This window comes from Talpa europaea, assembly GCF_964194135.1.
Source record: "Talpa europaea genome assembly, chromosome: 6".
Classification (NCBI taxonomy): Eukaryota; Metazoa; Chordata; class Mammalia; order Eulipotyphla; family Talpidae; genus Talpa; species Talpa europaea.
The window spans coordinates 89,772,449-89,844,537 of record NC_140072.1 but is presented as its reverse complement, the minus strand read 5'-3'; positions in this window follow the sequence as shown (position 1 = coordinate 89,844,537).

Here is a 72,089-nt window from a genome sequence, read left to right as displayed (position 1 = left end):
TCTAAGTTCCTGAGTGTATCTTAAATAGCTGAATCAGTTCTCACCTATCAGCTTCTTGACTTTTTATTGAATGAATAAAATAAATAATGCCTTCCTTGTGGTAAGGATTTCTACTACCATTGAATACAATCCAAAACGGTATACTACCACAATTAAAATTATGTACTAGTGCTGTAAAAATTACAGGTCTATTGGATAGTAGGAAAATGCAGAAATGTAACCTATTATGTAATCAAATATAAGGAAAGCATCATAAACATTCAAAGTAGAATGAATCATATGAATAATTTCCTTTGGGTAAAAATAGAGTCTTATATAATTCACATTAAGTTCTAGTTGGACCAGAGAATACATATAAAAATATAAAAAGCTATAAACAAAAATGAATTTTAAAAACAAAGGCATTTTAGGACCAAACTACACTTAGAAAATTTTTATATGATCTCAAAGTGGAGGAAAAACCTTCCCAAGTATAAGATCATTGTGATAAATTATAATGAAAAGTTGATTTTTCATTATATTTTGAATATTTTGTGTGCACACAAAAATGTAAATTTAAAAATCATACAAAATGTTAGAAAAATATTTGCCTCAAAGGTGACAAGAAAATACTTTCCTTAACATGTAAGGATATCCACATATTAAAAACCAAAAATTGTAAGGAAAAATGAACAGAGGATATTTTTAGGACAATTCACCAAGAAGAAATGCAAATGATCAATAAGCATAAAACATATTTAATTTCACTAATAGAAACATTCAAGATAAAAAAAATAAAGTGGTACTTTGTATTTATATTATCAAAGAATATATTATTGGAAAATAGTCAGAAATTGAGATAAAAATTTATGTACAAATATGTTCATCTGATTGCCACCTCAATTCAGTTGACTTATTTATATTGAAGTAGTAAGAGCAAAGTATCTTAACATAAATTTGAATTACAAATCATTGCTTTTAACACATTGAAATTATTCTAGGTATATGCAAAAATTATTTTGTATACAGATTTCCCCCATGCAGTTAGTTGGTCACTGGGCAATAGCTTTAAAGTATACAGAAATTAATCTTTGTCTTAGAATTTTCAAAACTTGGAGAGGTGGCATGACCAATTGAAACAGGCTGAAGGACTGTTCCTTTAGCCTGGATATCTCCATGTCAAGCTCTAACAGGCAGCCAAGAACAATTACATATTCCCATTAAGGAAAAGACTTGGACAAACCTTAACCAAACAGGAAATGCAGAAAAACCCTGATATTTTTCAGTACTTCTCAAAATTATATTTTTAGTTCTATGTGAAGGAGGAAGTAATTTATCATAGGCATGGGTTGTGAAAAGCAGGCATGGATTATTGCCAGTGATAACTGCTGATGACTCAAAGCAACTTGATGACTCAAAGCAACTTATAACAATATTTAGATTAAATAAAACAGGATCCTTACATAAAAATTCATTATGTATTATATAAAAGCTGTTTTCAATTAGTGAAAAGAAAAATGCATACATTTCCCAAAAGATGTACACATTTTTCTTTTCCCAAAAGAAATGTTATTAAATTCACAATGTGTCTGAAAAGCAAAATCTTCCAGAATCAAGGAGATAGGACACATAGAGCTAGGTTCCTAGAAGGACATGCAAATAAAATGGTAAGTATGAGGGTTATGGGCTTATGACTATTTTGTGTTTTCTGTTTTTCTTCCTTTCCCAGTTTTTCATAATTAATTTCTTTTCTTTTATAAATTCACAGTAAGGGAAAAATTTTTTTTTCAGTAATTGAAGTCTTTAACAAATCACTTATCCCTTAAGCTGAATATGGGAAAATTCCCAGCTGACCTGTACTTTAATTATTATTTGACCTTATCTGTTTTTCAAGACCAAGTCAATAACTGTGGCTTCTATTTATTGATTTATAAATTATAACTTCCCAGCTCAGATCAGTTGCTTTATCTCTCTGCTATTTCTCTAAATACTCATTTATTGTAATCTCCTTATGTTGGCATTGGCTCTCCTGCCTGCTTCAAAATATTACTTCTACTCTAACTAGACTATTTTTTACCCCCTTTAAATCACAACTCAAGTTTTTGGTTTCTACAGTGGAATTTCCCTTATTGGTGTCATCTTTTCTTTAGTTTGCTTTTTTCCTTCTTCGTTTATATGTATAGATATAGATAGATGAATTGGTCATGTCACCTATTCAAGTTTTGAAAGTTCTAAGACTAAGATATGCACATATATATTGTGTATATATAAAATGTTACCATAGATCATTGATGTGATAAACACAGCCCCATGAAATGTGGGAGTTCTATTCTCATTACTTAACTCAATAGGTCTGAGTTTAATTTAGTTGGTTTCGGGTGGATGGGATGTAGGCATCTACATTTTTATAGAACCTGAGGTGACTGACTCTGTTGTATCCAGTATTGAGAACCGTTGAATTTATTAGTCTCAATTAAGGTAGCCTCCATATTGTACAGTAATCCTTACCATAGTTCAGTGTGCTCAGAAATCACTGGAGATATTGTTAAACTGCAGATTCTGATTAAGTAAAGCTGGAATCAGACCTGAGATTCTGCATTTCTAACAGTCTCCTAAGTGCTGCTGCTGCTGCTGCCGTTCTATAGAACACAATTTGCAAGGGTGTAGACCATACTACAGATGTGTAAATAAATTATATGAGTCAGACTGGAAATGGTCGATAGCATTTTTTGGCAATGTAGAAATTATTCCACAGTATGGACATTATTTGGGTCAATTATAGTTGGATGATAACTCATTTAGTCATAGGTTGAGCCTTACAAAAATACTGATGGAGAATTTACCTGTGGTAGACATTGTACTAACTCTTGTCTGCTATAATTATTTGAGTGGCCTTCTAGCTTTTACCATTTAGAGCACACTGATAGTGGGCTCACATTATGAATGGTGACATGCATAAGTTTGAGTGCTATTCTTTGTCTTTACTTAGGCTTATTTGGCTAGTAGGACCAAGGATCTTCCCCATGACATCTAGGAGAATTCAACATAAGAAGTGATAAGATGTATTTCATTTAATCCAATATCAAAGACTAACAGAACCCAGCATATTGTCATTGATGTACCTCAGCTCCATTTTAGGCTTTCCAATTAGTAACTTGTGTCTTAGTTCACTTTTCTCGGAGAAGAAAATATTTGATTCTATTATCTTTTTAAACCAGGCTGCACATGTGCTGCCTAGCCTACAAACATCATTTGGGTCAGATGTTTCCTCTTCTAATAGTCAGTTAGCCATGATCACAGAAAGTGAGACTGAGCTGCCCAATCCAGGGGCCCATGTGTGGGAGCAGAGAAGGGTAGTGAGGTCACTGAATTATTTGTAAAATATAAAAAATTTGCATTTTTACAAGGATGGATTGCTTCAACTATTTCCAACTAGAAACAAAGAAAAAAGACAGAAATACTAAGGTTTGATTTGTACTTATACTTTAAATTTTAAAAATGCAGTGTTTTAAAAGCATTTGTTTTTTTGTTGTTTTTTAAAATATTTATTTATTTATACAGTACCGGGGTACAGGCCAGATGTGCGGGAGGGTGAGAGGAGTCACCAGAGACAGAGCAGGCAACAGAACAGGCAAACTGACCAAATACACTGCTGAGGGGAGCAGCGGGCAAGACAGGAGAGATCTGCTGCGTCATGTGGGACCCTCGCCGGCCTGCTGGGATTGAACCGGTGCTACAGAGGCTGCGGACAGCTTCACAGCACTGTGCTCAACTGCCTACACCACCAGGGGAGGCCCTAAAGCATTTAGTTTTTCAAGTGATTTTTCAGACACTCCAGAGCTAAAGAAGTGATTGTCCTAAGACTGAGAATTCCAAAGTTCTTATCAGTACTAGTGTCAGAGAGCTGTAATTTATTCCAAAGCTTTGAATGAAAACAAAGAGATAATATAATAAGATAAATATATCTAACTAGAACATCACCAGCTTAAATAAAGGTTAGGGTTACAACTTAAATGACTGGTAGACAAGAATAGCATTATCTTGGCTTATTCTGGTAGGAGAAATGAGAAAATTATTCTAAACTCAATTTAACATATGAACAACTAAGAACAGACCAACTTTTAAACATCTCCCTCTTTATAGAAGACTTACCAGACTCACACTGTAAGCATTTTAAGAAGAAATCTAAGTTTGAATTCAATTAGAAGCCCTTCTTATTTGGGAAGATGTACTTCTTAGACAAAAGTATCATGTAATAGGCCTTGGAGAAAAGAAATTGAAAAAAATTAAGAATGAGGAAAATAAAGGAAGACATATATGGAAATGTGGAATGTGTGTTATCATGGAATAATAGAATCCCAGTTTTTAATGGGGGCTGTGCTTGAATTCCTCTATATAACATGTCACCAAATTGTCACACAGCTTTTTCTTAAGGATATCAGGAGTATAGAAAAATTACTTTGGCAGCAGAGTATGGAATGCATTAGAGAGTGGAAAGACTGGAAATATGGGGTCTAGTTAAAAAGTTGAAGAAACTGACTGTAGTAGGCCAGGTATCAGGTGAGGGTAGGAGCTGGTCAGTGAAAATGAAGAGGAAGGAAGAAATGTATGAAGCAGACATTAAAAGGTTAGAAGCAATTGAGTTTGGCAACTAACAACAACTAACTTTTTCAGAGAAGATAGCAACAGGGCTGCTTCTGATTTACAATGTGAATGATTGGAAGACTGAAATAGCATTATCTTGGCTGTCTCTGGTGGAAGAAATGACAAGGTTTTGAACATGCTGAATCTGAGCTGGCAAGGCATCCATGTGCTAATGTCTACAGGTTATTTTTCTATTTTTCTATTTTCAAATCCAGGTCATTAGTTTTCTTCTGCAATCATTGCTATAACTCACAGAGGTCTTTGTTTTTAGAAATGGACACTTACTTATGCATACAAGAACTCACATTATAGTGGCTATTTGTAGGCTGACAACCTAGCAATATGTGCTCAGTAATAGTAGATAAATCATCCAAAATATTATTGACAAGAAGAAAAATAAATGAGAGTCAAAAACAGTTTTAACATCCTTTATTTTGCTATCCAAGTGTTTAATCATAATTGATTTGCTGTGTTTCAGTGGCGTAAAGCAACTACCACCCACCACTAGTTAATGTATAGAAGCACAAATGCTATTGATACTGAGTTAATAGAGTCATCTTTACTGAAAAGAAAAAAAAATGATGATATGAAAGTGTTTTTGTAACTGAATCTCCTCCACTTTGCAACAAAAAACTCCCCCAAACTGAAAATTAGGAATAAATGCAATGAAACTACCCAACATTTGTTCGCTCTTCCTAACTCCTCCTCATTATTAGCTGTTAACTGGCTCCACCCTCATTCCTGGGAACTTGTAAAATTGATTGTTATAGCCCTAATAAAATTATCTGTGTCTCTGAGGTTGATCGTGCCATCAGAAAGAAACATTTGCTGATTGCTGAGAAAACACCCTGCTGAACAAGTCAAATGCCTTGATTCCTGTCACTTAGTCTGTCCAGCACTTCCTCAGACCTGGAAATGTGATATCCCTGCACTTTTTTCACATTACTTTACCCCTTATATAGTCCCAGCCCTCCAACCATATGGGGAGCAAGTTTATTTGTGGTGACTATTTCACTGACCACCCTTGATGGCCATCTAAAATAAACTGCTCCATGTAAAGACATTTGTCATGTGTAGTGTCAGGAAGGCACAGAGTAGGTTTTCTGTGATTGGAGTAGACCAGTAAAGGAGGGTCCTCGAGCCCCCTGTGGCTTTTTCAGGCTTTTATTGGGATTTTTACATGTAGTGGTGCAAGGGGTTAAGTCATGCCGCACATGTAGTGTGGCAACCAGGTACACGGCAGGCAGGAGTGCGTTTCTCTCTCTCTCCCTCTCGCTCTTGCTCTCTCTCTCTCAGTGTTCCTTGTTTGTCAATATTTTGAAGGCGTTTGAGCAGGGTAGGTATTAATTCATCTTTGAAAGTTTGGTAGAACTTGCTTGTGAAGCCATTTAGTCCTGGACTTCTGTTTTTTAGGAGTATTTTGATTACTGTTTCAATTTCCTTGCTTGCAATAGGTTTGTTCAGGTTTTCTCTTTCTTCCCTGTTCAGTCTTAGATGATTATATCATTCTAAGAACTTGTCAGTATCATCTAGGTTGTTGAATTTGCTTGCATATAAATGTTCATAGTAATCTCTTATTATCTGAATTTCCATAGTGTCTGTTGTAACTTCTCTTTCTGTCTTTTTCTTTTTTTTTTAAGATTTATTTATTTATGCATACAAGAACTCAGGTACAGGTGAGAGGTGCGGGGCCGGGGACTGGGGTGAGATAATTCACCTAAGACAAAGTGGGGAGCAGAACAGGCAGATTGACAGAAGTACACTGCTGAGGGGAGCAGCAGATGAGACAAGCGAGGTCTGCTGCACCATGTGGGCCACCATCCTGGCTGGGGATTGAACTCGTGCTGCAGTGGCTGTGGATAGCTTCACAGTGCTGTAACTTAACCCCTTGCACCACCAGGGAGGCCCCGCTCCTTTTTTCATTTTTGATTCTGCATTTTTAGTTTTCTCCTTTTTCTTTGTGAACTTAGCTAGAGATTTGCATATTTTGTTTTATTTTTCCAAGAACTAGCATTTATTTTCCTTGATCTTTTGGATTGTCTTTTTTACTTTTTTCTTTTTTTGAGTCATCTAATTTGTATTATTTCTACTGGCTTTTGGATTTTTTTTTTGGGGGGGGCTCTTTTTCTAGTTCCTCCAGATAAAAGACAAGATTGTTTACTTGAGCTCTTTCTTGTTTCTTGATATTTTTACTGCCTTTGTGATGGCCCATACATCCATACGTTCTGTAAGGTTATGTCCTCATTGTCACTTGCCTCAGGGTATTTTTTAATTTTCTCAGTAGTGTGTTGTTTAGTCTCCATGTATTAAAGGTTATCCCTGCTTTCTTTTTGTAGTTGTTTCTAGTTTGATACTTTAGGGTCTGAGAAGTTTTGGTTTGATTTCAATTTTCATGAATTTGCTGATATTTGTCTTCTGACCCATCCTAGAGAATGTCCTGTGTACTTGATAAAAATATGTATTCTGTTTTTGGGGAATGCAGGGTCCTATAGGTGTCTATTATGTCCACATGTCTAATTCTTTGTTTAAAGCTATTATGTCCCCTTTCATTTTTTTGTTTTGTTGATTTGCCCACTGGTGAGAATGGGATTTTGAAGTCTCCTACCACAGATGTATTTTTTCCAAGTTTTTTTCAGTTGATAGTGTTTGCCTGATATGTTTTGGTCTCCTTCATTGTGAATATATGTTGATGGGTGTTATGTCTTTCTGACATTATGTCCTTAATCATTATGTAGTGTTCATCCCTGTCTCTTGTTACCTTTTTTAAACTGAAAATCTATTTTGTCTGCTAGAAGTATGGCTGTCCTTTTCTTCCCTTGGTTCCCATACAATCCTGTAAGATTGTTTTCCAACCCTTTACCATGAGCCTGTTGTTATCTTTGGAGCTCAGGCACATCCCCGATAAACAGCAGAAGGTTGGATTTCATTTCCTAATCCAGCCAGACACTCCAAGTCTTTTTATTGGTGAGTTTAGTCTGTTAACATTTAGAATGATTATTGATTTATGAAAGTCAGCTTCTATCATTTGTCTTTAGGTTTGAGGTTGTATCTATTTCCTTTTCAGTTTTTTCTATTTGACTTAGATAGTAGAGTTCCTTTGAATATTTCTTGAAGGGAGTTCTAGTTTTTACAAACCTCTTCAGCTTTTCTTTGAGAAGGCCTTTATTTCTCCTTTATACATATATAAAGGAAAGACTTGCAGGATATGGTATGTTTGGTTGGCAGTTTTTATCTTTTTTCCATTCTCTCCTTACCCACAGCATTTCTTCTGAGAAGTCGGTTAGCCTGACCTGTGTTCCTTTGTATGTGTGATTATTCACCCTTGCCAACTTCAATATTCTTTCTTTGTCTTAAACTCTTGGAAGTTTCACCACTATATGTCTTGGGATTGGTCTCATTTTGTTTCAGTATCTCAGTGTTCTTTTAGCTTCTTGGATATGTGTATTTATTTCCTTTTCCAGGTTTGGGAAGTTTTCTTCTATTGTTTTTTTAAATATGTTCTTTGTTCCTTTTTTGTCTTTCTTTCCCTTCTGTGACGCCATTATTCTTTTATTGCCTTTTCTTATGGTGTTGGGTATTTTACAAAGTATTTCTTCATTTTTAAAATGTGTTTCTCTTTTTTTCTTCCATCTTGCTCCTTTGTGAATTCATATCTTTATGTTCATTGATTCATTGTTCCATTTGGTTTAGTCTACTTTTATAGTACTTTTTATCTCCTCTTTTAGTCTTTTTTTTTTCAATCCCGCAATTACTTTATTTCCTTCTTTAGAGCATCATTTTTAATCTTTTTTTTATTGCTTTTGTTTCTCAGAACATTTGTTTTCTGATTTTTTTTGGGGGTGTATATTCTTGATCTACTTTTCTTCATCTTTTCTGAGTTCTTCAAATTTTTTTATGATGATAATTTTGAATTCATCCAGTAGGATGAATAGATCTTCCATGCCTTTGTGATTGGGTTCTGGAGTTTTTTTTTCATTCCTGTGTATAGTATTCTCCTTAGGATGCATGAGGTCATTTGCTGTGTTATTCTATCTTCTCACTGCTTTCAGGACCTCACTGTTGTGGGTTTGACCTCTAATACACATGTCTCCACCCCTCCACATTGAGCTGAAGTGTTCATCAGAGGGCAGATGGGGGTCACTGTTATCAGATGGGGCCCTGCGTGGCTAACCTGAAGCCTGTACCAGTTCTGAAGGTATCGTGGGTGGACTCAGGGTTGGGGTTGTTTCCCTGAGGGAGGCTGAGGGTTGCTGCTCTTGTGTAGGCCCCTGCATGGTCCATACTGGGTCTGCATCAGTTCCTGAGGGTGGGCCTATGGCCAGGGGCACTTATCAGAGGGTGGCTAGTGAATAATTTTTATGTCAAAATTAATTATAGTTCATAAAGAAATTTAATATGTATTGTATTATGTATGACATGAGCTGCATCTTACATCTGTGAAGGACACATGGACTTATATATTACTCTGTGAATTTCAGAGCTAGTTGATGCATCTAAAGTTGACTAATGAATAGTATATGTTTCCTAACTTATTTTATTTTTGTTGAGGTAACATTAATTTTTAATACTGTATAGGTTTTAGGTATATAGCTTCTGATCTCAGTAACTGAGATCACCATGCACACCACTAAATGTCCAGTCACCATCCACTGCTAAATAGTTGATCCCCTTTACTTGTTATCACTCTCTCCTTACCCTCTGGTAACCACCATTCTGTTGTCAGAGTATAAGTGTTTGTTTTTGTTTCCCAATATCTTTTAACCATTAAGATAAAAAAAAAATCTGTGTTTCAAATGACTTAAAGTTTTGATTCACTATTTTAAGGCTATATAATTCAAAATCCATTTAGGAAACAAATGATACAAATTATATTTACAAAGATAACTTAATATAGGGATTAGAAATTTTTTTAAATGAAGAAATATGACTACAGAAAGCATTTTCCATCTCTGGGGCTAGAGGAATAAAGGGAAGTTGGACTGGCATTCATGGAAATGGCAAATGTCTGCTATAGCCTGAACTGTGTCTACCGCTAAATTCCTGTGTTGAAGCCCTAACCCCCAATGTGATCATATATGGAGATGGGAACTTCGTAGGGTAATTAGGAATAGATGAGGTCATGAGATTAATGTCCTATAATGAGATTAGTGTCCTTTGAAGAAAAGACACCAGAAAGCTCTTGTTCTTTTTCTCTCTGTCATGTGAAGACATTGCAAACAGGCAACTGCTTAAAAGCTGGAAGGAGAGATATTATCAAAGCCTGATCATGCCAGCACCATGATCTTGGACTTGCTGCCTCCAGAACGTTGAGAAAATGAATTTCTATTGTGTCAGTTCCCTGTTTATTGTATGTTGTTATGGTAACTCAAGCATGCTTAAGTCTTAAGACTATGCCTAAAGGGATATTAGTATGACACTGGCAATGTCTACTAATAGTATTTGTAGAGAACAATTTCTGTATCTTTTTTTTTTTTAGTTTGTTTCATCAAAATTCATTAAAAGTTGAACTTCATCATTTCAGGAATTTGAGCTATTCTCAAAACAGAAGTGCAGAATCCAGTGATATTCAGATAAGTCGGTGCCATACAAAGGTTGGACTGCTAGGAATGGAGTCCTGTGGTACACATAGGAGAGAATTTAAAAACAGTAATAAATCTGATTAAAAGTCTTTCTGTTTTTTAATTATAATTATGCATTAGCAATTCTAAACCATGTCAATGATAAAAAACACTCTTCTCTCATGGGCCCACCACTCTCCCATTAACCTCCACCCTCATTTCATGTAAATTCTGCTGAAATTAGTTGTTAGAATTTCTGTAAAAATATATTTAGTGTCAAATTGTCTTAGAAGGGCCTCCCTGGTGGCGCAGCAGTTGAGCGCTGGCTTGCGAAGCTGCCCGTGGCCTCTGCGGCGCCGGTTCGATCCCCGGCTGCTCCCTGGCCGCTGGAGAAGGGTCCCACATGGCGCGCAGACCTCTCCTGCCGTCCGCTGCTCCCCTCAGCAGTGTACGTCAGTCCTTCTGCCTGCTCTGCTCCCCACTCTGGCTCTGGTGAATTCTCTCACCCTCCCGCACTTCTGACTGTACCCAGTGCATGTATAAACAAACAAACAAGTAAATAAATAAATAAAACATGCCTCTATATATAAAAAAAATTTAAAAAAAAATTGTCTTAGAAGCCACTGGTTCAATACCTGGAAAACCTTTATTCAAACATGATTCATTTAAACATTTAGGTTTTCTTAGGCTTTTAAGACAAGGTTTACACAAATTTAAAAAAAAATTTAGATCAAAGAACACTGTACTAAAAAACCAGGGGTAAATCTTCTGCCCTGATTGACATTGGTTGACATCATTACTGAGAGAAGTCACTGTCTTTGAGGATAGTCAGCATTTCTCTCCTTAAGGTCAAATCAATAATGGATAACTTGTCCTCATTTTGTCTACCTTATTTTATAACTCAGTACAAAGCAACTCACTACAAGGTATGCTAAGAATATACTGCATGACACAAATTGTCAGATTTTCTGTAGATTTAATTCCTAATATTTTGGCATCTCTCTGTTCCTTATATTATTGCCCATAAGTGAAGTTGATATTATAAATATCTGTATATCCTAGTTCATAGAAGTACAAGGAAACTATTTCTTATAGGAAAAGAAATTGTTAAAAATTAAATTATAATTTTCATCTCTAGTTGAATATGTTGATACAGTAGTGTTTGCATGAATGAAAATCACAACCCCAACAGGAATTTGTATGAAGTATATCTGATTACTCATTATAAAATCTCTTACTGCTATGCAGGGTTCCAGTTGACTTCTCTATAAAGAGAGATCAAAATGTTAAAGCATGGATAGGAGAAATGCAATCTATTATGTCACACTTGGAAATAAAATAATTTATTTAATTGATTTATAAATGTCTAAAATTGATTCATCCATTCAAATGTGACTGCTTCTAGGGAAAGATTAACATACCACTGGTGGACTTACAGGATTATAGCTATTTGAAGAAATCTTAGAAGATATCTAGTTAAGTATTTCCCCAAGGCACATGTTATTTCTTTATCATCCCTGACAAATTATCCTTCAGTCACCTCTATTTGAATGCTGCTAGTGAGGCATATCCAATTCCATTCCATCATTCCATTGATGGGCAGCTCTAAACTATCTCTTTAAAGTCTTCCTTATTCTCAATGGCCTTCTCTGAAACAACAGAGCATAAATCTCTTCTCACTTCTGTGTGATCGTTTGTTAAATATTTAGAAGTATTATGTTTCTTTGGAGACTTTTCTAGGCCAAATATTCCCAAATGCCTCAGTATGCTTTGATTGAAATGGTTTCCTATCCTATCACTACCTTGATGCCTTTCCTGTGGACACACTTCTATTTTTCAGTGTCCTTCAAAACCTGCTGTAAATGTATGATGACCAGTACAGAGCAGAGAGACCAATAAATATCTCTTTACGGATAGGATATTATGTATTTTCTGATTGAAGGAACATATCATTAATTTTTCTTCACATTATATTGTCTTATTTGAGTAACAACGAGGAGGCTCCTCCTCTCCAAATATTACCTTTTGAGGGGTCTATACTTCAATCATTAACATTTTATTTTTTAATCAATAGAGATTTAAATTTATTTACCTCAAAGTTGTTTTTTTTTTCTCTTTAGGACATATCTAGAGCCCTCTAGAAAAATATTTCATTTGACATTGTAAACTTTATTCAACTTTATTATTTAGAATAAATTTATAAATAGCTGAGAGCAGAAAGGGAAGAAAAGTTGGGGATAAAACAGTTCATAATCTGAGAGGCATCAATAATACCATTCCCATGAAGATACTAAGCATACATAGTAAAAAAGAAAATGAAGAATGATATAAAAAACATAAAATATAAATAAAATTATTAAAATAAAAAACAGAAACTTTCCTTTTAAAGTACAGTATAATATTTACTAATGTTACTGTAATGTTTGCACTTGTAAATTTGTATCTTAAGCATATAAAAATCACAGAGTCATAAGATAACTGGAAAGAGTAGGATGTATTGAAAACTATATAATCTTAGGTTTTACATCTGTGATATAGACTTACCTCCACTACCTCTTCTGTCTCGCCTGCTGCTCCCCTCAGCAGTATGTTTCAGTCAATCTGATTGTTCTGTTCCCCACTCTGTCTCTGGTGAATCCTCTCATTCCCCACACCTCTGGCCTATACCCAAGTTCTAGTATGCATGAATAAATAAATCTTTAAAAAAATACAATAAAATAAAAAAATATCTGCACAGCTTAAAAAAAAAGAAAAAGAAAAATGTCTATTCAGTTCCTCTTCCATTTTTTGGATTGGATTCTTTGTTTCCTTTTCATTGAATTTTATGAGTTCTTTGTAGATCTTGGATATTAGCCCCTTGTCAGATGTGTTATATGCTAATATTTTCTCCCATTCAGTAGGAAGTCTTTTCATTTTAATGCTAATTTTTTTCACTGTGTTGAAGCTTTAGTTTGATGTCATACCACTTATTTATTTTTGCTTTTGTTTTCCTTGAGCTGATTCCCTAAACATCTCTAAAGTAAATGTTGTAAAGCATTTTGCCTGTGTTTTCTTCTATATATTTTATGATTTCAGGTTTTACATTCAAGTATTTAATCTATTTTGAGTTTATCTTACTGGTGTAAAATAATTGTCTAGTTTCTTTTTTTTTTCATGTAGCACCCCAGTTTCCCCAACACAATTTGCTGAACATACCAATTGTATACTTTCTATGTGAGAATGTGTGATTTCTTCCTATTGTTTTCTTTTTTTTTTAGATTTTTTTTAACATTTATCATTTTTTACATTTTTAGACAATATTTGCTTCCCCCACCCCCTCAGATTGAGTCTCCATAGAATTTCCTTCCCCAAGGCACCCATGCACCATCACCACAGTCCCCTGTGCTCCTCCCTCCCTCCCTCTCACCCCTCTCCCTCCTCCTCCCCTGCAGTATGTCTCTGGTTTATAATTGTCTGTTTTTGCTTTGTTGTGTTTCATACTGTTATTATTTTTTTTTACATTGATGTCTTATTTGGTTCCCCTATATTCCTGTTATAAGTGAAACCATCCAATATTTTTCTTTTTCCTTCTGGCTTATTTCACTGAGCATAATTCCTTCTAGCTCCATCCACATTGCTGCAAATGGCATGAGTTTATCTTTTTTGATTGCTGAATAATATTCCATTGTGTGTATATACCACATTTTCTTGATCCAGTCATCTATTTTGGGGCATTTGGGTTGTTTCCAGGTTTTACCTATTGTAAATAGGTGTACAGGTGTTCTTTTGAATCACTGTTTTTGTGTCCTTTAGGTAGATCCCTAGTAGTGGAATTGCCAGGTCATATGGTAGCTCCATTTTCAGTAGACTGAGGAACCTCCAGATAGCTATTGTTTTCAAAGAGTAATAGTTTTACATTTTCTTTTCCAAAATTTGGGTTCCTTTTATATCTTTCTTGTCCCTAATTGCATTAGTATATTTCCAATATTATGTAGAATAGTTACAGTGAATATGGATTTCCTTGTCTTGTACATAATCTTAGGGTAAAAGTTTTCAATTTTACACCATTGAGTATGATGCTAGCTGTGGATTTGTTATAGTGGCCTTTATTGTCTTGATGCTTGTTCCTTCTATCTCTATTTTTTCAAAAGTTTTTATCATAAATGAATGTTGAATTCTGTCAAATATTTTCTCTGCATGCATTGGATGTGGTCATATAATACCTTTCTTCTATTTATGTGATAAAATACATAAATTTTGATTGATTTGTAGATATCAAACCATCCTTATATTACTGGAATAAATCCCAGTTGTTTTACTGTATTGTTGTATTCTGTTTGTCAAGGTCTTTTTGATGATTTTTACACTTATGCTCATCAGGGATATTGGTCTATAATTTTCACTTTTTTGTTGTGAAATTTGTCCATTTTTGGTTTAAGAGTCATATTGGCGGGCCTCCCCGGTGGCGCAGCGGTTGAGCGCTGGCTTGCGAAGCTGCCCGTAGCCTCTGCAGTGCCGGTTCGATCCCTGGCTGCTCCCCAGCCACCGGAGGAGGGTCCCACATGGCGCGCAGACCTCTTCTGCCGTCCGCTGCTCCCCTCAGCAGTGTACTTTGGTCCTTCTGCCTGCTCTGCTCCCCACTCTGGCTCTGGTGAGTTCTCTCACCCTCCCGCGCTTCTGACTGTACCCAGTGCTTGTATAAATAAATAATAAATCTTTGAAAAAAAAGTCATATTGGCCTCATTGAACATGTTTAAAAGCGTGCCATCTTCTACAATTTTTGAGATGAATTTGAGAAAGATAGGTATTGGTTCATCTTCGAAGTCTTGGTAGAACTCACTAGTGAAAATGTCTGGTCCTGAGCTTTTGTTTTTAGGGGTACTTTTCGTTACTATTTCAATTTCCTTGTGTATAATTGTTATGTTTAGATTTTCTATTTCTTCTTGATTCAGTCTTGGAAGATTTCATCCTTCTAAGAATTTGTGCATTTTTTTAAACAAGTAGCAAGATGGCAGAAGTAAGTCTTTACTTGTTTTTAATTATTTTAAATGCAAATAGATTTATACTTTCCAATCAAAAGGAGATATTGGCAGAATGGATTTTTAAAAATCATGGCCCAACAATATACTCCTGTCAAAAGACTGATTTTACATCCAAAGACACAGACAAGCTTAAAGTGGAAAGATGGAATAATAGGATATTCCATGCAAATGGTAACTAAATGGGAGTAGGGGGTAGCTACAGTAATTTCACAAAAGTTTAAAAACTATTGCAAGAAACAAAAAGGTAGACTATATAATGATTAAAATGGTCAATTTATCAATGAAATATAATAATTATAAATAAATGCATACCAAACAACAAAACCCCTATGTGTATGAAGCAAGCATTGACAAAGCTAAAGGAAAAATAGTTTCATAATAATAGATGGAGACTTCAATATCCTACTTTCAATAATGTATAGAAGTTCTATACATTAGTAAATGGAGGAAGTAAACAGAGAACTAGAAACACACTATAAATCAACTATACTTAACAGAGATATCTAGAACACTTTACCCTGTAACAGCAGAAGGGATATTTTTCTCAAGTGCACATGGAGTATATTCCAGGATAGACCACACATTAAGTTATAAAACAAGTCTGAATAAATTTTGAAACTGTGAAATCATACCTAGTATCTTCTCCTAATGCAATGAAATGCATGTAGAAAACAGTAACAGATGGAAAATTAGAAAATTCACAAATATATGGAAATTAAACAGTAGTGTTAACCAATGGGTGATAGAATAAATCACAAGAGACATTATAAAATACTTTGAAACAAGTGAAAATGAAATACAACTTATCAGAATTTATGGGTCTACAATAAAAGAGGGAAGATTTCAAATCAGTAATCTAACTTTACCCTAAGGAACCAGAAAAAATACAGGCTAACTAGATACATGCCAGTAATAACATATGTTGGGTGAGGAAATTAATATGTGCACTCTGGGCAACCTCATCCTGTCTAATGACAACTGAACACTCATGACACCAAAATAAAGCCTGATATCTCTTCTGACTTCAGTCTCCCATATAAAAAATGCTACTTGGTGTTGAATCAATTGCAGTAGGATAAAGTCAGTAGTTGAGAAACTACAGCAAAAATCCAGTCTACTTCTGTGTGGTCCCTATGCTAAGATTGGTTTTCACTTTTTCAAAGAATTATTAAAAAAAAAACAACATTCACAATGAAATGTATGAATCAGAAACTATGTACTTTGAAATATGTAAGATATTTACTCTTTGGCCCTTTACAGAAAATGTTTGCTACGCCCTGGGCTATGTTGTGCTTTTTATAACAAGTTTCAAATCAGAGGTTTATTAAAACAAAAGTTTACTTTTCATTTAGGTTACATGTAAGTGGTAGTCAGTTGTGCTCAGCTCTTTATTCTTTGTGCCTCTTCATGCTGGGATCCAGACTGGAAGAGTAAAACTTATCTGGCAAAGGGAATGACGCAAAGGTTGAAAAGATGATGGCACTTACTACTTCAGTTTAAATGTACACACATCACTCCTCACATTTCCTTGGTCAGATTTCCTCGGTTGCACGACCAAACCTTATGCTATTATAGCAGGAGAAATAGGTCTACTCTCCAAAAAGTGTCACAGGAAAGGGGTCTTTAAAAATGGATCAAATAGAGAGGGCTGTCAAATAACTGAAAATAGCCATCTTATATAGGGTAAGTGTAGATGAAATATTCTCGAACCCTCACATTTTTTGGATAATGGTAAACATAATAACTTAACAGTCATCAATAAGCAAAATATGCATGTTGTAATTTTTTTAAAGGGAAGATTTATTAGAAAAAAAAGAGAAAGGGTTAAGAGGGCATCTGCCCAGACATAGGTGGGCAGAGAGTGCTGCTGCTGTTTTTGAAAGGAAAAGGTTTGTTTAAAGAGACACCTGCATAGGGCCTCCCCTGGTGGCACAGTGGTTGAGTGCTTGGCTGAGAAGCTGCCAGCCACCTCTGCAGTGCTGGTTCACTCCCCCCCACCAGCGAGGGTCCCACATGGCATGTAGACCTCTCCTGCCATGCCCGCTGCTCCCCTCAGCAGTGTATTTCACTCAGTCTCCCTGTTCTGTTCCCTGCTCTGGCTCTGGTGAATTCTCTCACCCTCCCGCGCTTCTGACTGTACCCAGTGCTTGTATAAATAAATAAATAAACAAACAAATAAATAAATAAATCTTAAAAAATAAAAGAGACACCTGTATAAACACAGGTGGACAGTCTTAGTACAAGAGCTGCCACATGTTGTAATTTCTATGGTAGGCACTAAGCAAATAGGAACAGGAAAGACTTCAAACTTGTAGAAAGGAAAATATTTAAAGAGAAAAAAAAAACAATAAAGCACAAATATAGAAACTTTAGATCCAAAATATCAGTGGCTATTTTGAATGTTAAAAGTTCTAGTTATGAGATAATCTGCAACACCGCTGATACTACATTAAGTTTTAACAAAGCTCAGGTCAATGGACATTTTGAAGCTATGAGAAATTTATGTTACAGCATGTCTGCATTTTTATTGTCCACTAGTGAAAATAATAGTTAATAACTATTAATCTCTTGCTACCAGGCACTACATTTAACAGGTGTTATCTTATCTTTACAATAATCCTATGTGGTTATCATTCCCATTTTATAAATTAGTGACATAAGTTTCTTCATGGTATTTCCCAGATTCACTCACATGACCTGAGACAGGTTTTGAGCCCAAGCTGTCTGCTCATGAACTTGCATTATTTCCTCCTTGCTTTGCAATTAATGTATCCTCTATCTATAGTCATAGTCCTCAAAGTTGGGTGTGCATCAGAATCTCATGGAGAACTTGTTCAAATATCCCTAACGCTTCCAAATTAATAGATTTGGTGTGGGGTCAGAGAATCTGCATTTCTGTCAAGCTCACAGGGGATGCAGCTGCTGCTAGTCCTGGTGCCACTTTGAGAATAGCACCTGTAGGATGCTGCCTTGGTGGAACACAATGAGACTGATTGTGATGACTGATTGACCCTTCCACTCAAGAACTTGGTGTCTGTGTAACCATAATCATTCCAGACACCCAGTAGATACAAACATAGCCAAGCAACCACACATCACCTCCAACTTAAATTGACATCCATACAGCCTTTTTTTTCCTTCTAGAAGAACATTATCTTTCTCCCTTTCAAATTCTTGCCTCTCTGCTCTATGCTCACTCTCATTCCCCATACACTCTGAAAGTAACCAGCATACAGGGGGTTTCTGGCACAAAGGGACACTTTCCTGCTTTTCTATTACTCCTTTCTGATGGAACCTGTTGCCACTCTTCTTCCTCACTCACACTGAGGCCTCATGAATATCTCAACAGGGACCACTTTGTAACAATTTATATTAAGTGAGTCAGTAAAAAGTTTTTCTGGTCACTCAGTGTTTACTAACTGCCCACTCACTCTGACACCTCACCACCCACTTTTATTTTTTTCTTTCTCCTGAGAAACAAATAATATCAAAAAGATTTATGGACCAAAGCTCTACAGGTTATAACCTTTGCCTCCGGAAACTTAAAAAGCTGCTTTCTTATCGAGTACTTCTTAAAGGAGACCATTACATTATTCTGTTTAATGAATTTTTCATTTACATTATGGACAGAGTGATAATAGTGATTTCAGTACTCCATTTACACCTATGCCTCGAAAATGTCTGCTGTTAAATCTGATGGTGTCCACCACATACTACATACTCTAGCAAATAGGTAGGATATATTGAATAGGTAGGATATACTGAATATTTGCTATGTGTCAGCAGGACATTGAGAGTTTTACATAGTTTACATGATTAATTTTCATAAATATCTTATGAGTTAGCTACTATTGATATGTTATATTATGGATGAAGAGACCAAGACTTAAAGGTTGAGTAACTAAGCCCGCACAGTCAAATGGTAGGATGTGGATTACAAGCCAATGAAACCCACAGACATACTGCTTCAGAACACGCAGCTGTTTCCCGTTTATTTGCTGATCCATTTAACAGAAAATTCACATCATCAGTACACACTGACTCAAATCCTAGATTATTTTAAAACTGCCTTTTTTCCTATTTCCATTTCAATTCATATTTTTAGGGAAAGGACTTCTACATCTACAAAGATGTGAATGAGAAACATGATTTGGCAAATTATGACCTTCCTAAGTGTAGGGTAAGGTAAAAAGTATCAGGCTTTTCTGCCCTCCTGCCATTAGGATAGATGACGGAACCCTGTGGTCCCGAATGCATGCCTGATGGCGGGCACCTGGAGTAGGGTGTAGGCATATGGAGATGGGATTCACCTGGGCTACGACTGGGCTTTTAAGAGTGGCATCACAGGGACACCAGCAGAAGCAGAGAAGCAGAAGCACCACGAGAACGAGGCCACGAGAGAAGGCCGGAGAGGCCAGATAGAGTGAGGACTTGCTGGGGGCTGGGAGGCCTGCCAGCCTCCCCGGCACCCCTGCCTACCAGTGTACCCAGTAAATCCCAGTAAAAGCCTGCAAAAGCCACTGAGGGCTCCAGAACTCTTTCCTCCTTTACCCATCTGCATGGGATCATAGAAAACCTGCACTGTGTCCTTCCTGCCCTACACTAAGACCAAAACAATCTCCTTTTCTCTGATATTCTCTGAAGGTTTTATTTGGTGATGACAACAAAATTGCTGGCTTTAGTTTCCTGCCTTCCAGTTCACAAGGACTGGTGGCCTTTAATTTTCTACTCTGGCAGTTTCTACAAAGCATTTTGTGCTGCATTTCTACACAGGAAAGAACAGAGATCTATCCTGACTTTTCAGAATGGTCATTAATTAGTTTCAAATCCCAAGTAATGGACTTTCTTTAGTTAAGTGTTACTGGGAGTCAGGAATAGGAGGAAGTAGTCTGGGCTTCATTTTTGTTATTTGTTCTCTATTTCCCAGTTTCATGCATTGAAGATGCTAAGAGTAAAATCAAACCCACCAGGAAAGACTATCAACACCCTGAAAAAGAAAGCAGGGGAACCAGGAGAAAACAGGTAACTTTCTTAGAGGTGGCATTTTATAAGTTTTCCTAATTAGGTTTGACTTGAACTTTTTTTTAATATTTTATTTTATATAATTCTTATATCATTTTTCATTTTTGCACAATGTATGCATTTTCATTATGGTTATATTCCTGTAGGGGCAGGAATGACACAGTGCAGGTTTTCTGATCCAACAGACCAGGTAAAGGAGGAGTCAGAGTACTCAGTGGCTTTTGCGGGTCTTTTATTGGGATTTACACAGTACATGGCAGGTAGGGGTGCTGGGGGGCTGGCAGGCCCAGCAAGTCTTCACTCTATCTGGGTTCTCTGAGCTTCTGCTTCTCTGGCTTCTCTCTTGGCTTCTGCTGGCGTCCCCGTGACACCGCCCTTAAAAGCCCAGTCGAATCCCATCTACCTATGCCCACACCCTTCTCCAGGTGCCCGCCATCAGGCATGCATTCAGGACCACAGGGTTCCATCATCTATCCTAATGGCAGGAGGGCAGAAAAGCCTGGTACCTTTTACCTTACCCTACAATTCCCCATACAATTCCCACCTTCCTTATTTTGACCCTAATTCCTCCTCTCCCCCCATCCCCTCCTCAGTAGTGTGTCTCTGGTCCATAGTTGCTTGTTGATTTCTGGTCCCTTATTTAGGTTTTCTAAATTCCTGTGTTTATTTTCCAAGTATCATTTCTAACCTATGACTCTCATTTGTTAAGACTAAGACTCATTCCTTGTTTCTTTAAGCAGTTCTCTTTCTGCTACTACAAGAGAAAAGTTAGAAAAAAATGATTAAATTTATGATCAAAATTGAAACATACATTAAGAAGTGCTATTTTGCCGAACATGTACTCCCCAGTTTTCAACCCTTTATTGAAGTGTAATGGAAAATTCACAAAATGTAAACATGCATCTCAATAAATTGTCATATGGAAACACTTGTGGATCCATCAAGAAAGAGCCAATCATCCTTCTGTCCCTCCTGCTTTCTACCCCTTCTCTCCTTCTCAAAGGTAATCACTGTCCTGAACTCTCTTTATATAATTCAGTAATAACTGATTGAAGTTTATTGAAGTTGAAGCTTATAGTAAGTATTCTTTTGTGTTTGATTTCTTTCATCCAGTGGTATATCTGTGAGATACGTCCATGCTGGTGTACATGGCAGCAATTCACTTATTGTCACTACTATGTAGAATTTTGATGATTATGCACACTATATCCAATCTAATGTTGAATAGTATTATGGTTGTTTCCTGTTTGAGGCTTGCACTAGTATGTTTTGGGGAACATTTCTGTATGTGTCCTTGATACACACCTGTGTGCATTACTGCAGGATATACACCAGGAGTGGAATTGCTGGGTTGTAGAAAATATGTGCATTCGACTTTACTAAATAATTTCAAACTGTTTTTCAAAATGACCAGATCGATTTATCCCTCACCAGTAGGGCATGATGGTTTTCTTTGTTCTACATGGTAGGGTAAGGTAAAAGTATCAGGCTTTTCTGCCCTCCCGCCATTAGGATAGATGACAGAACCCTGTGGTCCTGAATGCATGCCTGATGGCGGGCACCTGAAGTGGGTGCACCTGGGCCGAGAGACTGAATTTACAAGGGCGGCATCACAGGGACGCCAGCAAAAGCCAAGAGAAGAGAGGCAGAGAGAACGCCGGAGAGCCCAGATAGAGTGAGGATTTGCTGGGGGCTGGGAGGACTGCCAGCTTCCCGGCTCCCCAGCACCCCTGCCTGCCATGTGCCTGGTAAATCTAAATAAAAAACCTGCAAAGGCCACTGAGGGCTCCAGGACTCCTCCTTTACCCGGTGTGCATGGGATCGTAGAAAACCTGCTCAGTGCGCTGTTCCTGTCCTTACAACACCCTACTTTAGAAGTTCAGAGAAAGGAGAAATCAGCTGAGACACCAACTTTCAGAGCAGTGTTGCTGTACCCTGAAGGAGAACTAGACCTTCAAAGGGACTGGAGGAAGGTGTGGTCTCCAGATAGAGGAAGCAGCACCCGCACAAGCACAGAGGCGAGGATTCAGTCACTTGAGGAACATCAGGTATGCTGCAATATGAGTGGGTTGAACTCAGTAAATGTTTGTTGCTTGGCATGTCCTAAGATGCTGTTGTTTGTGAAGGTGGGGAAGATATGGAGAACTTTGAGAGACCAGGAAACTTATTAAATGATCTGTTAAAAATAGATCATGAAGCCACATGAAGGAAACCTATTAAATGAGCTGTTAAAAATATTTACCTGATAAGAGGCTCTGCCAAGGCCACATATATAAGAAACTTGTGCAGGAAGGAAACAGTGAACCAAATCCAGGCAGGAGCCATGTTTAACCAGGCCAAATTGTGGAGTCACAGTGTAGTCAAAAGTTGGGGAGAGTTTTCCACATTTTCAATACAGTTCTGTCTAACATTATACCTTTAAAAGCCTAGCCCAAATAAAAACGCATCATGTAACAGATCTGATATCACTATCACTCCACATTCAAAACACATTTTAAATTTCTTCATTTTGAGAGACATCTTCATCCAAATTCATAATACAAAGCTCTTTAAAGAAACTTACTTCCCATTTTTGGTAATTTTCAAGCCTGAAACTTTCATGCATTCTTATAAACTTGAGATAGCCAACCTATTTCCTGGAGGACTCATGCATTATAGATCCTCTTGCAAACATGAAGATTAAAATCCATTATTTTATTGTTGTGGTTTCTACAGTAAGAGAGTGTATGAGATGAGGACAGTGCGTGTGTGTGATGTGTGCGATGCAAACTGAATCGGGGGTGGCAGGACTGGTTACAACCAATGTGGGTTTGCAGTAATATTTAAAGTTTGATGAATGAATGTAAAATGCATAATCGGTATTGTCTAAGTGATTGTGACATAATTTATGCTCCAGCTTTGAAACTCCAGTAAGCCAATAAATCCAGGCCAATGGCTAGGAAATCCCAGGTGCTAGGCCATTCTGCAAACTAGGAACACAGGCCTCAGTGAATTTATGATCTCTTTGTTTCTGACTCCTTTCTCCCATTTTGGAGATTAGTTCCTCTTTTTAATTCTGTCCTGTAAAATGTGTGAGCTAAAACTACTTCACAAACTTTCTTCATCATTAATCCTCAGATTAATTTCAGCATTTGAAAATGCTAAGCTGCCAGAACTTTAAAAAAAATACTACTTCGCTGTCTGTTTTATTAATCACTAGGATCTTTGTCTCCTGGGATAAGTGCAACATTAATCAGAAATCCAGGGAAGCATTCTCCATGTTGATTTAAGTGGGTTTCTGAGGTCACTTACAAAAAAGTATAAAACATTTGCTCATCTTTCTCCATATACTGAGTTGCGAAAGGGTGTTACTTGTTTTATGAGCTCTCATTTTATGATCTTATAATTCAAGTTATAGTGTGAGTCTTCAATTAAGTGGCATTAGGAAATACAGAAGATTCTCATAAGAAAAACAGGTTTTACTTATATTTAAATGAAATTATTTTATAAATGCAGATAGTACTAAGGTAAAGGCAAGAAAAAGGAAACTTTGAAAAAATATATATCTAGTACACCAAAGGTCTCCTAGAACAAATATTTAACAAATAAATGCATGAAAGAAAACCTAGTGGAGATATGAGCTACACACTTATGAATTTTAAGATTTAAAATTTAAGATGCTGGTTTTTCTTTTCAGTTATCAAAGTTCCATTGGGTGTTGCTGCCTGATGAATTGCCTAAAGTCATAGGATATCCAACAGGTGTAGTTGTTAGAGTAAAGATAATTTAATACATTTAATTGTATAACATAGTTAAACATAAGCAATTAACAGTAATTTACTGGTAGGGTTTCTGTCTCATTGCTAATGAAGAATACAGATCCCTTATCTCTAGATATTAGTTTAATTAAATTAATGAGAATGATTTTAGGTTTTACCTAAAAGAAACTTGATGAATTTTCATATCACCCAATCAATTCCAGAAGTTTCTTGATCCCAAGCTTTACTGAGTCTTTCATCAAGAGAGTGTTTTTTTTTTTTTATGAACATTAATATATTTATTTCCATGTTTAGAGTATACCGACAACTGAACCAGGATAAAATATTCAAAATTACAGTAGAAAACAGTATAAATTATAATGAAGAATCAATGCCAGATATATTTAAAACTAAGACATTTAAAATTGGTTTAAGGAAATACATATATAGTCATATGTTTCATTTATTTTTATATATTTTTATGTTTTCAATAAAGTTCTCTGGATATTTTATCACATAATGTCTGGTTTAGCAATATGAACAAAATGAATGTAGAGTTTAATAGTTCCTACTTCTAACTGCTGCAGCTTAAAACAATAGTCATTTATCAGTTTATGACTGAGTCACCTGGTGCTTTGTTCATTTTGATTGTGCTCACTCATGAGTCCATGGTCGGTGTTATTCTGTGTAGTAACTCTGTTAATTTTGGAATGTTATATTAGATGCTGGAGCATCAAATACCTTTAGGTTAGTCTGTGATTTTATCATTTGCTAACAATTAAACCCTTCTCTACCACATCTCATCAAGAGAGTGTTTTATCCTGTCTTACTAGTCATAAAACCAAGCTGCTCAGAGAGCTGCCATGACTCAGTGCTGTGTGCCTCACCATGTGGTTTGTTCAAGACATGAGACTTTGCTGCTGCATTTTGAATTGTTGCTTCACTTCAATCAGGATTGCAGAGCATTGCCAGTGAGAAATATTTTCTGCATATCCCTGTTCCTGGAGGCATCTAACATGATGGCCAGTACATAGTTAGTGCTGAATAAATAAATGTTCATGCAGTGAAGAGGTTGATGCAGGTTTTTTATGTCTGTTTGGTTTATGGTCATTGTTTTTATTGTTGTTGTTTGTTTTTTTCCCTCTATGCATAGGAGGGACTATAAATATGTGATTAGAATAATTTGGTACTTATGAAAACTCAATAGGTGAAACAGTGACATGTAAATTATCTATTGTATAAACATTTACCACCAAATTCCTCTCTCACCACTGTGTAGGACTGTTAGAAGTTGTGAGAAACTTTTAGTATTGTCAAAAGCCCAAATGATTCACAATTAAGTTCTTTCTGCATGCAATTTTAATATTTACTGGTTTGCCTATGGGGGAGAAACAATCCATGTTACAATTTGTTTGCAAGAACACTGAAATGCTTTAATTCTCTCTTCTTAGGTAAGCTATTTATTCTCTGCATTTTCTGCTATGATGATGTTTCAAGAAAAATTGCAAAATATGAAGAAGGAAATAAGATAGCAGAAAAGAGCCAGAAAACTTAGGTTCATCACTCAACTTCTCTTGTGATCTGATTTCCTCATTTGAGAATGAAGGTGGAAATAATATTACTAAACTCCTAGGATGTTGTAAGGATTGAATGAGTATGTATATAAATTGTCTAGATAGTGACTGGTGTATAAAAATTGTACATAAGTATCAGCTATTTTTGGTATTGCATTTTATAGTAAAATTGAACACTGGGTAAATAATTCACTTACCAACAACAATTTCATGAATGTGGCATACAGTATACCAGAAAATAATATGAGACGCATTCCAATAACACATGTACAAGAAAAATTACAAATCTATAATTAATGAATTTTATTATTCTAGAGATATTGTTGTCATTGAATTGGGGAAAACAAATTCCTGAGAGAGTTCCAATAGAAAATGACTTACAGTAGTGATTTTCAGCTTTGGCTCATGTTAGAATCATAGAAGGAGCTTAGTTTCTGTATTTTTTTAGACAATCCTTAAGTGATCCTTATGTAAATGAAGATAGATAGGAGATTTTGAGGATGAAAGGGGGCCAAGATATGGATGCTGGGGTGGAAATGGGGTTGGATGAGCTACTCAGACATTTGGTATTGTTGTGAGTTTCACTCAGCATTACTAAGCCGGTAAAACAATCCATTCAAGTCAGATCAATTCATCAGCTTGTTACTGAGTGTTTCTGTTTGGGGTTCACATTTAAAGGTGTTGATTTTCAAATCTACTCTGATCTTTAGCTCTTGACACAGCGATAGAAATTGTTTTCTATAAAGGAAGTTAAAGCTCTAAACAGTAGGTCTTTCATCATAGTGAGTCTTTTAAGACTATGAGCACATCCCACTTTCCTATGGTTAGAAAATCTTTATATATACACAAGTCTTTTGATAGTGGATGTTTAAAAATATTGAAAAAAAGTCAAAATAAGCCTGAAATTTAGTATCTTCCTGCTGCAACCTTTCTCATTTATTAAGCCACAAGGGAATGGTAAGGTTGGCAACAAAAGTTTTAATTTGATGAGAGAGTAAGTACACACTTTGTGAAAGTTTTAAAGGTTGAATATGATTTCTAAATCTTTGCAAATGAAACTGATAAGAAGAAATAAGTGGTCTCATCTCCAGGGATCAGGTCCATTTCAAAAGAAAAGTGAGTTTAAATTTAAGATTTAAGTTACCTTATAAGGAGAAGCTTTGAGAACAATGGAGAAAACTTGACACCAAGCATATTCACTTTCTATTCATTTGAAAGAATGGTTCTGAATTTGGAAAGATTTGAAAGTGGGGATGCTGTATCTTTTGAAATTTGGCCCTGTCACATTCCCAGCATGGATATATTTCATTCTCAATATTCAGTGTTCATTATTTCAGCATATTTTTCCCCTCATCTCTAACTGATTAACTGAATATCATATTTTTAACATTTTCCTTTCTTCTCCAATTTGTGATGTTATTTAAAAGTCGCATACATGTTAAGCTGCGGGGGATGCAAATTACTGCTTCAAGTTTGTGTATCTCGGACTATTTATTTTGTAGTATTGATTTATCTCTTTATTTTTGCATCGGTACCAAGCTTTGTCATTGCATTTTCAAGATTTATTTAGCATCTGGCAAGATAACTTCCTTAGCCTTTATCTTCCTTTCTAAAATATACTTAGCTATTTTACCTATTTGTTAACCTAGATTTGCTTAAAATGACCAACAATTTTTAAAAGCTTGTTCAAGTGCCTACTGAAACCACAAAAAAAATTGAACTTATAAATGATTTTGGAAATGACAAACATTTCCACTATTACATCTGCCTATCAGAGAACACAGTGCACCTCTGCAGTTTAGTTTCTTACATCACTTGGTGAAGTATAGTTTTTACGTTGTTTAGGAGATTTATGGCTAGTTGGTGAGTTTTGATACTATGGTATTTTCTAACTGGTTATTATTGGCATACATGTGTCTTCTGTTTATTCAACCTTATGTCCTATGAATACTTGAAAATTTTCTTTCAGTAAATTTACCTAATTTCTCTTTTGTGTCTTGCATTAGCTAAAACTTCTAGAACATGTTGAGTAACAGGACAGTAGTAGGCATCTTGGTTTTAGTCTGAGTTTTATTGGCACTCTGTATCTTTTCCATTTTAACTATGATGTGGTTGTCTGTGGTTTAAGATACCATTTATATGATCTTATGAGAAACTGTCTGGGGTAGCCAGCCTCCAAGATGCCCCAGATGATTCTTGTCTTCTGGTAGTCATATTTTTATTCAGTCTCTTCCTATATTGACTAGGCTGCCCTTTGTAACTAGTAAGGATGTTATTATAGAAATGATGTTTGTGACTTCTAGGATTAGCATATTGTAGGGTAAGGTAAAAAGTATCAGGCTTTTCTGCCCTCCTGCCATTAGGATAGATGACTGAACCCTGTGGTCCCAAATGCATGCCTGATGGTGGGCACCTGGAATAGGGCGTGGGCTTATGTAGATGGGATTTACCTGGGCTAAGACTGGGCTTTAAGGGAGGCATCACGGGAATGCCAGCAGAAGCAAAGAAAGCAAACAGGAGAAGAAAGCAGAGCAGCAAGGGAGAAGGAGGGGCCATGGAGATGCTGGAGAACCCAGGAAGAGTGAAGACTTGCTGGGGACTGGGAGGCCTGCCAGCCTCTGGGCCCCCTGGCACCTCTTGCCAGCTGTGTACCTGGTAAACCCCAATAAAAGCCTGAAAAGCTACCGGGGGCTCGAGGACTCTCTCTCCTCCTTACCCCATCTGCTCGGGTCATAGAGATCCTACACTGTGGCCATTACTGCTCTTACACTTATAAAAGATATTGAGGCTTCCCTAGAAATTTTCCCCTGATCATGCTCTCCAAAGGAAACTGGCTGCCATATTGTGAGGACATCTATGACCCCAATCATGGTGGGGAGTAAGGCCTCCTGTCAAGAGCTAGTACTAACTTGCTAGGCATATGAGTGAGCCATCTTAGGAGGAGATACCCTGCCCTCAATCTAGCCTTCAAATGGCTGGAGCCCTGGCTGATACCTTGATTGCAACCTCATGAAAGACTCTGAACCAGATTATCCATTCCCGAATCCCTGACCAACAAAACTTGGTGACTGTAGAGGCAGGACTGGACACAGAGCAGGATCTCTATGATCCCATGCAGACCGGGTAAAGGAGGAGTTCTGGAGCCCTCAGTGGCTTTTGCAGGTTTTTATTTAGATTTACCAGGCACATGGCAGGCAGGGGTGCTGGGGAGCCGGGAGGCTGGCAGGCCTCCCAGCCCCCAGCAAGCCCTCACTCTTTCTGGGCTCTCCGGCATTCTCTCTACTTCTCAGCTCCTTTCTCTGCTTCTGTTAGTTCTCGGCTTCTGCTGGTGTCCCTGTGACGCCGCCCTTAAGAGCCCAGTCTTAGCCCAGGTGAATCCTATCTACATATGCCCACACCCTACTCCAGGTGCCTGCTGTCAGGCATGCATTCAGGACCACAGGGTTCTGTCATCTATCCTAATGGAGGGAGGGCAGAAAAACCTGATACTTTTTACCTTACCCTACAGTGACATAATACTTAGTCTTTATAGTCCTACTTTTGGAGTAATTTGTTTTATATTCTATTATCAGAAAGCTAACATACTTCCAAAATTAGCTTAAAGTTTACTGAAATCAGTAATGTTAAGAACAATTACATCAAATGTCTTTTCAATATCTACTGAGATCACTTTTTTATTTCTTTGATTTATCAAAGTGATGTTTTATTTCACTAGCTTACCATTAAACCACTCTTTTCTTCCCAAATAGAATCTTGATTGTGGCATATTATTATTTTAATATACACTCTAATTTTACTCCTGTCACTTATTTGTAATTTTGATTATGCATTTTAATAAGTGAGATTGACCTGTACCTTTCTTTTTATTAAAAATAAAAGATTACTGTACTTTTATAAAACTTTTTTTCTATAGTGAATTACAATTTAAAGGGAATCAGCTGTCCTTGGAAAGCTTAAAGGAAGTGGACCATGAAATCCTCTGAACCCAAGGCCTTTTGCTTGTAGTTTCTTTGATAACTTTCTCAAATCCTTTCATAGTTTTTGATTTATTGAAATTTTCTATTGGAATCAATTTTTAAGGTTTAGTGTTACAGAAAATTTTAACTAAATCATTGAGGTTATTAGCCTATACATTTGCTTTTAGAATGATTTTTCTTATGGTTTTAAAAAATCTGCCTGTAATAAGATTTTGATGGGAAGAAACTGAATTTATTAGGACAATTAAACTGCCAATAGGAGGAGTGGTGACTTTTTAGTGTGTCTTCTATAGTAGAATCTTGTCTTGGGTAATGAGTTAGCTATTTTACCAAGTTGAAATGTATACAACATACAGATGAGAGATTCAGAAAGAAGTGGATCAGTGGAATCCCAGAAAAGCCTGGAAGCTAAATTAAGAGGGAAGTGTTTTATAAATCATACTTTTCACTCTTCCAAAGAAATAAGGTTTTGTTATTGACAGTTGAAGTAACTTATATGGACACAATGGGCCACTGAGAGGAATTAATTTTTAGTAGCCACTATGAGTTGCCCACTGAGGAGGAAAATTGAAAGTAATTTGCTTGCATTCCCTCATAGGAATGGTGATATTTATCCTCAGTCGTGTCCTGTCAGGATCCTGCTCACGGCTCAATCAATCTTGGCTACAGCTTTCATCTACTCGTTAGTCTCACTAACATCTCGGTTGTCTTGAAGTAAAGGTTTCCCCTTGGCCTATACATTTTAGAACTTTTCACTTTCTGAATGGCTTGAATCCACTGAGCCCTGCCACTTGCTCAGCACTTGGAATTATATTCAGAAAAGTTTTTGACAGTCAGTACAATTTTTCTCTCTTTTATAACATCCTGAAAATTCTATCAAAGAAAACCTCCACTCAAACATGTCCCCCAGCCTTTAGCCCACCTCCCTCCCACACTGTCATAATTAAATGGCACTTGAAGTCTTTTCCTTTTCTGCTTTAGTTTCATATCATCATGTCACATGAACTTACACATGGAATACACATGCCAGAAACTCTCTAAGTCTGTACTGCCTTCTCTGCTCATTTTCAGCAACAAATCCTTTCCCCACCTTAGAAAAAATGACATCAAGAGAGAACACTCCTTTCCCCTTTGGTTTTGATGGATTGGCTGGTTGTGAATCCTGCTGATTGATGCTTTTCTATGCCCCAGCTCTGTCAGCTGAACTTTTTTGGGTCTGGTCTTTGAAGGTTCCCTAGTTTCATTATATTTGTCAGTGATATATCCTTCTATGTTTTGCTCACAGCTGTAATGAAAATGTTACACTATTCTTCCCTTTATTATGTGTCTTTCTGAGTCCACAGGTGATAAAGACTCTTCATTGCTCATGAGGCCCAAAACCATCAAAAAATTATTGCTTTAATATTTCAGATCAATAGATGATTATTTTAAAAATTAGGGGTTTTAATGTCACCACATTAAATGCTCTTTAGTTTCTTCAGCCCTCTACCATACCGTAAGAACTCTAAATACTGGCACTTGGTGTCAAAGCTTTGCCACACTTGTAAGGATTCTGGGCCTGATTGTTTTCTCATCAACTCTTACTAAGCAATCAAGTTGATTAATGGATTTTGTTTTTTTTGTGTGTGTTGTTTTTGTCTTTTTTTTTTTTTTTTAGTACCTGTTTTCAAGAGCCTGCTGTGCAACTCTGCGGAAATAACTTTTCTCCCTCAGGTCCAAATAATCTGCCTAAGTTTATATTATTAATATTCTTTACCCAAGATCCTTGTGACTAAGACTTTTAAAGTGTCCTTTAAAATGAGAATGAAATAACTGAGAACATGAATGTATTATGTCCGAAAGAGCAGAGTATAGAATTTGACTCAAGACCTTCCACTACCATTTACCAGGCAAGAGTTCTTGGGGAATTTAAGTCCTTGCTTTGATCTTGAATTTCCATGTCTATAAAATGGGATAAGGTAATAATACCTCCCAGGGTTGTTGTTTGTGCTTTTTATAAATATAAGATGGCATACTCAAAAGTGTTTCATAAAGTATAAACCATCAGCTTCTGTTCTTAAAGAGGAGTGTGAAGGGTAAATGCACCCCTGTTTATTTACCATATTCAGGGATTCTGTTCCCTGGAGAAAGTTCTAGACATGCTTTAAGTCCCGCTATCCAAAATCACTGCTATAAGAGATCTATTTGTGCTTTCATTCTCTTTCTTTAGTATGAACTTGCAACCTTGCCCTGTCTTACAAAAAATTTAGCCACATGCCCATTTATTAATTAAATTTAGCCACATGTCCCTTTATTCTTCATCTCTTGGTTATGTTTTCTTTCTCCCCTCTAATTTTGTTGTTATTTTCCTTGCAATTTTTAAAAATAATATTTAAAAGAAACACCTTTTGAGTCTACATATTTCACTCTTATTTTCTAATTTTTAAACTTTAAACTTTTATTTATTCCTTATCTGTCTTTTTATTTTCACTTGACTGAAATATTTATTCTTTCCCCCAAAAGGCTTACAATCTTTTCTATTCTAATCAATAATGTTAAAATCTCGCCCATAAACAGATTACTTGCATATGCCGATAGTTATAAGGCATTACACATATTAAAAACATGCCTTTTGTCTTATGGGAAATTTATAGTTATACAAAGTGAATTCTGCAGTGATCCCTAGCAAGATCATTGCTTAAACTTGTTCCATGTGTAATGCTTTTGTAGTTTGGTTGAGGGCAGGGGTGGGAGAGAGGAGAAAAATAAAATAATAACCTGATAAACTTCATATCTCACCCCTTTTTCCTGTGTCTATTTTCACTCCTTATGGTTGAATTTGAATTTGCTACCATATGCATGTCATTTAGAATGGCAGATTTAGTTCCAAAACGTATTGCCATAAAAAGGGAAAATGTACTAATTCTCATTGTTCATTAGCAGGAAAGTGTGATGCTAGCTTATTTTTCTTAGTGAATTTGTGTTTACTTACAATGACTTTTATACTACCAGATGAGCCAGATGAAAATGTTAATTCATTGGAGTGAATTTGTGCCGATTCTACTCATTAAAAATGGTGTGAGATATGCCTCCTTATATCCTCTGTACCATCTTCAAAAAGCTCTGTTCCTCCAGGGAGCAGGAAATTTAATTTCTGTGTGTGTTGCTTTGCCCTCAGCATGTAATTTGTTGATACCAACATGACATGACTTTTAGTTGTAGCACAAACAGAACTTGCCACATGCCTTATGCTTTATTTCTCCTGCTAAGACAGCACCTCTATGTTTACACACATAGTCATGCAAGGAATGGGATAGCATTCTGCCCTAGTTTATCCAATATCTCACTGCATTAGACAAACAAATAACTTTTTTCTTTTATGTATTTTTTATATCATTTTTCATTTTTGTACAATGTATGCATTTTCATCTTGGTTATAGTCCTCGTCAATTCCCACCACCCTTGTTTTGATCCTACTCCCTTCTCCCCCACAAACCCCCTGCAGTGTGTCTCTGGTTTATAGTTGCTTGTTGATTTTGATTTTTACTTTATTATAATTATTCTTTTTCCTGATCCCTTATTTGGGTTTTCTAAATTCCTGCTATGAGTCAGACCATCTGGTATTTTTCTTTTTCTTTCTGGCTTATTTCACTGAGCATGATCCCTTCCAGTTCCATCCATGTTGCTGCAAATGGCATGAGTTTATCTTTTTTGATGGCTGAGTAATATTCCATTGTGTATATGTACCACACCTTCTTGATCCAATCATCTATTTTGGGGCATTTGGGTTGTTTCCATAGCTTAGCTATTGTAAATAGCGCTGCAATAGACACAGGGGTGTGGGTGTCCTTTTGAATTAATGTTTCTGTGTCCTTTGGGTAAATACCTAGTAGTGGAATTGCTGGATCATATGGAAGCTCCATTTTTAGCAGATTGAGGAACCTCCACACAGCTTTCCATAGTGGTTGGACCAGTTTGCACTCCCACCAGCAGTGCAGGAGAGTTCCTTTTTCTTCACATCCTCACCAACTTTTGTTGTTGCTAGTTTTTTTAGTATGTGCCATTCTCACTGGTGTAAGATGGTATCTCATTGGAGTTTTGATTTGCATTTCCCTGATTACAAGTGATGTTGAACATTTTTTTCATATGCCTCTTGGCCATTTGCATTTCCCCTTCTGAGAAGTTTCTTTTTAGCTCTTCAGCCCATTTTTTCACTGGGTTATTTATTTTTTTGAGTCTCATCAGCTTTGTAGATTTGACAAACTAATAACTTTGTGTTTAGTGTATTTCTAAAATTTTTACAGAATCAGTGACTTGCCTCCCTTTGTCAACTATGCTAAAGCCTGAATCCGCAAAATATTCAGATTCACTTCAAAGGCTGTCTCGTAAAGGAGAGAAGCTGCGAAATAAACAAGTCCTCCCCAGTGAGGACACACTAAGACAGTCCTTGAATGCTCAAACAACTATTATTTTGAATTCAGTACTACTGTAAATATTTCCCCCCCCTCTGGGCATGATCCTAAATCTGCTTCAAGAGTAAAGTATGGACAAGTGATTTCCTCAAAAAATTAAAAATAGAACTACCATATGTTCTAGCTATACCATTCCTGGGTATTTACCCAAAGAATGTGAAAACACTAATTTGAAATAATATGTGCACTCCATGCCTATTACTGCACAATTCACAACTCAAACATGGAGACAACCTAAGTGCTCATCAATGGATAATTGGATAAAAGGATGTGTACAGATAAACAAGGGAGAAAGTGGAGCAGATGTGTCACCATATTAAATTCTTGTCCATTCTGTATATTTCATTAAATTTTGAGAGTCATTTAGATGCTATCACTACTAGATGCTGCTGCTGATAAAGATGGATTTTCTTTATAAATTTAGAAGATATAGGTTTAGTCAATTATGGGAAGCAAACAATAAAGTAATTATAATATCTTTTAAAACACAGTGGGATACTACTCAGCCATTTGCAACAACATGAATGGAACTTGAAGTAATTATGCTAAGTGATAAGTCAAAAGGAGAAAGACATTGATGATTTCATTCATTTGTGGACTATAAAGAAACAAAGCAAAGGAACAAAAAAAAAACCCAAAAACAAGACTTCAGATACTGAAAACAAAATGATGCTTGCCATAGGGGAGAGAGAGGGGCTTGGGAGAAATGGATAGAAAGGGTCAAATGGATAGAAAGGCTCAAATGGATAGTAGTGAATGGAACTAGCATTCCTGATTTCTTTATGCTAAGGAAAACTTTCTGCAGCTATTGTTCCCAAGAAGCATTACCTCCCAGTATATTCTTAAGTGGCCCAAACAGGCCATCCAGCTCCAAAATGTTTCTCATGCCAAACTACAAACATGCCTGGAGGTTTTCAGTGAATTTAGACCTTCTAGCCTTTGAAAGGACTAACAAATTAGATAGCAAGAATATTACCTGGAATCAGTTTACTACTCCATGCTTTCTGGCAGAGTAAATAACACCCAAAATAGATAAAATTACAGATCTAACATATAATTCAAAAAGGTCTGGAGCTCAGAGCATTTTGAGATTAGGTCTAAATGTTGTTAAACCTTTTAGTTACTAACCTTGAGGTTTCCATCTATCAAGTGCTAGAAGAAGGTGTTACAACAATAAGTGCCATCAGGGGCCACTGTAGTAGCATTGAGTGATAGAGGCAGATGACTGTGAAAAGTACATGGGTTGCAGAGGGTGTCCCATATTTATTTGCCTAATGTGCATAGTCTGTGAGTTTATGTGCAGGCTAGGGAAGGCAGGCCGAGAGCCATCACCTCCTCCAATGAGAGGTGGGTTTTGGCTGTTGAATCCCCAGCATGATTCCGTAGCAGTGATTCTCTATACTTTACTTGTTTACTTGCCTACAATCAGAAAGATTTATTCTGGAGTTATCAGGAGTATAACTTTCTTCCCTAGCTCCGGGTTAGTCTCAAGAATGTCAGAATTGAAACAAATCTCTCAAAAATACTTTCTAAAAAAATCCATCAAAGAATGGTGGTAATTCTCCCCTAACCTTCAGAAAGCAAAAGTACTTTGATTTTACCTGAATTAAAAATAAGTTCTAATGAAACATCTGATGCAAATGCAGAAGTACCCATTGGCAAAATTCACTCTGTGCTTTGAATTCTTTGCAGAGAACACTGGCATTTATCTTTAATTTAGAAAGAGGAAAATTGCTTTACTTTTTGTTCTTTAAATTTATGTAACTATTACAAGGGGAAAATTAGAGGACATGAAGTTTAGAAATTGAATTACAATTCAGTGAAGCACTCTTTCTTTTCCAGAAAGTCAAATGTCATTTGCCTTTAAGCTGATGAAACTCCTTTGGGATTTTATAAAGACTTTTTCCCCTTTTATTCTTTTACATTCTTCAAATTAAATTTTCATCATTTATGGAACCATAGCTGTTTTCCTTTTATGCAGGCTATGCTGTAATAGCAATCAGGTTCCCTGAGAAGTAAGTAGGTCACATGAATATATTTAAAAATAGAATTGGGTGCTGACAAAGAATTGTATGGAACTTACTGGGGGAAAATCAGGCATTAAATATTGGTGGTAAAAATCTCAAATTACCTAAAGTAGACAGTGAGCCATTTGGTTTAGAAATTGGGAGACCAAGGGAGTGACAAGATGGTGACAGAGGAAGATGCTGGACTTCACCTCTTCCATATACTCATAGCTAGATTGCAGTAGAACAAAATAACTCTTGGGGAAAAAGGAGATGAGTATAACATATACTAGAAGCAATGTCAGGATCGGGGGGCTAGTGAGCAATAGAATGGACCAAGCATGTAGCCTGGGTGGGCAAGGTGAGCCCTGGGGGTTTGATGGACTGCTCAAGCAGCAGAGAGATAATCTGCCATAGCTGGCTCTCAACAGACCTCAGAAAACCCTAGGGTGGGCTATGGAAACATCCCAGTGCAGTAGGCCCTGGCAAGCAGTAGAGAAGGCCCTGGCAAGGGGTGCAGATGTAATGTGCCCTGCCAGAGGCAGTGGCAGGACCTTGGCCCCACTGGCTGTGGATCTTGGGGCAGTGAACCAGAGACATTTCTTTGGATAGAGTCTCAGATAGGAGTAAAATTGATTATCCTTTGGGCAGTAGAGACAAGTGCAGACTTCAATAAAGTTTAACACTGAGGTTATATCAAACAATACATGGGTGAAGAGAGGAACATGGGGCTTGTGGTCTAGAGTAGGGGACATTGGTACCAGGGCTGTCAGCTCAGCCAGAGGCCCTAAAGAGGGAGTAACAAGTTTTGTGAAGGTATACTTCCTTGAAGGAGGAGAAATATTTGTGGAGAACTGGGGTATTCCACTCAGGCTGAGTCCTCAGTAAAGATAATAGCAGGGCAGGCATTCTGGTCTACACTACACCTTCCCACTCCTTGGGACTGGTGCTTACCTTGTGGGGCATACCAAAAGCATTGGAACTGCTCTCCATTCCCTAGAGAGAAGGGATAGCAGCACCATAACAAGGATGGAACTGGAGGAGATTATACTAAGTGAATGAAATAAGTCAGAAGGAGAAAGACAAATACAGGATGATTTCACTTACATGTGAAATATAGGGAAACAAAACAAAGGAACTGACAAAGCTTAAGCCAACACAAACCCTAAAAATATGACTGCAGACTTGAGGCTATAGAGAGGGAGGACATGGAGGTGTGGGAACAAAAGGGAACAGGGGGACCAAAGGTTCATGCCAAATAACTACGGATGCTTTGGTGTTGTGTGTTATAGATCTGGGGAAGTGAGTCCATTCTTCTAAATCTTATCAGTATTATAAACCACTTACCTCCATAAAAAGATTAAAAAAGATAAATTAGGAGGACACCGTTGGTGACTTCCCTGAGTGTCATGAAAATATGTTTTTATAGGGCGTCTAAATCTTTATAGCAATTTTTTTTTCTGATTGTGGTTAATGTCTTATAAGTTTCTACAGAAGTAGTTTGGCTCATATATTAGGGCTATAAGAGGTAGGACTCAACGTAGTTTATGTCCTCACATTATTTAAATTTCACTTTATTGCCTGACTGGCTATATCAGGCAATGGTAACATAAGAGAATCTTTATTCACCGTTGACTAAGGTGTGTCAAAGAGAAACAGCTTAACACTAGTTAAAGGGGTTAAAGACAGAGTTTATCCAGTACTCTTGTAAGAGGGGAGAACGACTAATCTGAACTCAACTTCAAACATAGCTAAAACATCTGGATATTTACAACCCGAGAACTGAGTGAGGGTGAAAAATTACTAGGAAGGGACTTCAAGAGTAGGGAAAGTCTCTCTTACTTAGTCTACTAGGATTCTTGCTAACAGAACGCCCAGGACATAGACATAAAGGGTGGGAAATGAGGAACTTATCAGGTATCAAAGATGGAGGGACTCTCTAAACCAACTTCACAGGATTTTTGCTAAAACTGTGCTTCTGGCAGCCTAAGAACAGAGCCGAGGACAAGGACTAGTCAAAATGAGAGTTGGGGAGTAGCCCATTTAAAGTTTGGTTAAGAAGAAAGGCTTCATTATTTGGCAAATATGTATCATTCCACTGGCACACTCTAAATAATAGACCATGATTACCACTTTTATTTACTAAACCTCATCTAAATCTGTTAAGCTAGACACATTCATTAAATTTATGTAGTAATTTTACTTTATAAATGTTTCTAACTTTTAGTACATCAAACTGGAAAAAAAACCAACTAGCGTTTGCATTTTCTAGGAGTTGTGGCTTACGCTGGCTCCCTCCACAGGCTCCCAGAATCTCCACTGCAGTAGTTGGGTTGTATCTAAACTACACAGATTGCCTGTGGGTTGTGGGCATCTGCTGGGATGCAGAGAGAGTAGTATCTTTGTGGGATTTCACGAAGACAACCAAAGGATTCAGGCTGAATGTGTCACATTGTGGAATGAGAAGTGTATAGTTTGTTTTGCACTTAGCTATACATAGCTGTGTTGAAAAAGGTCCACAGGATGCAGGCCAGAGCGCTGAGGCAGCATCTGGAGGTGTAGCAAACAAGGACTACGGCTGATGGACTTGGATTGAATCTGCCTTTTACTAGCTCTGTGATCTTGAGCAAAACTCCTAATAGCTCTTCATCTCCAATTCATGTCCCAAATGGGGATAATACAGATCTCTTAGGAGAATATTATGGAAAACCTTGCATTTGTGTGTTGTCCCTTTCCTTTAAAAATTATATGCATTAGGCTTCTCTTCTGGAAAAATGATCATGTTCGCTGTAAAAAAAGCTGTGCTCCAAAGCATAAAATATGTAGATAGTAACAGGTTTAGTGAGCACTTTCAACTTGGGAATCAAACATGAATTTTTTTCCCCCAGCTATCACTCCCAGCTGTGCTCCCTTAAACACCTTCCCCCACTGACATGCTGCCTTAAGGAGATTGCTTCCAGATTTCATAACTTTTGAGCATCTCTTGGTTGTTAAAACAGTCTTATTCCAGTTTCCATCATGATTGAGTTCTATTCAAATTTTATTCTCATTTACTCACAAGGTCAAATTCCTGGGTATGTGACCGTCGCAGTTACACAAGGCCTGTGCCCAGCCCTTCCTTTCACCATCTTTTAAATCCTGACTTTGAACAAAGGGTCCAGGTGTTCAGTGTGCACTGGGACCCAGAATTCATATCTCTAGTCAAGTCCTACATAGTTCATTCACATTCTTTTTACCCCTAGTGTAGAACTAGGGATCACTGAGGGTCTTAGCATGGGGGCGGGGCGGAGGGCTCAGAGTGCATTCTCACACCCTTCTCTACCCTCTCTCCTCTGGAGCTGGAGCAGCAAGGAGAATAAGAAAGCCAGTGATCTCCATGTGTGATGTCTGCATGAAGATGCTGATTCCCTCTCTGAGGATAATCAAACTGAAATACCCCTGATTTCTTTGACTTCTTGGGAAGGCCAAGGGAGTGGATATGTCCACCTAGGACTGTGCCAGTAAGATGATCCAAGCTGTCATCAAGACTCACTCTTTTCTCTCCTTCAGCACTTGCAGCGCCATCTCCTGCACGCCACTCCAAGGCTACACTTAGTCACTCTATAGAGTCTAATTTCTAGCGTATGACCTTTCTGAACTGACCCTACAGAGTTGGATGCCTTTCTTCGTTAGTGTAGCAGGATCTCAGCAGAGATTGTTACACTAGTTGTTGATAGCCTACAGCCATATGTAAGTGACCTCTGGGCCAGCTAAGGAGGATCACAGACAAGTGGGTAGGGAGCTAAGGACTTTCTTCTGTTTTCTCTTGATCCCCTTTGTGCTTTCAGTCGTCCTGTGGGGGACTAGCCCATAGGTGGATGAGCAGTCCTGGATCTCCTTCAGGACAGCAGAGGACAGCACATCCAGCCTTAGCCCACTGGCCTCACCTTCACACTTCAGTGCTAAATTATGTAGCAGGTTAAAATGGGCTTCATTGCCTAATAAATTCTGGTTGCTTTTAGTAAAAGGAAAGCAATCCCCCAAATTGATTGTTTAGGGCACTTTGTCCCCTCACATCACATAGAAAAGTAATCTTAATAGTCTGTGGGACCATTATATATGACTACTCAGGTTATAGATATTTCCATAGGCATTTATCTGTATCTGCTAGCAAGTCTCTTTCTCTAAATTTTCAGTTGGCAGTCATTTTTCCTCAGAATTTTGAAATATTTTATTGTTCTGCTAACCAATTGCTGCTTTTAGGAAATCAGTTGTTTGAAATAGCAATTGTCATTCCTTGGAGGGTGATCCTTTTTTTCTACTAAGTAGTATTGGAGAATTTTTTTTTATCTTTCATGTTTTATAGTCTCATTCCTAAACATTGATTTTACTTACCCTGTTCATAGTGTTTTATAAAACTCCTGCCTTTTTTTTTCAATTCAGGAAAAATTTTAACAATGGTCTCTCAAAAACAGCTTTCCCTCATTCTGTCTTTTCAAAAATCTCCAAGACATATGTTAGAGCTTTTTGTTTTTATCCACATATATGTTAATTTCATTTGCTTTTCATTATTTTTAATGTCTCTTGGTTCATCTTCGTGCACTTCACCCTTCTCTACAAATCATTTTCATTTTATATAAGTCTATTTTTCTATTGTTTGAGCTTTTCAGTTCCAGAGGCCATTTATTTAATTTCAAGACTATTCTTTGGTTCTGTCAAACGCTTGCTCTTTTTTAAAATACAGTCATTATCATATCATCTTTCTTTCTTTAAACATTTTGGACATAATTATTTTAAATTCTTCTTGACGTGGTTCTATTATCTCCAGTTCTTGTGAAGGTACATCTAACAATATCTATTTTTTGATTCTCTTTGTTTTCTTATGTCACTTTTAAATATTTCATTGTGATTTTATTTTTACTGTGAGAACTTCTTTGGGCGTTGCTCCGTGGGAATCCTGTGTTGACTGTGATTTTATACATACAGAGTGGTTTTGGGTTTGTCTCTGTTGGAAGTACTATGAGCTCCCCCTGTGTCAGATCACTTTTATGTTAAGTTTTTAAATCAATGTCCCTCTACCGTGCAAATCATCATGAATTCAGACTCACACATTTAGTGTTGAAGTCTGGGTCTCAATTCTCATGAATAACTCCCCCCAGCTCCCCTCCCCCCATCTTCCTCGGGTTTAAGGTTTTGTGGATTTCCCTCTTTGTGACTCTTGTCTTGGGGCACACATGCTGGGTTAAAACTCATTTCCCACCAGTCTTCTAGTCCCCAGGCTTCTAGTCCCCATACTTCTAGTCCCCACATGTAGGTCCCATATTTGGAATTAGTTCCTCCTTGCTTCTTCCTCGTTGCTTGTCTTCAGCCTCCACTTACCGTCCTGATCTGGAGTTTCATCCTCATTTCTTGGGTTTAATTTGAGATATATAATAAACGCTTTTCTGAGTTATAGTCAGCCTTTCTATGTTCTAGAGGTTGAAGAGGGTTTTTTTTTTTCCTTTCCCTGCACCAGCTTGGTCAACTTTATTGATCTCAGAGACCTGAAGTGCTGAATCATCGTCAGTGAAATCACTAATGAGGTTTGTTTCATTTAAGGTGCAAAATTCCTGCTATTTGCTATAAATGAAGTACATGTGACTTTTCCTTCTGTCTGATTGTCTCTATTCTTTTTTTCTTTTCTGTTTTACTCATATTACCTGATGTGGAGAGCCTTTCATCCTGTATTTCTTTCGGTGATTTTTATTTGTAATCTATGCTTGAAAGGATTCCCCACAGACCAAATATATTGTAATCCTGATTTAATATGTACATCTTTCTGACTGGCTGCAGGTGAGGGTTTTTAAGCTTCAGTCCTTTCACATCCGGTATTAGTTAGACAACACTTTCACTTTTGTCATCTTGTTTGACCCTCTTGAAATCCAGCATTGATATTTATTGTCATCATTCTATAGCTGGGGAAAGTGAGCAGCAGGGCATAATTAACTTATTTAGCATTAGCAACTTATGAAATTCCCTTTCTTCCATGGAAAATGCACCCCCCAAGGAAACATGGCACATACAGAGCTTACTGGCCTCCTCTTTCCCTGCCAGGCTTATGCGTGTATTAGAGGCAGATGGAGGGGCAACCCAGGGCCCCTAACCTGCATACTCTAAGTGGGTTCTGCCAATCGCCACATAATGATGCACTGTAAGTGTGTAAGACCTCCAATAGAAAAGAATTTTAATACAATTGGGGTGCAATAGAGGGAAGAGAAGAGAAAGAATATATTTAAAATAATTTCCCAATGAAACACCCAAAGTTACCCATACCCTCAGGGGTAAATGCCCAGCCAAACAGGGTTGGCTCAAAGCAGGGCCATTAAGGCCAAAAAACTTGCCACAAGTCAAAGGCACCCCTAGGAAAGGGGCAGAAGGGGCCAGGCAAGTCTGGAAGGAAAAGAGAAAAATCAAAATACAAGTCAAGATGAAGACTGCCACTGTCAGCCTCCCCATGGGTCTCTCACCCATATCTCTGTCTCTTCCATGTCCCTTGGTACAAGCCCAAAGTCGAGAAGCAAGCATGGCTTCTTCTGCACTTGTCTCTGCTCCAAGTGCCTCCTCCAGGTCTTCTCCCAAGTCTCCTGTCGCCTTCCTTCCTCTCCCAAGTCCTTTCCCCTGTCTTCCCCTTGCTGCTCAGCTCCACCCTTCCTTACAGGGCCAGGCAACCTGGAATGTCCCCTTTCTATGGGGATTACAGTTTCAGGTAGAATCTACAGGGCTCCTCTCAGCCTGAGAACCTCTATTTGTAAAGCTGCTAAGAATCCTCTGCATGATCTTGCCCTTTGTTTGGCACCCATGAAACAGCACCAGAATCCCTTGGAGATGATTGTGATAATAAGTATAGGAATGATTCTGAAAAACATATTCATTTCTTCTCTGAAAAACTGTGTGTTGCAGTTTTAAATTTCTTGGATTTGTCATATCAAATTTCCAGGCGTTATCTTTTGACTCCAGCAGCTACAAAAATCATAGCAAATCATTTTGTGAGTCAATATATATACATGAAGATATATTACTTATATTATTATTTTCATCATATATTTTTTCATCCTCGGTTCTCCAATTGGTATATTGATGTAAAATTAATGAAATTCATATTTTTTGGCTCTAAATGAATGGAAATATAATGAAAGTTTTGTGATGTCTTAAAAATATTAATATTCTCTCTAGAGCTCTTCAGTTTTCCTTTTCATCTTTATTGTTCCCACCCCTATAATAAGTGATTCCCCGAAGTCACTCAGTAGTCTGTGCTTTTTCTCTATCTTGTTTGCCTTGTGGCGTTAATAACAAAGGAACTATCAGCAGCTTTGTGTGTGTGTGTGTGGGGGGGGAGCAACTCAGTATTTCTTTTTGATGTCCTCATGATGCCTGATGAAAGCACCCCTCTGTCTTCTTCCTTTTTATATAGAAAGGGGAATTCAAAGCTTTTTCATCCTCCCTGCATTTGTCTTGTGACTTCAATAATATGAAAGCTGATCAAAGGTAGATATTGCCATTTTCATAACATGTAGCAGCAGGATTCTTTAAGAAGGCAAAAGAAAACGGAATAGCAATTGACAGTTAAACCCACTAGGTGCAGAAACCTTCAGTTTCATCTCTAGGATCTTTAAAAGGAGAAAGCCTATGTTCTGAGGGTTTTAACCTCGGGGTCATAATGTACAAAGATGTTTTTTATACTTCAAAGGAGTTTGACATTCAGTTATGGGTACATTTCCTCAAGTTGTTTTGTCCAGTGTAATGCTCAGTATATCACTCTTCACTTCAGCCATGGTGCCAGAGCTGTGTGCTTCCATCTTTCAGATCTTGAAATCGTTCATTTCTAGGGACTGAATATTTGTGTCCCCACAAAATTCATATGTTGAATCTAATCCCCAGTGTGCTGGCATTTGGAGGTGAAGACTTTGAGAGGTGGTTGGGTGACCCGAGAGGAGCCCTCATTAATGGGTTTAGTACTGTTGGGTGGAGGGGAAATTTCCTCCAACCCCCTAGATTCTCCTCAAGATGACTGAGTAATCAAAACAACATAAGACAGATTAGAAGAAAAGACCTATTCAATTACATGAGCACAGAGAATCTACATAAAAAATGAAGATTCTGATTCTAGCCAGAGAAGCAAGGGTGATATCCTGACCTAAGGAATAAGATTGGGGCCTGGGGTTTCACAGAGAGAGGAGGGACACTCACAGGACAAGGAGAGGGTGACCAATTAGGAAGATCAGGTGCCTGGTAATTAGATGTTTATCATGCCATATAGATAAGTTTTTTCCCATAGAAAGATTTTTTTTTTCCTGGTAACAACCCTAATTATGGGCAGTAATCCCAATTTTCTTTCTTCAAGGTAAAGGGAATGGTACACATTTCTTGTCAGGCTTCAGGGCCCAACTGATCATAGCTTGAAATAATCCATATGCAAAAGTGGTACATTTTAGGGAGACCTGTTCATAGTACCTTTAATACTCTTGTAAAAGAGGCACCTTTAATACCCTTAGAAAAGAAGTCCTAGAGAGCTCTCTTTTCCCTTCTGCCATATAAAAACACCGTGAAAAGACACTGTCTGAACCAGCAAGCAGGCCCTCACCAGACCCTCCATAGACATCAGATCTGCTAGAAACTCGATCTTGGATTTCCCAGCCTCTAGAATGATGAGAAATAAATTTCTGTTGTTAATAAGCCATCTAGTTCTATGGAATTTTGTTCTAACAGCACAGGTGAACTAAGATACTCATCCTATTACTACAGGGAATATTAAAACAGATGAAAACTTATATAAACACCACCAAGTAGGTGAAAGAAGGAAATAGATGATGACCTTAAAATACTTCCTTGAGACGGATGCTCAGTAACATCTGCCCACTTGCTGTCCTATCAAACATTCTTGGGGTAGAAGAATTATTGAGAGCTATGCTTATTTTGGTTGGGAAAGGGGTGTGTGTGTTTGTGCGCGCCTGTGTGTGTGTGCCTGTGTGTGTGTGTGCCTGTGTGCCTTCCTAATTCTCTCTGTTAGTTTCTATTTCCTTTTGTCAGTTCCCAGATATCTGCCCTTGAGAAGGAAACTGTAGACACCTGATTTTTCAGTTGGCACTTATTGTCTTACTATTTATCTTGGTGTGTCTCCCTCTGAGTACTTATTGGCTAACACACAAAAAATATCTTAAACCTCATCCTCAAGAAGGAAAATAATCTCTTGAGAGAAAGTGAAGAAACCATTGAAAGAGAAATAGGATTTTGGATTCTGTCCAAGACACACCGAATCAGAGACATTACATGTAAAGCATTTTATGGTTTCTACATTAGTGTGAAAGAGGGACAGTTATTGTTTCAGCATCAGGCAGAACACTCAGGAAGCAAAGGCTTGTTCTCATCTTCTGGTTGTGTTTCTAAATACTTTCTTGCGAGTTCTCAATATTTTACCTGATTTCTGGGCCTCCTATCAAGCTCACAGCATAGCACACAGGGCATAATTAAAGCCCAGTATGAACAATGGTCTAGCTTTAGGTCACTGAATCAGTAACAAGATCAGGTCCTAAATCCACAACCATTAAGTCATGGTCTGATTCATCTACATCAAGGGAGTTCAGCTTCACCATGTCCAGATACAGTGTATTGATTTGTTAACCAATAACTCAACAATTAATCAAGAAATAATTATTCCTGGAGTACCTTTAATTTGTTTTTCACTGAGACTGTGTGGGAACATCCTCTATTTGTCCTTGTATAGCTGATACTAATCTGATTGAGGAGATGCATTGTTTAATATGTACCAGACACTAAGCCATGAGCAAGCTGTGCAAGTCAATATTATCAATAAAATTAATGTTGTAGAGATGAAGCTTTCTTTTAGATTCACAGACAAGCAAGATCTAGGAGAAAAGAAACTATTTAGGAAGGCATCAATCATCAAGAAGGTTAAATGAGCCAGTGGGAAAGTCAGGTATATTATTGGTCAGAGAATAAATATATCTAACACAATCCTCAAGACTGCAATCCAATAACAGCAGAATATATATATTCTACTCATGGGTATATGGAACATAGATTTACATTTAATTTATTACATTTAATTTATTAGATGTTAACATAGATTAACATTTAATGCAAACTCTATGCAAATTTCAGTGTCATTTTTCACAGAAATAGAAAACTATTCTAAAATTCATATGGCACCACAAAAGACCATGAATAACCAAAGCAGTTGTGAGAAGGAAGAACAAAGCTGAAGGCATCATACTTCCTGATTTCAAATATTACAAAGCTATAGTAAAATAAAGAAAGTACAGTATTGACAAAAAACAGACACATAGATCAATGGAACAGAATAGAGGGTCCAGAAATAAACCCATGCATATATGGTCAAATAATTTTCAACAAACAAGCAAAAATATAGAATTGGAAAAGGATGGTCTCTTCAACAAATTTCGATGGGAAAATTGAATATCCACATACAAAAGAATGAAACTCTACCCCTATCTTATACTATAAGAAAAATCACTTAACAGTGGAGTGATAATTTGAACATAAGCCTTAAATAAAACTCCTAGAAAAAAAAAATCAGAAGGTGCTAGCTCCTTGACATAAGTCTTGGCAATAAGTTTTAGATTTGGCACCAAAATCAAAGACAACAAAAGCAAAAGTAAACAAGTGGGACTATATCAAACAAACAAGTTTCTGTACAGCAAAGGAACTCAACAAAATGAAAAGATAAATTATAGAATGTGGGTAAATATTTGCAAACCACATATCAAATAAAGAGTTAATTGCCAAACTATACAGGGAAAAGTATGATTCAACCTTTAAAATAAGGAAATTTTGCTGTTCAAAAAGTCACAGAAAACTCTGCAGAGTATTGTACCAAGTGAAATTAGAGAAAAACAAACTCTAAGTGGTATCAAATGTGGAATCTGAAAACAAACAAAGCTACAGTTGAATTTGTAGAGAATAGTTGTTGTTGAGGACTAGGGACAGAAAAGTGGGGAGAGGCTGGTAAAGGGTTACAAACTTTCAGTAATAAGATGGATAAAGTCTGAGGAGCTAATGAATAACATGGTGATGATAGCTGATAATATTGTATTACATAATTGAAGTTTACTAAGAGAGTAGAACTTAAGTGCTTTCACCAAAGAAGAAAAAAACAGTAAATGTGTGAGGTGATGGTTATGTCCATTTACTCAGTGGTGAGAATCCTTCCACAATGTACATCAAATTATCACAGGGCACACTTTAAATGTATTACAGTTTTTTACCAATTGTATCTCAATGAAACTGGAAAGATTTCCTTTATAGAAATATTTCTCCCTCTCCCATGAAGTTTTTCAGTGTTTTCAGAAGGGAATTGTTTGGCATGGATTATTCAGGCCACTCCTTTCAAATACTACTCTGGATTCCCAGGACTTACCTGACTCCTAGCCATCCTACAACTAGGTTGGTGAGTTTTTCCTTTGATGCTGTGAATTACTCCACGCTCTTCCCCCTCTCAAATTTTTCTTTTGCTGTTTAGCTTAGCCAGCATTAGATCCTATTGCTAATGACTACAGATATTATAAAGATTACATGAGATGCCACATGAGGCATTTAACATTATCATTAGTATATAAGTACTTAATAACATCAGCTATTAATATTTTATTTATTAAGATAGTCACGACCTCTGCTTTTACTTCTCTGACTGTTGAGTGATGTAAAAGTTAAATGAGAGCATGGTGCAATCAAGTGCAGATCAAGTAAGGTGTGCTATGGGCACCGAGAAAAAACACAACCCATGCAGGGTACCAGGGGGTCATGTTATTGAAAAGAAACAGTGAGCTCATAATGTGAAAGATGAACCAGGGAAAGCTAGACTCAGAATTTGGGAGGAGAAAAATTCTGGTATAAAGAGGGGCCAAAAAGAGTTATTCAAGTCAAGGGAACAATGCATTTAAAGATCTAGAGGGAGGGCCTCCCTGGTGGTACAAGGGGTTAAGCACCACACCATGAAGCAATCCGAAGCCTCTGCAGCACTAGTTCGATCTCCGGCCAGGGAGATACCCACATGATGCAGCAGACCTCTCCTGTCTCGCCCGCTGTTCCCCTCAGCAGTGTATTTCAGTCAGTCTGCCTGTTCTGTTCCCTGCTCTGTCTCTGGTGAATCCTCTCACCCCCTGCATCTCTGGCCTGTACCCCAGCTCTTGTATGCACAAATAAATAAATCTTAAAAAAAATAAAGATCTAGAGGGAAAGATCAGCATCCTTATGGGACTGAAACAGGTTGGTTGAGATAATGCTGGAGAGGTGACCATTGGCATACTACAGAGCTTCCTATTCCAGGTTAAGCAGTTAAACTGTATTCTAAGAGCAAGAAAGAATTACTGAAGTATTTAAATCATGAGAGTGACATGCGCATGGTCACATGCTTTAGATATATCTATTTGATATGGAAGACATGAAGCTTCATATTTTTCTTGGATTAAAATTGCCCAAACCAGTCATAAGCTGTCTAATTCTGATATCCATATACAGACTGAGACAGACTAGGTAGTCAGAAATGCTTTAACTCAACAAAGAATTCACTCAGAATTTATAGACTGAAATTAATTACTGGGGAATCAGTTCCTATCTTTTTATAACAAGTAGAAAAACATAATCTATAATGTTGTAGTGTGGGTAAATAGTTAAACTATTCAACTCTTGAACTTAAGCAATTTTACCCCTTGGAGATTCTGGCCCATCTAGGGAGATGTTCCAAAAGAAGGTAGAGCATATGTTCCAAAAGAAGGTAATCTTTAGAACCAGCCATACTTGGCTGGCCTCCAACAGTGCTTCTAATTTATTGTGCTCTTGTGGTAGGAGGAATGTAAACATCATAGAACTTATTTCTTGCCATTCCTAGATGAGCAATTTCAACACAGCATCAACTCTCTTTCCTGTATAATCCCACAAGATTATCCCCCCCTTTTTAACATGGTTTCATGTCTAATACAGCTGTAATTATTGCTCCATAACCATGGTCTGTCAAAGTTTAAAGAGGATCCCTTTTGAGTCCACATTGGACACATGATAGACAATTTTATGAGGGCTGGCAAGATGGGGAGCAGGGACACCAGTTTATACATGATGGTAATCTGAATTTGAATACTGATAATAGGATTGGGCTTGAGAAATACTTGGGAGATGGACTCAATGGCACCTGATGGTTTTGGATAAGGGTGTTGAGGAAAATTGAAGAAAGAATGAGACCAATAATAATACCTAGGTTTCTGTCTCACATAACTGTGAATGATAGTGATATTTTATGAATATAAACACAGACACAGTAGCACATTAGGGGGTTAAGTGGATAGAATTCTGTCTGCATTTGAGTGCTTATTACTGTGTGTCAAATAGTCCAGTTTTCCTGCGGGGCCCTTCCTTACCCTGTGAATACAAGAGTAGCTGTGTGGACCTTCCAGGCATAAAGCCAGATGTTTTGCCATCAATCAAGTCTGGACACCAGAAGGAAAGCAATGTAGAGCCACAGTTTATCTGCTAAAAATATAATAAGCTATCAAATTTTGGAGAGACATCGAAGAAACTGAAATGCATATTGCTAAGTGAAAGAAACCAGTCTAAAATATTTCAGTGTGATTCTAATTATGTGACCATCAGGAAGAGGCAAAACTATGGCAACCATAAAACAAACAAGCAAACAAACAATGATTTCCAAGGATTCTGGAGGAGGAAGGAAGAGGCAAATAAGTGGAACACGGGCTTTTTAGAGCAGTTAAACTGCACTGGGAGAGACTGCATGGTAGATAAATGCCATCATACAGTAATTAAAATCTATAGAACTGTACGACATAAAGAATGAACACTAATGTAAATGTTTGATCTTAGTAAATAATATTCCCTCAATATTTGTTTAACATCGTAAGAAATGGACCACATCAACACAAGATGTTAGCAACAGGGAAAGTGGTGATGAGGAAGGATATATGGCATTTCTCTGTCCCTATAGCTAATATTTCGTGTAAACCCGAAAGTGCTCTAAAAATAGTCTGTTAATTTAAAATCCATATAATAAGATCTGCAAGCTATTTGCTATAAAATTGAAAATCTGAGGAGAGATGATGCCCACAAAATAATTCAATTGAGAGCTATATGAACACAGAAAATGACAAAAAAAATTTAGCTAACAAAGAACTTTCTTCAAAGACTGAAGCAAGGCCTTGATGGTAGGGGACAACTTGGATAAGAAAGGAAATGCATTCTGAGTCCTGCAGGCCATGTGATTTAAGTGGCAAGAATGATATGAATGAAGCCCACTGGTAACTATACAGGGTCTATTAAACATGATTATTTATATAATTTTAGTAAAAAATTATTGTCTAGCCTTAGGAGAAGAGGAGAGGAGAATGAATATCAATTTTTTTCTTGAACTGTTACAAGAACCAGTTCAAGGTAAAGACCTTGCATTTATTATTCCTGACTTAAGGATGATTTTATTCTTCAAGCTAACAAACTTTGTGTCCCTAAGAAATTAAGATAGCTAAGCCCTCAACTCTGTTGGACCATCCTAAGGAAATGGCAGCTGTGAGGAACACACACTGCTTTTGCTGTCACTAGTGGTAGGTACCTGAAGCTGTAGATAGGAACACTGTGAAAATGCTTAGCGCTGGCTGAGGTAGAGTTACAAAGCACATCTCCCTGGGTGTTCACATAATGTTAAAGATCAAGCCTGGCACTGACTTTTAGTGGAACAAAATTTTGGTCAGAGTCTGGAATTAACCAAAGTCAAGTCATATTTTATTCCTCATGTATTAGTCTGCTAGGGTGCCCACAACAAGTACCATAGACTTGTTAACTTCACAGAAATTGACTTCCTTAACATTGTGGAGGCTAGAAGCCAAAGATCAAAGTGTCAGCAGAGTTGGTTTCTTCTTGTAGAAGACCACCATCTCACAGAAGACCACTTTCTGTTCGCATCTCTACGTGGTCTTCCTTTTGTGTATCTATGGGAGGACAATAGTCAGGGACAATAGTCAGGTTGGATCAGGGCCAACCTTAAAGGCCTTGTTTTAGCTTAATTAACTATTCAAAGACCCTATCTCCAAATACAGTAACATTCTAAAGTACCTAGTGTTAGGACCTCAACATATATATTTTCAGGGTACATAATTCCACACATAACAATCTCCAATCACATTTATTCTGAGACGAATGCTGACTGTGACGACCTCTTGTTCTGAGATCAAGGGTAGGAAATTATATCATCAGTTGTTGCTGTTAATTAACAGCAACCAATTTAATAACAGTTATATAACATACAATAACAGTTAACATACATTGATCCAGCATTACTGTTGGCCAGATTCTAGGCTAACTACTTTAAGTGGCTTGGTGATATTTGACTCATAATAATCTTTGGACCACTTCACCAATAAATCATCCTGTCTCCTTTTTCAAATGTTAGTATTAAGGGGCCTCCCTGGTGGCACAAGAGGTTAAGGCGCAGCACTATGAAGCTACCAGCAGCCACTGCAACACAAGTTCGATCCCCAGCCAGGGAGGTGACCCACATGGCGCAGCAGACCTCTCCTGACTCGCCCGCTGCTCCCCTCAGCAGTGTATTTCAGTCAGTCTGCCTGTTCTGTTCCCCACTCTGTCTTTGTGGATCCTCTCACCCTCCCACACATCTGGCCTGTACCCCGGTTCTTGTATGCATGAATAAATAAATCTTTAAAAAAATGTTAGTATTAAGACGGTCCATTGTTGGGAGATAATTGTCTGAACCTTGTGTTTTTGTACATTGTAAGCATTCACTGATCATCTTTGTTCTAGACCATCTTTTCAAGAATGTTTGTGGAGATACCTGTCTTGAAAGTGACAATGTCTCCCTCTGGAGGAACAGCTGGTATGACTACTGCCCATTTTGAAAGGTTTGGGCTACCTAAACTCAGGATTCCTCTTCTACGTGCATCTACTAGGACTGCTGAAATAGCCTTGTCTTCCATATGTTGTCCTATAGGACCTGGGGCTCAAAAAACTAGCACAGGAGTATGTTAATACTCTGGTCACTGCTATTGCTATGAGCAATAAAGTCCTTTGTCCCTGACTCAGGGGATAGAAACGTCTATCAGCATCCATGAAACTGTAGCAGGCAAATTTATTAGGTTTTAAGTAGGATAAAATCTCACACCCTTCACAGTGCTTGATTTTCATTTAATCTATGTGAGTAGATTAAGGATTGCTGGGATAAGACTTTTTCTCTGAGTGGTTAACATAACCAGGCCAGTTTTGATGGAATAGAGGGTGCATGTCCTGTGTGGAGGAAATAAACTTGGTACAGAGGGAGATAGCAGAGGAATAGGATAGATATGCTGCCAATTAATATAGGTGTCATGGAGTGACTCAGAGTAGGGTAAGGATGTGACAGGAAGACAAAAAGCTGTATTATTTAAGACAGATTGCACAGTGAAAAGTTCAAAGTATAAGGAGACCGGTTAGAAAAAATTCATCCAGGTACAAGGTAATGAGAAATTGGACTAGAAAGATGAGAAGCAATGATGGAAAGAAAGAGAAAAAAAATGAAGTTTCTACTCCAACTCCCCCAAAATGCTCATTGAGCCCTTCAAGTCCCTACTCTGACCAGGAATGTCAGGTTTGCGACTTGCTGATTTACTAGAAGTTGTCTAGTTATAGGCAAACTAGCAGGGGTTGAAGCAGCAAGTATCTAGGCAAGAGTTGCTGGCAGAGATGGGGCATAACCTTCTGCTCAGATGACTTAAGTCTCTCAATATCAAGTCATGGAAAGAAGTGAAACCTAAATGGCCAAATTCCTCAGTTGCAGACTGATGTAACACAGAGTGAACAGACAGTGAACAAGTCAACGATGTTGTGCAGTAATATTAGTATACAATCCAGCTGGTCTCCTTGTTCTCACAGTATCTTACACTTTTTTTCTTCTGTCTTTGATTTAGTTTAGTCCAGTTTTTCATTATGGGCAGCTCAGGTATTCTCTGGGTAATTTTTTTCAGGGAACAGCTCCTCTTTTGCCTAAGATGATAGGTCCTGTCCCCAAGAGTAATTGCTTTATATTAATTGTCCTTTGTATTTAGAGTTAGAGAAAACATGATTCCCAGAATGCCCAGTGGGCATTGATTCTATAGTATCTTTGGGAATGTCTCTACTATAATCTCCAGAAAATGAAAAGGAGTGTGAAAGCCAGATAGAACACAAGGTTTGAGAATGACACCCATGTTTTATCCTTATCTAGTGGCAGAAATAAGGACTTTGAAATAGGGGTCATTTTGCATAGAGAGGAGGGCATAGATGGTGGAATTTAGGACATCAGGTATCCTATTCTACACCACTTCCCCTTTAGTGCTTTCTGACTTTATATTATCATCACTATTCAAACCTCTTATTCTCTTTCTATGCTGATAGTGCCAAAAATGCATAATGTTGCTAAGTTGTGTTTTAGATTTTCAAACTGTCAGAATCACTTTCAGTTCACTCAATCATATTATAATCAACAGCAAGGACAAAACAGATAAGCTACTATTTCACATCTTAGAAATTACACTGATTTTTTTTCCTTTGGTGGATGTGGAACAAAAGATCCAAGTTACAGAGGGAAAATAATTTTAGAGCATCACACGTTGACTCTAAGTTCAGTTATGTCTAGCGTGATTAGCAATAAATATAATTAATGAACTATATCTTCTATATGTCTTTCACCTTTTATAATTATCTAAACATTTCTTCAAACAATATGAAGGGGGTCTCCCTGGTGGCGCAAGGGGTTAAGCAATGCACTATGAAGCAATCCACAGCCTCTGCAACACAAGTTTGATACCCTGCTGGTCAGGGAGCTACCCACATGGTGCAGCAGACCTCTCCTGTCTCTCCTGCTGCTCCCCTCAGCAGTGTGTTTCAGTCAATCTGCCTGTTCTGCTCCCCACTCTGTCTCTGGTAAATCCTTTCACCCCCCACATTTCTGGCTTGTACCCCAGCTCTTATATGCATAAATAAATAAATCTTTCAAAAAACAATATAAAGGTTTACAATTTCAGACAAGGTATCATCATAAACCTACTTGACATCAGGAGCCTTTATTCATTGAATAGAAAGAAAACAGGAACTTATGATAGAGTACAGCACAAATGGATTGGAGATTGTTTCTTCAGCTGATTAGTTATCTCACTAGAGCTTTCTGTGAGTTTTTTAGGCTTTAAATTCAGTTTTCTAATTAGCACATAGAGGGATTTGCAATACAACTCTACAAAAAAAAAAAACACAGTACTTTAAATTTTAAGGACATTTATTTCTCCCTTGTTCTTTATACTAAAATCAGATTCTCTTCTTAAAGAGATACTCATAATTCTGCTTTTATGTATTTTTACAGTTCTTACAGTTTCTTTTTCCAAGAGCAGGCTTTTCTTTTTTTCACATTAGTTAGAGAGTTATGTGTTCTCTGCAAATCTGCATTTAATAGATTCAAACTTTAAGCCAAGGGTATTCATATTTATGTTACTAAACACCTCATTTGCTGAAAGACACAACTAAAAGAAACTAATGGCAACTATATAAATACCTGAAGAATGGTATATGTTATGGTGAGTGTAAAGTAGGTAAAAAAATTAAGTCATAAAAGCTCTGTAAAAAAGGCAACTGAGGCACCTAACTGAGTGTTATGGCTTAAAAAGGAGGCCAGGAGGGCCTCCCCTGGTGGCGCAGTGGTGCCTCTGCAGCACCGGTTCAATCCCTGGCCCTCTCCGAGGGTCCCACAGGTCGGCAGACCTCTCCTGCCTCCTGCTGTTCCCTTCAGCAGCGTACTTCAGTCCTGCTTGTTCTGTTCCCCGCTCTGGCTCTGGTGAATCCTCTCACCCTCCCACGCTTTTGACTGTACCCAGTGCTTGAATAAATAAATCTTTGAAAAAAAAAAAAGGAGGCCAGGAGCAAAGAGAGACCTGGAGAAAATCTAGAATCTCATGCCTCTACTGACAAATTGGAGAGATGTATAGAGGGATGCATTCAGTTATTCAGTTCTTTTTTACTTTTTTAATCAATGGACTTTATATTTAGAACAATTTTAGGTTTACAGAAAAATTAAGTATAAAGGACAAGGACAAAGACTTCCATACATATATTTATCATTTAAGAGCCAATATTAATATATTATTACGAAGGTCCATAGTTTATATTTGGGTTCAATCTTTGTTTTTTTTTTTAAGATTTATTGATTGATTGATTGATTTATACATACATACATACAAGCACTGGGTACAGTCAGAAGCGCGGGAGGGTGAGAGAATTCACCAGAGCCAGAGCGGGGAGCAGAGCAGGAAGAAGGACCGAAGTACACTGCTGAGGGGAGCAGCGGGCTGCAGGAGAGGTCTGCGCGCCATGTGGGACCCTCCTCCGGTGGCAGGGGAGCAGCTGGGGATCGAACCGGCGCTGCAGAGGTTCCGGGTAGCTTCTCAACCCAGTGCTCAGCTGCTGCGCCAGGGGGGAGGCCCTCAATCTTTGTTTTGCACATCCTATGAGACGGATATATGTATTGTGACATGTATCACTATTATGGTATCATATTGGATAGTTTCTATAGAATATTTTATGCTTCAAGTAGATTTCTAGGAGTGGTACATCTGGTTTTAATATGGAGAAACCTCCATACCATTTTCCACAGTAATGGAATCATCTGCAATCTCACCAACAGTGTAGAAGAGTTCCTTTTCCTCCACACCCTCATCAACTTTTGTTATTTCTGTTTTTTCACATTGTTTGCCCATTTTTAATTCGTTATTTGCTTTCTTTTTAAGTTTTCAGAGTTGTTTTGCAGGCATGTGTTTTGAAATACTTCCTTCCCAATCTGTGACTTGTCTTTTAATTTTCTTGACATTTTCTTTTGTAGCAGAAGTATTTTATTTTAATAAATTCCAGATTATCAATTATTTCTCTCATTAATTAAGCCTTTTCTGTTCTATTAAACATCTAGCTAACTTTACAAAGGAAAAAAGGGAGAAAATTCAAGAAAATAGAAATGAAAGAAGTTATAACAGATACCTCAGAAATACAGTGTATCATAAGATTACTATGAGCCTCTTTATGCCTACAAATTGAAAAATCTAGAAGGAATGGCAAATTTTTAGATGCATACACCGTTCCAAGAAGGAGTCAGAAGAAATCATGAACATTCCAACTATAAGCAAGGAAATTTAAATGGTAATAAAAAATCTCCCCCAAAAACAAAGGCTTGGGACCAAATCGTTTCACTAATGAGTTCTACCAAATCTTCGAAGAGTAACTAATACCTATCCTTATTGAACTCTCCAAAAAAATTGAGGAAGATGGAATGTTCCCAGACATATTTTATGAGGCCAGCATAACTTTTACCAAAAGTAAATAAAGATTTCACAAATAAAGAAAGCTACAGACCAATATCCCTATGAACATAGTGCAAAAATTCTCAACAAATTTTAGCAAACCAAATTTAATAATTCATTAATTCATTAACCTCACCAAGTAAGATTTATTCCTGGGATATGAGGATGGCTCAATGTATATGAATAAATCAGTATAATTCACCATATTTACATAAGATAAAATCATAAGGTTATAGTAATAGATGCAGAGAAAGCATTTAATATGATTTAGCACCCATTTATAATTAAAAAAAAAAACTCTTAGTAAAACAAAGTTGGAAGGAACATACCTTAACATAATAAAAGCCATATGTGATGAAGCCATAAGTAGCACCATACTCAGTGGTGAAAAACTGAAATCCTTTCCTCTAAGATCAGGTATATGCAAGGAAGTCCACTCTCACCAATACTGTTCAACATAATATCAAAAGTCCTGGCTAGAGCAATCAGGCAAAAGAAAGATGTAAAAGGAATCCAAATTGGAAAACAGGTAAAAATATCATTGTTTGCAGATGACATGATTACATATGTATATATAGAACCCTAAAGACTCTACATACAAATGATTAGAAACAATAAATCAGTATAGTAAAGTGGCAGGCTACAAAATCAATATATAAAAGTCTGTTGCATTGCAAATAATGAAATGGAGCAGAGAGAAATCAAGAAAATGATCTCATTTTCATTAACATCAAAAACATAAATATCTACAAATATACTTAGCAAAGGAAGTGATTTATTCAATGAAAACTATAAGCCATTGCTAAAAGAAATAGAAGACACAAGGAAATGGTAAAATATTTCATGCTAATGGATTAGAAGAAAACCTAGTGAAAATGTCCTATTTCCCAAAGCATTTACAGATTTAATGCAATTATTTTCAAAATTCTAGTGTACTTCTTTAAAGAAAGAGTGAACATTATTGAAATTTATGGGGAACTACAAAAGACTGAATAGCCAAAACAACTGTGACCAAAATGTAGGGGAGTGGAGGTATCACACTTCCAGACTTCAAACTATATCACAAGGCAATAGTAATCAAAACAGTATAGTACTGAAGTAAAGATAAACATATACCAATAGAGCAGAATTGTGAGCCCACAAATTAGCCCACGTTCACATGGACAGTTAATCTACAACAGTGGAGCCAAGTGTACACAAGAGAAAGGAAAGTCTCTTCAGTAATGGTACTGGGCAAACTGGAGAGATACATGCAAAAAAAAAAATGAAACTAGCTACTCTCCCATACCACATTTATTTAGCCTCTTTGGTGAGATTTCTGGACCTGTGGTTTCACACATTAAATTTTGGAAATTACCAACATTGTTTCAAATATTTTCTTTGTTCGTCTCTTCTTTCTTCTCCTTTTGGTATTCCTATTATGCATATGTTAAACTTTTTGTAATTGTCTCACAATCCTCGTATATTCTGTTCCATCTTTTTCTCTTTGTATTTTAGTTTTTGAAGTTTCCATTGACATTCTCCAAGATCACTGTTTCTTTTCTTGGCCATGTGTAGTCTACTAATGGGACCCTCAAAGGCATTCTTTTTTTTGTTAGTGTTTTCAATTTCTAGCTGTTCTTTTCAATACTTTCTTAGAATTTCCATTTCTTTGTTTATATTACCCACCTGTTCTTGAATGTTTTCTACTTTTCTTTTTTTTTACATTAGAGCCTTTAGTATATTAATTATAGTTGTTTTAATTCTTGGTCTGATTTTCCAATATCTCTTCCATGCATGAGTATGGTTCTCTTGCTTGATATTTTTTGAATTGTTTCATTGTCTTTCAGTGTCCAGTCTGTGTAGAGGGAAAATATCTAGCTGAAATTCTTTTTCTTCTGTAGTCCCTGTTCTACCTTACTGAAGCTATAGAAAATATTAAATATGTAAGAAGCCTGAGGTAAAGAGCTCACACACTGAGAGTGATGAAAAGACAAGTAGAAAGAGCCTGGGGCTCTGAAGGCATCACTTAACATCTAACAAATGACAAAAAGACCTTCTCCCAGGGGCCTCCCTGGTGGCCAGGGGTTGAAGTCTCAGCACTATCCAGCAATCGCTAGCAACTGCAGCCCCGTGACCTGAGTTCTATCCCCAGCTGGGGAGCTAATCCACATGGCACAGCAGATCTCTCCTGTCTTACCTGTTCCCTTCAGCAGTGTATTTCAATAGATCTCCCTGTTCTGTTCCCCACTCTGTCTGATGAATCCTCTCACCCCCTGCATCTCTGGCCTACACCCCCAGCTCTTGTATGCATAAATAAAAAAACATAAATCTTTAAAAAGTCCTTCCTTCCCCCAAACTTGTTACGTTATGCGTTTTTCTTTTACTTTCAACTTCATGTAGTTATAGCTGATAGTGTATGATCCTTGGAAGCAAGGAAATGAACGTGGATTATAAGTCATACAGCGTGGAAAATACTGAACAGAGGAAAGAAAGAAATGATGTTCAGGCTGCCAAAATTCTGTGCTAGAAATGTAACAGGGTGGTCCCCAGGAAAGAGGGAGGTTCCAGGTTCCTTGCCCCACCCAAATGGAGGGTGGAGCTGAGCAGATAGAGAAGAAGCTGCAGAGGAGACTGAGGAAGGAAGGAAGCAGGATGGAGCCAGAAAGTGACCTGGAGGAGGCACATGGAGCCTAGAGACATGTGAAGAAACTGTGCTTGCCTTTTGGTCGTGGACTGGGTGACACAGACGTGGGTGAAACCTGTGGGGAGGTGACAATGGCAGCTTTTATCTTGATTTTGATTTTGCTCTTTTCCTTCCGGGCTTGTCTGGTTGTTTCTGACCCTTTTCTGTGGGTCCCCACTGGAAGATGCTTTAGACTTGTGGCAGGCTTTGGGGCCTTGCTCTGGGCCAGTCCCATGTGGATGGACTTTTAGCCAGGAGGGGACGGGTAACTCTGGGTGCTTGATTTAGAAACTAGATTCTTTGCCTTTCCTGTATTGTTTCCTAGTTTTATTAAAGTTCCTTCCCATTAAAGTCTCATATGTTTTGTGTTGATGCGGTGGATGGCAGAACCTATTTAGAGCAGGCAGGTTTGTGGGGTTTGGGCTGCCCCTCTCCCTGCCCTATAACAGAAAGAGATTACCTCATTATTCAGTGGCAAAACACTTGACTAAACTGTCACCTGCTGAATCTTGGTACATACGTTGTGCCTATGTTGTCGTTTTTTGGAGTCTGTGGGTTTGGAGTGCAGGGTCCTTGGATTCACTCTTGGAAAGGTTTCACCAGAGCTCCTGCTTCAGCGACACACGGCGAGTTTCCCAGGTGTGTTTCTCCACATTAGTTATATTTAAAGAACAGGTTTATTAGGGAAGGGATAAAACAGTTAAAGACGGGCCTCCCGGGTGGAGCAGCAGTTAAGTGCTGGGTTGCGAAGCTGCCCGCAGCCTCTGCAGCACCCGTTCGATCCCTGGCTGCTCCCCGGCCACTGGAGGAGGGTCCCACATGGCGCGCAGACCTCTCCTGCCGCCCGCTGCTCCCCTCAGCAGTGTGCTTCGGTCCTTCTGCCTGCTCTGCTCCCCGCTCTGGCTCTGGTGAATTCTCTCACCCTCCTGCGCTTCTGACTGTACCCAGTGCTTGTATAAATAAATAAATAAATCTTATTAAAAAAAACAAAAAACAGTTAAAGACACTTGCAGAGACACTAGCAGGAAGGAAGAGCTGCCCCAGAAGGGACAGTTTTGCTAAGAGATGCCAGCATGGTTGCAGGCGGGCGGCCTTGACGGTCATGGGCAGGCAGGTAGCTGCTGCCTTGCACAGGGAGCGAGTTGGTGAAAAGAGGCACCTGCATAGTCACAGGTAGGCAGTGGGATTGCTGCCCCTAGCCAGTGCAGAGACTGCAGAGATATACTCATCTTCTTTTTGGGAGGGGCTCACTCCTTGTGAGCTGTCAGTCAGTAGCTAATTTTGGATAATGATGTAGAATTTGAAAGGGACCAAGATTCAATAGTAATCTCCATATCTTAACCTTTGGGGTCTGTTGGGCTCAATCTTCATATCTTTAGACTGCCTCAAGATACTAGTGTGGACCTACTGTGTTGATGGTTATGCTAATCTCTTCTGCCCCCACTACTCTTGTCCTCCATCACCAATATCAACCAAATGTTAGAGAAACTTAGGAAAATGTAAGATGGTGTACAGCATCTTATCTGGTTCATAAAATCACTTAGCCCATTTATTCTAATTAGGTTAGTGATTGAAGCATTTGTAAAGTTGCATGAATTATTATAAATTACAAAACTATTATTGGATTAGAAACATTTTCTAAGTAAATTCTAAAATTTAAATTCCAAAGTAAGGAGTTGTCTCTAGGGATGGCTTACATGAGTAAATTAGTGTTTTTAATTGTTAAGTGAGCAGGTAATTTCTTATTTGATTGTTGATACCCAATTAGCTTATTCATGACACGTCTTTGTAAAGGGTTGGTCAGGCAAAGACAATAATTATCATTAGCAATTTATGAGCATTTTAAAAATGAGAGTCATAAAAGTAATTGATGTTTCTGAACATAAATGTCATTAGATGAACCACAGCTGAACAGAAATTGATACTGAGATTCATGTATGTGGCAAAGAATCCAAATAATCTCACCTTTCTGCTTCTTTGTCACTAGATACCTCTCAAAAATATACTTCTCTAGAGAGAGAAGATAATTTCATTGTAGCACAAACTCCTTTACCCTCTGGTATGTGGAGTACAAGCTTTGAGACTCTATTAAGGGTGGCTGTGTTGGGCTGATCTTAGTGACCCATGGCATAAGGATTGGAGAAATAGAGCACAGAATAAAACAAAGGGACATTGGCAGCTTTTCCCAAGAAGGCCTGTAGGGCATGTCCTTGGATAAATAAAACTAAATGACCTGAGGCTCCTAACCTCAAAAGAAATGGGACATACAACCTTAACCAGCAAAGTCAGCACAAGAAGAAACTCAGCCAATTTGTTTGAGTTAGTAGCTTTTAATCTAGACAACTCAGTCTGTCTACTTTTCCAATGCACTGAGAAATTCTCTTACATACTAGGCACTTATGAAAATGGTTAAGATTAAAAGGCTACTGTGCTTTTTTGTTTTCATCACATTGAAATTTCTTTTTTAAAAAAATGTATCAGTGACTTAAATCATGGAACAGGAGAAAGGTCAGAGACAGCCCTCAGGAAAGTCAGAGAAAGAAGTAATTTGGAAGCAAGTTTCTCATAACTACATACTTTTTTAATTTCAATACATTTTGAAGAACATTATGTCAGCTAATGTCAGTGTATGTTTCTCCTTGACCTTTTAAGCAAATTCATCTGTCCTTTACCCATTTTCACCATAAGCTGAGCAGAAATTCTTACCCATTTTCAGAGGGAAACAGAAATGCCTTGACCAGGCATTGAATCTTCTCATCAGGTTGACTGCAGAAACAGAATATGCACTGACAGCAGGGTGCCACATAGATGTGCAATCAGAAAATCCTGTTTCTAACAGTTAGGATTCCAGTTTTTAATGATACTAAACATCCAGCAATGTGACTCCTGTTTCATCCCTCATTACCTCAGAGTCAAGAAAACAGTTAATATGAACAAGAAATGCTGAAGAAGTCTCATGGGGATCATTTTTAAGGAGGTGATTAAGAACACATTGCATCACCTAATAAAGAAAAAGAATATCAGGAATGACCTATATCTGGAATTTTAAATGGAGACTGTGTTGCCTATAAGACATTCGAGAGAGAAAGAATAGAAAAATATTATGAGTGAAAAGAGGACTTTGAGATATTACTATATTAAATTTTTCTCCTTTATTTTGTTTTGTCGTCTCAATTTGGGTCCATTTGGGTGGGGTATAGTGGAGAACTAGGATTACTTGACATATGTCTTTTCTATGCCCGTATTCCCAAAGTCCTATGCCCAGAAGGAAGAGGGCATTCATGCATATAGGAAAAGAAAGAGAAGTGAATGTGGGGACCCCCATCCAAAATCTGATTGATTCTCCCTGAACTGAGGGGACACACACACTTATACAGAGAAGGGGGGGAAATGGGGGGGGAAGAGAGAGAGAGAGAGAGAGAGATTGAGGGTCCATAAAACAGAGGGATTCTGGAGAGTCCTATGGGACTATAGGAATGGCCCATATCAAAAAGACCAGAAAAACAAATGTGGGAAGGGTATGTAAAAAGAAACTCCCATACACTGTTGGTGGGTATATGGACTGCCCAACCCCTATGGAACATGGTAGGGAGGTTTCTCAAAATATGAAAATAGATCTATTAATACCATATAACCCAGCAATTCCATCCCTAGTTATCTACTGATAGAATGCAAAAACACTAATTTAAAGGGGTATCGCGCTCACTCCTGTTTTCACTGTAGCATTGTTTATAATAGCCAAGTTATGGAAATATCCTAAGTGCCAAGTGAAATATGAACAGATTAGGAAGATGTGAATATAATATACACATTGGACTGTGCTACACAGCTATAAAAAATATGAACTGTTGCCTTTTGTGACAGCATTGATGGTGCTGATGGGAATTATGCTAAGAGAAGAAGTCACATGAAGCAAGACAGATAGTGAGTAGTTTCAATCATATGTGGAATATGGAGAAATAAGACAAAGGGTCAAACAAAAACAAACCAAAATCAGTTCCTGGAAATCTATCTGTAAATTTGAGCCTACCAGAGGGAGAGGGGGAGGGAGAGGATGGAGAAAAAGGTGGAAGGGGGTCCAACGGACTAAATCAACTATGGGTGTCTTGATTGTGGGCATGGTTTGGTAACATACATTTCAAGAGGTGTGAACCTATACTCCTGAATAATACACTGTTTGGTAGCCAATGTTATTGCAATAGAGAAAAAAGGAAAAAGGAAAAAAAAAAGGAGTAGGGGACCCTGCTGTCAGTGAAATGTGTGGGCCAAGGGCTAGAGACCAGTGTGTTGCTGCCCTCACTGCTTTGTGACTGCATTAAAGCTATGCCACCACGGCAGAAGCCCAGTAGTGGAAAGGAATCCCTGGAAATGCCTGATATGAGGGATTAGAAGTTAAGTTTCACGAGGAACTGAGGCTAGCAGAGGGGAAACGATTGGGTGCAAAGGATGGTGGGGCCCCAATGAACTGATGACTTTTAATACTCAGAGGCAAGGTGTGGTAATGTATACTTGAAGAGTTGTCACCCTATGGCGTAAAACATAAACTGTGTTGTGAACCAGTTACCTTATTAACAAAATCAATAAGAATATGTTAAAAGTTCTATTTCTCTCATTTGTAAGTGTAGGGTAAGGTAAAAATGTATTAGGCTTTTCTGCCCTCCTGCCATTGATGATGGATCCCTGTGGTCCGGAATGCATGCCTGATGATGGGCACCTGGAGTAGGTGGGCTGCATCTGGCCTAAGACTGGGCTTATAAGGGCAGTGTCATAGGGATGCCAGCAGAGCTGAAACCAGGAGAACAAGCAAGAGAGCGAAAGGAGCAGAGAAGCAGAGGACACGAGAGAAGGCCGGAGAGCCCAGAAAAAGTGAAGACTTCACTTTTTCTGGGCACCCCACTTGCCATGTACCTGGTAAACCCAATGAAACCCTGAAAAAGCCACCGAGGGCTCCAGGACTCTCCTTCAGCTGTCTGCATGGGATCATAGAAAACCTGCTCTGTGCCTTCCTCCTGCTGTAACAGGGTGGTCCCCAGGAAAGGGGGAGGTTCCCTGCCCTACCCAAGGGAGGGTGGAGCTGAGCAGGAAGAGGAGAAGCAGCAGAAGAGACTGAGGAAGGAAGCAGGATGGAGCCAGGAGACCTGGAGGAGGCACATGGAGCCTAGAGACACATGAAGAAACTGCCTTGTCTTTTGGTCGTGGACTGGGTGACACAGATGTGGGTGAGACCCGTGGGGAGGTGACAATGGCAGCTTTTATCTTGATGTTGATTTTGCTCTTTTCCTTCCGGGCTTGTCTGGTTGTTTTTGACCCTTTTCTGTGGGTCCCCACTGGAAGATGCTTTAGATTTGTGACAGGCTGTGGGGCCTTGCTCTGCGCCATTCCCATATGGATGGACTTTTACCCACGAGGGGATGGGTAACTTTGGGTGCTTGATTTAGAAGCTAGACTCTTTGCCTTACCTGTATTGTTTCCTAGTTTTATTAAAGTTCCTTCCCATTAAAGTCTCCTATGTTTTGTGTTGATGCGGCGGATGGCAGAACCCATTTGGAATAGGCAGGTTTGCGGGGCTTGGGCTGCCCCTCTCCCTGTCCTATAACAGATTTGGCAACCACGAAGGGATGGCCTCCATGTTTACATGCTGTAGCTGCCACTTGTGACCTCCTACATGAGGCAGAGAAGTTTACATTGGGTCAGCCCATCACTGTGTGTGTGCCACATCAGGTCTTGACATTGCTGGAACAGAAGGGTGGACTTTGGTTAACCGCTGGGCGAATGGGAAAATATCAAGCAACTCTGTTGGACAATCCTAATGTGAAACTGCAGGTTTCTAATTCCCTGAATCCTGCCACACTGCTTCCAAGCAATGCAGACGGACTTAAGGATGACACTTTAATCCATAACTGTTTAGAAACCGTAGACACAGTGTATGCCAGCCAACCGGATCTAACGGACCAGCCTCTGCCGGATCCAGAGTGGGAGCTATTTACAGATGGCAGCAGCTTTATGGATTAAGGCCGTTGATGTGCTAAATATGCAGTGGTGACGCTCCAGAATACTGTGGAAGCCAAGGCTCTTCCGGCAGGTACATCAGCACAGAAAGCCAAATTAATAGCCCTAACCCGTGCCTTGGAACTCTCAAAAGGTAAAAGAGTTAATATATTCACTGACTCAAAATACTCTTTTATGATTCTCCACATGCATGGGGCCATTTGGAAGGAGCGGGGACTTCTTACCGCTAGTAATAAAAATGTCAAACACCCATTAAAAATCCTGGCCTTGTTAAAGGCAGTAGCTTTACCATCAGCTGTCGCTGTGATGCACTGCCCTGGCCACCAAAAGGGTGGGTCTGACTTGACAAAGGGCAACAGGGCAGCTGATCGGGCAGCTAAGGCCGCTGCCCATTCTGCCCTCCAGGATGCACTCACCCCTCTTGTGGACCTGACTCAGTATGCTCCTAAATACACCGAGCAGGATGAGGAGAGAGCTCGTGCATGGGGATTTACTGAGTTTGACCCCAGCTCTACTTGGAGAGTAAACTCCCATGGGATGATACTCCTCCCGGAAGCCCTGGTTTATCCGGTGCTAAAACATCTTCACAAAGGATCCCACTATGGGAAAAATGCCTTATTAAAAACTGTGCGCCCATATTTGAAGGGACCATATTTGCATAAAATAGCACAACGGATCACCCGTGGTTGTCAACTATGTGCCAGAAATAACCCTAAAGCTGACTCCCACCCTAAAGCCATTGGGGTTCAATATCGAGGGAAGTGCCCTTTTGAGGACTGGCAGGTGGACTTTACACAAATGCCTAAAACAACAGGCAACTTCAAATACTTGTTGGTTTTTGTGGATACGTTCTCGGGATGGGTGCAAGCATTTCTCACAAAGACGAAAAAAACTTCCGAGGTTGCAAAACAACTGCTAAAGAAAATAATTCCTCGTTTTGGGTTGCCGCATTCTATCCAGAGTAATAATGGGCCAGCATTTGTCTCTGACGTTACTCATGCAGTAAGCAGTACGTTACAGATCAACTGGAAATTGCATGCTGCATGGAGACTGCAGTCTTCTGGACAAAGGGAAAAAATAAACCACACCTTAAAAAAACCCTTGGCAAAACTGTGCCAAGAAACACAGCTTCGTTGGGATCAGGTACTATCCCTTGCCCTCCTCCACATAAAAGTGGCACCTAGAAGTGGGCTACAATTAAGCCCCTTTGAAATTGTGTTCGGAAGACCCTTCCAGGCCTCAGTTCTAAAAGCCAGTCCGAAAATAGCTCAAGATTGCCGAATCACGCAATATGTGAAACACATCCAGGAGGTTCTGGCAGTAATTCATAACTTTGCAACCTCAAGGATCTCTATGCCTCCTGATCAACCATTGCATCTCTTCAAACCTGGAGATCAGGTCTTACTGAAGACCTGGCAGAGTGGGGATGCCCAAAACCAGTTGTCAGAAAAATGGACTGGTCCATATGATGTTTTGCTAAACACACATACTTCTCTGAAACTTGCAGGTATAAAACCCTGGGTACATCATTCCAGAGTTAAGAAAGCGCCAAAAGGAACTGACCCAGAGACGAAGTCCCATTGGTCTTGTGAACCCATTAAAGACTTAAAATATTTGTTTAAAAAACAACTTACTACAGTAAGTTTTTCACTGAATTTTATACCCACTAGACTCCCTTTCCAGGAAATCTTTGCAACCCACCCCAACTCCTGATCCCAAGGTAATCATTATTTTTATTTCTGATGCCATAATTTAACTTTAACTTTTCCAAACTTGTATTAAATGACATTTATTACCTGTTCTCTCAGTATCTGACATCTTTTCCACAGCATGTTTTTGATTTTCATCTATGTTGTTATATGTAACTATATAAAGTTTGTGGTTTTTATTGCTAGTAGAATCTCACATTTTTAACAGAATTTAAACTTTTTTTTTTTTGAGATCCCATTGGTTGACAACATTGTATATGAGTCAGAGTTAAAGGTTTACAACTCTTCAGATATATGGTATCACACCACATCCACCACAAAGACACCCATTATTGTCCATCTTAGTCCATTGGGCCCCCTCCTACCCTTTTCCCCAATCCTCCTCCTCCCTCTCTGGTAAGCTCAATTTTATGGACTTCTAGGGTTTGATTTGTTTTGGTTTGGTTTTGGTTTTGTCTGACCCTTTGTTTTGTTTCTCCATAGTCTACGTATAAGTGAAACCACTTTCTCCATCTGACTTCCCCAAGTAGCATAATCCCCATCAGTTCCATGCATGTTGTCTCAAATGGCAAGAATTCATCTTTTTTTATTTTATCACTGAGTGGTATTCCATTGTGTGTGTGTGTATATGTGTGTGTATACCACATCTTCCTAAACTGCTGGTGTACACATAGGTTGTTTGCATAACCTTGGCTATTGCAAATAGTGCTATAAAGCTATAGTGCTATAATGAACATAGTGTTAGGGGAAAAAGGATGTCCCAAAGCAAATTCCATATAGGCTTTGTGGACTCCACCCCCACCCCAGGTCAAAGCCAAAGACATCGGGAACTCCAAATCCCATCACCACCAAAGGGAAGGTGGCTGGGACCTGAGGGTGGGGTTAAGCAGCCAGGTGGATACAAAAGGCAGACACGTGGGCTTTGGGGGCTCCTCCATTTTTGGGCTCTTGGCCAGCAGCAGCGTCCGGCCAGCTCGGAGAGTGACTTTGGGTTTCCAGGTCGTCGGATCAGGTAGGACGCATTAAAGACTTTATTTCCCTATTTTCTCCCTGAGTTGTACATTTTCCTTATTTCCTTTTCTCTTGTAAATAAACCTTTTATTAACCCTTTGGCGTGTGTCTGTAGTAGAGTATTCATAAGTCCCTTTAAAGCGCGCGGGTGAGGACCCACAGCCAGGAACCCGTTTAATATCGGGGTTGCTCTATAACAATAGGAGTGCATATACCCCTTCAGATTGGTGTTTTTGTGTTTTATGGGCACCCGGACTTAGGACCAGGATTGCTTGATGGTATGGTAGATCTATTTTTTATTATTTTGAGAAATCTCCATACTGTTTTCCATAGTAATTGGAGAAGTCCACATACCCACCAAGAGTGTATGAGGTCCCCTTCTGTCTTCATACCCTTGCCCACGCTTGTTGATCCTGGGTTTTTGATATGGGCCATTCTTACAGGTGTCAGATGGTATCTCATTGTGGTTTAATTTGCATTTCCATGGTGATAAATGATGACCTTTATTTTCATGTGCCTGTTAGCCACCTGTATATGTTCTTTGGAAAAGTGTCTATTTAGCTCTTTTGCACATTTTTTTTAAAGATTTATTTTTTTTATTTATACAAGAGCCAGGGTACAGGCCAGATGTGTGGGAGGGTGAGAGGATTCACCAGAGATAGAGCAGGGAACAGAACAGGCAGACTGATGAAACACACTGCTGAGGGGAGCAGCGGGCGAGACAGGAGAGGTCTGCTCGCCATGTGAGCTGCTCCAAGGCTGGCGGGGATTGAACCAGTACTGCAAAGGCTGCGGACAGCTTCACAGCACTGTGCTCAACCACCTACGCCACCAGGGAGGCCCTCTTTTGCATATTTATGATAAGGTTTTTGGCTTTGTTGACTTGTATGAGTTCTTTTTGGATTTTGCATATTAGCCCCTTGTCAGATGTTTGAAGTTCAAATATTTTCTTTCATTCAGTGTGGTGTCTTTTCCTTTTTGTGCTAATTTCTTTCACTGTGAGAAATTTTTTAGTGTGATAGCCCACTTGTTTATTTTTGTTTTGTTTTCTTATTGAGTCCCTAAACATATCCCTGAAGTCAGTATTGGGGAGTGCATTGCCTATAAGAACAATATATGTTATAGGTTCAGTCTTTAATCTGTTTTTGAGTTAATTTTTGTGGAAGTAGCCAACTGTCATTCTTTTGCATGTGGCTGTCCAGTGTTTCCAGCATCATTTGCTGAAGAGACTCTCCATTTATTTGCCCATTTTGCTGATGATCATTGTTTCCTGCTTTAAAGAATAAAATGGCCATGAAGATTTATGTACATGTCTTTTGTTAAAATAATATGCTTTTAAACAAGTCATATATCAAAAAGAAACCACAATGAAAGTTGAAGAAAAACTGAGTTATGTTGAAAACATTAAATAAAACTTGTAGGAATGCAATAAAAACAGTGCTTGAAGAAAACTGATAGTCTTATATGCTATAATTTATCATTTATAGCCATAAAAGAATGCTATAGGACTAAAAAAATAATGATTAGGGATTTAGTACCTGCTGTGAGGGAGTAACAAGTAACTGATCCTTCTGCTGTAAACAACTATAAACCTGTACAAAATATATGAAGCAACCTTTTCAAGCAATAGGCAATAGATAGTGCAAGGTTAGAATCTTTGAGAAGATGAACCATAAGGTGAGCTCAACATTCTTACTAGCTTTCTGTCTGGAGTATTTTCCACACTGCAGCATGGAGACAGAAACCCAAACAAAAAAGTATTTTTATGGAAGCAGAGGAAAGATGTCTGAAGTTGGTAGCTGCTACAATAGCTGAAATTTGTAGAGAAAGCTACAGGAGGAGGGAATTGCACAATAAAAGAGTCTCAGAAAATTGCAAAAAGATTCCCTTAAGATTTTGAGCAAATAGTAAGCCCAGTCTGGACAGACTGGGGCCCTGTGAAGCCTGGCAAAGAATGGCTGTTAGAGAGCTGGGTGTGCACTCCTCTGTGGCCAGTATGGAGATAACTGGAGTTTGGAGCTGATTTTTTAATGCAGTTTAAACACCTTTTTAATTTTTATACAGACAGTATTTGTTATTGACCTAAGTATTTACTGCTTTGTCTACTATTCTTTCTTGCATTCCAGTCTGTCCTTTTAGAATAATTTTACTTCATTTTAAGTCAATAATTTAAACGTTCTTTTGGAATAAGTCTTTTGGTATTAGGTGCTTCTATTTTCTAAATCTATAAATATTTTACTTCACTTCTATTTCTGAATAACAGTTTTGTGGAGTGCTAGAAGTTGTGTTATTTTTTTCTTCATACTTTGTAATTTTCATTCAATATTTTAAGTTTCTTTTCTGCTATTAAGATGGCTGCTCTCCTTAGAGTAGTCTGTTCCTTTCTCTCTGGCTATTTTCAAGTTCTTCCTTTCTCCTTTGGTATTTTGAAGTTACTCTGCAATGCTTCTGGTCAAAGACTTCTTTTAAGTATCCTGCTTGAGATACGCTGGACCTCCCTGGATTCATGTGGTACTTTTTTAAAGTTTTTCAAAATTTTCAGTCATTTTCCTATCCTCAACTTTCTCCATCTTTCTGACAAAAACACCAATCATTCATATATTAAATATCTTCACTCTCCTTGTCTCTTAACTTCTCATTTTTTTCATCTTGACATCTCTCTTGACTAAATGCTGGTTAAATTCTTTAGATTCACCTCTTCAGATGTATGCAACTTCCTGATGAACTCATTCATTATGTTTTGACATCCATAATTAAAATTTTCATTTCCAGTAGTTTTGGTTCCCTTTTCAAATTGGACTTGCTTAAATATTTACCGCTTTTAATTTCTGGCATTGTTGCATTTTCTTATTTATAGCTGTGTCCTTTATATATTTCTACAACTCATACCAGTGTTTTGCATTCTGTATCTGATTGCTCTGAGTATCCACAGAATTGTGACCCTAAACTAACAGTTGATTGCTTCCTTAATTTCCACTCATAGTTTGTCTTCTCATGTATGTGGTAATTACTGTTTCTAGGATCATGCTGGATTTCAGTCCTTTAGACTTAAATGGAAAAACATGACTCATATTTCTTCTTCTGAACGTGGCTCCCTACCCTCTGTCCCAAAGCCCCTCTTTGGGAAATACAGTAGTTCTTCTTTCAGGTGATCCATTAACATCCATTCAACAAATATTTATTAGCACCCATGATGTGCCTGGAATGATTCTAGGTGCTTGGGATGTACCATCAGAAAAATACTGTAGACTACACATTAAGAAGTGCTTTGGGGAAAATTTGAGCAGTGTAGGAGGGCAGGAAGTGCTTCAGCTATTTGGGGAAACATTTTGTAATTTTGAATTGGGTAACCAAGAGGCCCTCATTGAGAAGAAAGCATTTAAATAAAGGCCCGAGTAAGTCAGGGGTATGGATAACTGAGGAAGTGTCCTCTGAGAGGAGTGGCAGCAGGTGCCACGGCTGCTGCACTGGATGAACTACAGAGTTTAGTGTGGCTGAAGGGCAATGAGTAAGGGAAAGAGTGGTAGGATGAGGTCAGAGAGGAAGGAATATCAAAGCTGTAGTGTATGGGGCCATTGTAAGAATTTCACCTTTATTTGACATTATCTGACTTGGGAGTTACAGGATCACTCTGGAGGTCGATAGCAGTGGAGCCCAGAGGAAGCAATCAAATCCAGATATGGTCTTAAGGCTGAGCAAAGAGGATTTGCTGCTGGATTGGATGTGGACTTGGAGGGAAAGAGAGGATCCAGGAGTCTGACCCACTGGCAGGATGGAGTTACCATTTCTCAAAAAAAGGCAAAGGGGTTGAGGGTGGCAGATATTGCTGTGGGGGAGAAAGAGGAAAGATAAGTTTTGCACATAATAAGTTTGAGATGTCTGTTAGATCTCTAAATAGAGATGTCAAGAAATTAGGTCAGATATAAGAACTTCAAGTTCAGGGAGAGGTTGGGAATGTGAATTGGGAGTCTGCAGTGGATAATTATATTTAAACCCATAGGACTAGAGGGAATTGTCTTGAGACTAAATGTAACTTAGGGGGAAAGAATGAAAAATTGTAAGAACCAAATTTCATGCACACTCCAATGTTAAGAGATTAAGCAGGTAAAGGAAACTGAGATTCAACAATTGTAACAAGAGAGAAAAACATGAGAACAGGTAGCAAGTTGTTCAAAAAAGATTTGGCTGGAATGTCAGTTACAACGAGGTCTGAGAATTAAACTGACCAATGTGGTTTCAAGAAAGAATGGGAGAAGAGGAAATACAAAATGAGTTTCAATGATTTCTAAGACTTATTGTGCATTAAGGGGGAGGAGAGAAATGAGGCAATCTCGTCAGAAACCTGTGATCCAGAGAGGTGTTACTTTAT